Below are 70,292 nucleotides of genomic sequence, written 5' to 3' on the forward strand. Positions count from 1 at the left end.
TTCTCCATCCCTCCTTTCGGCGTGCACCGGGAGAAGGAACAGCAGGCCTCCGGAACCCCGCCTCTCATGATCCTGTACGGGAGAGGGTGATCAGGTTTTTGGGGAGCGCACTCGCGCGACTGTTGGCATCGACGACTTCGCGAACGACGAATTCTTTCCCGACCTCGGCAACCTCATCCTCGACGACATGGGCGACAACGTCAACGCCGACGGTGCTGCTCCCGCTGCATCGTATGTGATTCTATCCTTCCTGTTCGAGATCGTGGTAGAATTCATGTTTCTAGTATGTGCCCTAGATGTGATCTGTTCATCTGCTATGCTAGTTCGCATGATTAGTTTAATCTCTGCTAGTGCTGTCATGATTTATCTTTTGTTCATTCGGATTAAATCTCGTAGTAATTTGCTCATATTTCCAACAATCCAAAAACCTGATTATAGGCAATTTACTTCGAGTGGTTTTGCTGCGCATCTGAAGCCGCCTGCCTTTAAGGGGGCGCAATATAAGAGGTGGCGCACGAGAGCAGTCTACTGGTTTCAGACCATGGGCTGCTATGACGCCACCAAGGGCAAGCCTGAGGGCGATCTCAATCCAACACAGCTGGAAGCTTTTGAGAAGATCGATACCCTCTTTAAAGGCGCTCTTCTGAGTGTTCTTGATGACTCCATTGTGGATTCGTATATGTCGTTTGACAACGGCAAGGACATGTGGGCTGCGCTCGAGGCCAAGTTTGGTGCCTCGGACGCCGACAGCGAGTTGTACGTCATGGAGCAATTCCATGACTACAAGATGACTGATGAGCGCCCTGTTGTACAGCAGGCTCATGAGATACAGTCGCTCGCAAAAGAACTTGAGTACTTCAAGTGTGTGTTGCCGGACAAATTTGTTGCCGGAGGCATCATTGCCAAGCTTCCACCTTCGTGGAACAATTTTGCTACTTCCCTGAAACACAAGAGACAGGAGTTTTCTGTTGCGGATCTTATTGGTACTCTTGATGTTGAAGAGAAGGCGAGAGCAAAGGACACACGTGCTCGAGTTGCTGAAGGAGGTTCTAGTGCCCACATGGTACAGAAGAAGAACTTTCAGCCCAACAAGTTCAAAAATAACAAGAACAAAACTCAGGGCAAAGGCAAGTTTGATACAAAGAACAAGCCATCACATTCCACCAACTTCAAGAAGAATTTTCATAAGAAGGGGAAGGGACTTTGCCATGTCTGCGGTGATCCTAATCACTGGGCTCCGAAGTGTCCTAACCGCTTTGAGGAGCGCGAACATGAGAAGAGCCGCAAGTCCGCTAATGTTGTCATCGGTGATACTGATATGAAGGAATCAGGGTACGGTATTTTTCCTACCATCCTTTCAGTATTCCAATCTCCTGATTGGTTAATTGATACCGGTGCCAATGTACATGTTTGTGCTGATGCCTCCATGTTTTCTTCTTACCAGGCAACAGGGACTTCACCCGTGCTGATGGGGAACGGGTCACATGCCATCGTTCGAGGTGTTGGTACGGTTGATCTGAAGTTTACTTCGGGGAAGACTGTGCGTCTGAAGAACGTTCATCATGTGCCGTCCATCAATAAAAATCTCGTTAGCGGTTCCCGTTTATGTCGAGATGGTTTTAAGTTGGTTTTCGAATCCAATAAAGTTGTAATTTCTAAGTGTTGACAATTTGTTGGAAAAGGCTATGAGTGCGGAGGCTTGTTCCGCCTGTCTTTGTCGGATATTTGCACTAAAGTTATTAATAATGTTTACCACAACAATGAGTCTGATATTTGGCATTCACGACTTTGTCACATTAACTTTGGTTGCATGACGCGGCTAGCCAATATGAATTAAATTCCGAAAATCTCTACTGTCAAAGGCTCTAAGTGCCAAGTATGTGTGCAAGCTAAGCAACCTCGCAAGTCCCATAAGACTACAGAGGCAAGAGACTTGGCGCCACTAGAGCTTATACATTCTGATCTTTGTGAGATGAATGGCGTGTTGACAAAAGGTGGAAAGAGATACTTCATGACGTTGATTGATGACTCCACTAGATACTGTTATGTGTATCTTCTGAAATCAAAAGATGAGGCTTTGACTTTCTTTAAAAACTATAAATCTGAGGCAGAGAACCAACTTGATCGAAAAATTAAACGGCTTAGGTCCGATCGTGGTGGAGAGTATTTTTCCAATGAATTTGATCTGTTTTGTGCGGAACATGGTATAATCCATGAGAGGACGCCTCCCTACTCACCCCAGTCAAATGGGGTAGCCGAAAGAAAGAACCGAACTCTAACTGATATGGTTAACACCATGTTAGACACTTCGGGTCTATCCAAGGAATGATGGGGGGAGGCGCTAATGACTGCGTGTCATGTCCTAAACCGAGTTCCCACAAAGCATAAGACCATGACTCCATTTGAGGAATGGGAAAGGAAAAGGTTGAAACTCTCTTACCTACGTACTTGGGGATGTTTGGCGAAAGTCAATATACCAATTCCCAAGAAGCGCAAGCTTGGACCAAAAATCGTGGATTGTGTTCTTCTGGGCTATGCTTTTCATAGCATCGGCTATAGATTTTTGATAATAAAATCTGAGGTATCCGACATGCATGTTGGTATGATTATGGAGTCGAATGATGCAACTTTCTTTGAGGACATATTTCCTATGAAGGATATGTCGAGTTCATCAAATCGGGAGATACCTACTCCATCTAGTGAGGAATTCGCGGTAATTCCTGAACCCACCATTGCGATGGAACACGTTGAGAATCCTGTTGAGGGTGACAATGGAACTCTTGTAAGGAGTAAGATACAGAGGACTGCAAAGTCCTTTGGTGATGATTTCATTGTGTACCTTGTGGATGACACACCCAGGACTATTTCAGAAGCCTATGCATCTCCTGATGCTGACTACTGGAAGGAAGCTGTACGTAGCGAGATGGATTCCATCTTAGCTAATGGTACTTGGGAGATCACTGACCGTCCTTATGGGTGCAAACCTGTAGGATGTAAGTGGGTGTTCAAGAAGAAGCTTAGACCTGATGGTACGATTGAAAAGTACAAGGCACGGCTTGTGGCTAAGGGTTATACCCAGAAAGAAGGTGAAGACTTACTCACCCGTGGCTAGAATGACCACAATTCGGGTGCTACTATCACTGGCTGCCTCACATGGTCTTCTCGTTCATCAAATGGACGTCAAGACGGCTTTCCTCAATGGAGAGTTGAAGGAGGAAATTTACATGGATCAGCCAGATGGTTTTGTAGTACCTGATCAGGAAGGAAAGGTGTGCAAGTTATTGAAGTCTTTGTATGGCCTTAAACAAGCTCCTAAGGAGTGGCATGAGAAGTTCGAAAGAACATTAACCGCTGCCGGCTTTGTAGTAAATGATGGTGACAAGTGTGTGTACTATCGCTATGGTGGGGGCGAAGGAGTTATTCTTTGTCTGTATGTCGATGACATATTGATCTTTGGAACCAAACTTCATTTAATCAAGGAGGTTAAGGATTTCTTATCTCGCTGTTTTGAGATGAAGGATCTAGGAGTAGCTGATGTTATCTTAAACATCAAGCTGTTGAGAGATGAGAATGGTGGGATCACACTGCTTCAGTCTCACTATGTGGAAAAGGTCTTGAGTCGTTTTGGGTATAGCGACTGCACACCTTCTCCAACTCCATATGATGCTAGTGTGTTGCTTCGAAAGAATCGACGGATTGCTAGAGATCAACTGAGGTATTCTTAGATTATTGGCTCACTTATGTATTTGGCGAGTGCCACGAGGCCTGACATCTCTTTTGCGGTGAGCAAGCTGAGTCGGTTTGTGTCAAAACCGGGAGATGATCATTGGCATGCGCTTGAGAGAGTTTTGCGCTATTTGAAAGGCACCGCGAGCTATGGGATTCACTACACCGGATATCCAAGTGTACTGGAGGGTTATAGTGACTCAAACTGGATATCTGATGTTGATGAGATTAAGGCCACAAGTGGTTATGTTTTTACACTTGGTGGTGGCGCTGTTTCCTGGAAGTCTTGCAAGCAGACCATCTTAACGAGGTCAACTATGGAAGCAGAACTCACAGCATTAGACACTGCCACTGTTGAAGCAGAGTGGCTTCGTGAACTCTTGATGGACTTACCTATGGTTGAAAAACCAATACCCCCTATCCTGATGAACTGTGATAATCAAACTGTGATCGTCAAAATAAACAGTTCTAAGGACAATATGAAGTCCTCAAGGCATGTGAAGAGGAGACTAAAATCTGTTAGAAAATTGAGGAACTCCGGAGTTATTACGTTGGATTATATCCAAACGTCGAAAAACTTGGCAGATCCCTTCACAAAGGGTCTATCACGTAATGTGATAGATAATGCATCGATGGAGATGGGTTTGAGACCCACCGCATGAGTTGTCCATAGTGGTAACCCACTCTATGTGATCGGAGATCCCGTGAAGTAGAAGTGAGAGACAAACTGTTGGTCAGCTGGGAGGAGAGTATCCCTATATTAACTATCCCACTCCGTGAAGATGCAATACTCTCCTGATCTGCATGGCAGGTTGATACTTATATTAATGTGTTCCAAGTGGCTTATTCGAGTAAGCAGAGATGTTGTCCTGCAGAACATCTTCTGAGGAACACACCTATATGAATTTGACTGTTAACGTCGCAGTCTGTGAGAATTGGGTGTTCTCTAATAAATTCATGAAAGGCCCTGGAGTATGACGTATACGCTCCACCCGCGGGGTAGCCTTGCGGCAGCCCAGTATCGGTCAAGAATTTGTGTGAAACTAGTCTCGTAGAAAACTTGTAGTTCAAGCTATAGTCCACTATTCAAGTTGTGATCTAGTGTAGTATAAATGTCTAAGTGGAAGTTCAACTTCACGGTCTCCACTAAGCACCGGTATATAAACAATGTTTTGGAACTAAATGATGAGATGTGCCAATGAGACTTTGTGGGGGATTGTTGGAATTTTGCTAGTAGGCCTTTGGCCCAAAGCTCAACTAAAATTCTGAAATTCTCTTGGCCCATTCATGCACACATGTGAGTGGAGTGAGTGAGGCTAAAGTTTAGTCCCACCTCATAAGTTGAGAGAGAGTTGCACCTCTTTATAAGGTGAGCTCTTCTACCACTTGTATGAGCATGAGAAGAGGAGACCTACACGCACGCTCCTCCTCCTCGCTCGCCTCGCCACGCCACGCCTCGTCACGACGCGCCGCGGGTTGCGGCTTGCGGGATTGAGCCGAGCCGAGGACAAAGCTATGCACGTTTTCTATATTTTTGCTGCTCGGGAAAAATTAATGAGTCATTAATTAATAATTAACGGACGCGTTAATTACTGAACTGTTTCCGATTCTTTTGGATCGTCACGACTCGGACGTGGGGTTTACTCCCACGACCTACCCGGTCCGCACTATATAGTCAGGCAGACGTCTACCCTAGCCGCCGCCGCTTCGTATGGTTTCTCACCACCGTTCCAGATCATTGCGCCGCCAAGCAAGTCTTCTCCATCCCTCCTTTCTGCGTGCACCGGGAGAAGGGACAGCAGGCCTCCGGAACCCCGCCTCTCGTGATCCTGTACGGGAGAGGGGCGATTAGGTTTTTGGGGAGCGCACTCGCGCGACTGCTGGCACCGACGACTTCGCGAACGACAAATTCTTCCCCGACCTCGGCAACCTCATCCTCGACGATATGGGCGACAACGTCAACGCCGGCGGTGCTGCTCCCGCTGCACCGTATGTGATTCTATCCTTCCTGTTCGAGATCGTGGTAGAATTCATGTTTCTAATATGTGCCCTAGATGTGATATGTTCATCTGCTATGCTAGTTCGCATGATTAGTTTAATCTCTGCTAGTGCTGTCATGATTTATTTTTTGTTCATTCGGATTAAATCTCGTAGTAATTTGCTCATATTTCTAACAGTTCTGTCAAAAAAAAATGCTCCTATGATTGTATTACCCGATTGGATATGATTGTACACGGCAGCAGTGCTGCCGGGTGCGGCAAGCCGCACTTCCTACCTAGTAAATGACATAGCTGATATATATTTGTCTTTTTGCAACTTCGTGGACGACCCGGATGCATGCTCTAGAACGTTGGGTCGTACGTCTGGGAGTCATTGGCCAACGTTTAATTGGGTGAGGTGATTGGACTGGACAGGTTCCATGTACGTCTGGGAGTATAATCAATTAACATGTGTCTATGTAGTGTTGGATCAGTGACCTGCAGGTTAATGCATGAGCGAGTCAGACCTGCACGGCCGGTCTCTGTCAAAAGGTTTGGGTTAGTGACCGTGTTGTTCAGGTGACTTTGGCAGTTTCCTTCCCTTTTTGGCATGCTGAATTTTCTAGCTAGGCCTGCTTAAGGCTGGGACGAAAAGTAGAAGTCGGTAATGACTTCCGCGCAGCAGCAAGCTTCCCAGTCTCTTTCATAGACGGTTGTATGTATATTGGCTAGGGGTCTACGAGCTATGATCTTTTTCTTGTGCTTTGGCAGGAATAATTGCCATGTTTGAATCGTCTCTTCTGAAGTTCTGACTCTGTTTTACTTTCTTTTTTTTGAGCTAAGACTCTGTTTTACTTCGCCTGGCTAGCCAGCGTGAGTGAGTTGAGGCGGCTCGATGGAGCGTACGTTGCACTCCATGCAGTGCATGCTTCGATCTGAATTCTCGCTGCGTGGCTAGGCTACGTGTTATATCAACCTTACATAAAGGTCTGAATCAGGTCACGTATGAGCCACTAGATCTCGATCTTACGCACGGCAGGCTAAAAGTACGTTCATGACCCAAGGCGAAAACAAAAACATCGACAAAATTCAAGGGTTGCTGCAAAGTCAAGCCGTGTTGCTTCTGAAGTTACTGTCTTACTGATGTGTAGAATACGGGTACAATTGATACGTAGCCACAAAGAAAATGAACGCCACACGTGCGTGCTCTTAGTAGTAAAACCAAACCGCCTAGAGGCCATGCGTCGTGACGCGCGAGTCAGCGTCGACATCACGACCGGTCCAATAGTCGACATTTTTACGTTTGCGCACGCAGAGCTAGCAGAATCGCTCATCATCCCGGATCGTTTCTCAGCTCGTGGACGCCTTCAAAGGTCCAAATTAAGCACAACGCGATCGACCGGGTGCTACGGCCGGGACAAGCGCTTCGTTCCTGCAAATTAACGACCCGAACTCCATGTTGTGCGTGCGACATGATCAGTACTCCGTGGCTACAGTCGCGGTCACGCTGCCAAACAGCCCGGGTGCACCTGGTCCGGCGGTGGCGGTATGCGACCGATACCTGGTGGTCGTGGCATGGAGACGGGTCCGGATGGAGACTTTGGCAAAGGCAACAAGATGGTGATCAACCCTGATGCAACGCCAAAGCCACTATCACGTGTTGAGGAAAAACGCCGACAACCCAGCCAAACTGCTACCCCGCCATTGGGATGGGCGAAACTTGTTGATGGTGCTTAATTTCCCAGAGAAGGATGGCACTGGGTGTACATGTATGGTTCTAAGAGCATCTACAGCCATTCGGCACCCCAGGACGTCGAAAAGAGCCGTCTGGGACCGAATTGGCGGTTGCTTGGCGCGTGGGGGCGACTGCGTTCTCAGTCGACGCTCCCAAGTCGCCGCCAAAATCACATGAATTCGGCGATATTTCATACAAATTTGTACAAACTTGGTGATCTGGCACAAACTCGGCAATATTTTGTTGAAATTTGTACAAAAACAGATAAACATGCAAACTACACCTACAACTACGCATATCCCTGCTACACCGCCCGCCATCTACATGCCGAGAAGCCTGTAGAAACGGGTGTAGTCGCCGCCGCCGCCGTCGTCGTGGTCATCGTCGCGCGCCGCGCCGGAGCCGCCGCCGTCCCTACTGCACCCCTAGCCATGGTCGCCGACGCGGTGGGGGGTTGGACGGGCCGGCCTCGTCCTCCTCGTCGCTGTCGAGGACGATGACGCCAACCTCCTCGCGTCCGCAGCACCGGGCCTGGAGCTCCGCGTATGCCCGGAGCTAGCAGAGCACCTGCTCGCGGACGTAGTCCCCCCTCACCCACTTGAGGGCGGCCTCGTCGTCGGGGGCCACCATGTCCGTGTGCTCCGCCTTCACGGGGAGCAGCCCCGGCTCGGGCTTCGGCCGGACCAGGCGGAGGGAGCGCGGGGAGCGGCGGGCACCCTCGTTGATGACGAGGGCGCCGCTGCGGGTGCGGCGTCTCTTTCGGCTCCGGCTTGACGGGGCGGAGCACCGGCGAGCCGGAGGGGAGCGAGCCGGAGCCCGACGATGAGGACGTCCCCGGCTCCATTCGCCGCGGCGTCCAGGAGCTGCCACGGCGGCGAGAGAAGGACGGCCGTGGTAGGTACTCGAGGCGCGGCGTGTTGCCGGCCTCGATGTGGTCGAGGACGGCCTCGAGGGTGCGACCGGGCACGCCCCACCACTCGCGCCACCCGTCAGCGTTGAGGTGTCTGCGGGGGATGATGCCGTTGGCGGAGGCGATCTGGTCTTCACGGCGGCGCTCGAAGTACATCATCCACAGCGTCTGGCTGTCGGCGGCGTACCTCGGCTCGTTCCGCTGCGCCTCCGTCAGCGACGAGCAGATGTGGGCGATCTCGGCCCGCCGTGCAGCCCCTTCGGGCACCGGTGGCACTGGGACGCCACCGGTGCTCAACTTCCACGACCCCGACACACGCATGTCCGGGGGCGCCGGATAGTCGGCCTCGTAGAGGAGGCGCGCCTTCGGCTCTTGGAGATGGCGGCGGCCGAAGCCGTTCGCCGTCGCGCCGTCGCCTGGGTACCTCTCAGCCATTGCTCGTCGACGGGAAGGGGGAGTGTGTTGCTTTGTGTGGCGATACGACGCGATGTGTGGCAGCTGTGGCGTTCACCGGCGGGAAGATCGGCTTTTATAGCCGCAGCGGGGCGGCGAGAGCCTGCATGCCAGGAGCGGGCGGGACGCGCGTCGGTGGCGCCTTCACTGCGCCGCCTGTGAGGCCTCAATCGAGGCTGACCGGCGCGGCAGCGTGACAGCCTTGGCATTGATTCCCATGAGAACCGAGGCGATGGGGGCGACGAAGCGGCGTCTCACTGACTCGGCGAGCCCATCCCCGTTCGCGCCAAAAACGCGTTTCCCGGGTTCGGCCTGGATCCGTCGGCGGCAGTTTCGGCCCAAACCGGCGAAAAAGGGCTCCTGGGGGCGCGACTGGGCTGATTTTCGGCTGCCGGCACCAAAAAACGCCTGGAGGGGGGCTGTTGAGGGCGCGGCTGGAGATGCTCTAAGGGACGAATAGGGTCCAGCTGTCGTTTTCTGATTACATGCTCCAGCGCCCTAGAAGCAGAAGTTGCAGCTTGCGTGGAGGGTGTCTCTCTCACGCTGGATTGTAGTTTTTCGAAAAGGGGCGCTTTATTACTTAAAAGGTTTGAGCATTACACCTGGCCTCTACATAACTATGATGCACATAGCCAAACAAGTTCTCTCACACAAACGAAAATTAAGAAGGCGAAATATAAAGAAACATGTAGAGTCTGTATAACGCCTAAACCGGAGGTGCCCAATCCTAAGATCATGCTGCCACCCATGTTGGGTAAAAGTATCCCTTGCCGTGTCCTCCAATCGTGTACATACCTCCGTAAACAGGTCTCGATTCTCCACACGTTGTAGAGAGGACCATAAACGAAGAGTCCCGGTACATCTGTAGATGACCTGCATCAGAAAAGTATTTTATCATTAAACACCTTATCATTTCTATATAGCCAAAGCGATCAAATAACGGCAAGCGCTCCCACTCTAAGAATAGTTCTAAACATGTAATCTATCTCATGTAATCAGTTGCCAAATTCATTAGCAACACTACAAGGAGAATACAAGCCAGAAGCTATCTGGATGACTGAACATATAGAATGAGCCAATTTGCATTGGAAGAATAAATGTTGTATTGTCTCATCATGGTGACAAAAGACACATTGCGAATTTCCATGCCAATTTCTCTAAATAAGGCTATCTTTGATAAGAATGACTCCGCGAAGAAGATACCATGCAAAGATTTCATTCTTTAGACATATCTTCATCTTACAGATCTTCTTGTTATTATCAACTGGCACATCAGACTGGATTAACGCTCTATACATTGAATCCACTAAGAATTGTCTATTCCCATGTAGGTTTCATCGAAATACATCAGACCCATGTGACAAATGCACCGTGGACAACCGCTGGAGCAGGATGTACCATGATTGAAGTCTGGATCCAATTAAATCTATTCTGAACATCACATTTGGCGAAAAATTCCATTACCGTGGCGATAGTATCACCCTTGTGACGCACAATGTTGTATAGAGCCGGATATTGTTCTTGGAGTGTGGCATTTCCTAGCCACTTGTCCTCCCAGAATCTAATTTTCGAGCCGTCCTTAATTGAGAAAGATCCATAGGAGAAGAAATATTTCTTCCTAGCCATTAGACCTGACCAAAAATAAGAATCCCCAGGCTTCCAGTATACTTGAAATACCGCCTTGAAACCCACATATTTCCTTCTCAGAAGGGTTTGCCATACATCATCTTTCGTCAATAATTTAAACAACCATTTACCAAGGAGGGCCCTATTCTTAACCTCAAGGTCATGAATGCCCAACCCGCCTTGGTCTTTGGGACGGCAAACCACACTCCATTTAGCCAGTCGATGTTTCTTTTTCTCGCTATCTCCTTGCCAAAAGAATCTTGATCGGAAATAATCCAATCTATGTAAAACTCTTTTTGGCAATTGGAAGAAGGAAATCACATATAGTACCATGTTACTTAGTACTGAATTTATGAGGACTAATCTTCCACCCAGAGACAGCAGTTTACCTTTCCAACTGCTAAGTCTTTTTTGCAGTCTCTCCTTGACGTGTTTCCATTCAGCATTTGTGAGTCTCTGATAATCTATCGGTATCCCCAAATATGTGATCGGAAACTGGCCCAACTGCATCTGAATAGTTCGGCGTATAGGTGGGAGTCGTCTTGAGCCTCGCCAAAACAAAACAATTCACTTTTGTGAAAATTGATCTTAAGACCTGAGAGTTGCTCGAATGCGGATAAAATTGATTTCAGATTTCTCGCTTTCTCGAGGTCAATGATCTATGAAAAGAATCGTATCGTCGGCATATTGAAGTATAGATTGTAGTTAGCTTCCCTTTGTCTTGGAGACCCAACTACATGTTGTGCGTGCGGCATGATCAGTACTCCGTCGCTACAGTCGTGCTCACGCCACCAAACAGCCCGGGTGCACCTGGTCCGGCGGTGGCGGTATGCGACCGACTCCTCGTGGTCGTGGCACGGAGAAGGGTCAGGAAGGAGACTTTGGCAAAGGCAACAAGATGGTGATCAACACTGATGCAACGCTCCATTTAAAAAAAACACTGATGCAACGCCAAAGCCACTATCACATGTTGAGGAAAAAGACCACCCAGCCATTGGCTAGCCCCGCCATCGGGGTGGACGAAACTTGATGATGGTGTTTTCTCGGAGAAGGATGGCAATGGGGGTACAGGTATGGTTCTCGGAGAGGAACAGGGTCATGTAATTTTGTGAGGCTGCCGCCATTTCCTGATTATATGCTCCAGCGCCCTAGAAGCAGAAGTTACAGCTTGCCCAGAGCGTGTCTCTCTCCCGGTAGAGTGTAACCAGCTTCCCCTTATCCTGGAGACGGATAGCCCTGTCGCTGCTACCATGACCAGCGACTCTTCTACGAGTCGGTCGCCTGTCTCGGCCCTTGTCAGCGAGGTTCGACGCTTACTTGCCTCTGGTAGAGACCATACGTTTGCTGTCATTAAAAGAGAGTTGAGCTGATCCTCAAAAAAAAAAAGAGAGCTAAACTAGGTCGCTTCGCTCTTCCCCTTGCACTGCTGTTTCATTGCGTTCGGGGCCATGTGAGATTGTAGTGAGACTTTGTACGGGTGAATCCACCTAATCAATAAAATCTCCCCACTTAAAAAAAAAGGTTTCAGCTCCGGTCCATCCGGTACCAATCCGATGGCTGCAATTTGCTAACCTCATATGGCCCTGTTTGGGACCGCTTGTTCACGGGGTGAATCAAGCGCGAGACTGTTGTGCCGGCCTAGGTTCCTGCATAGGCTTGTTAGTTTTTCTCCTTTGTTTTTCCAGTCGTTTGTTCTTTTAGTTTATTATCTATTGCTCAAATTTTTGAAAAGAATCTAAAAATGCATGTATTCCAAAACGAAAATTTGACAAAAAATAAATAAATCATGAATTTTTAAAATATTGACATGATATAACAAAATGTTAGCATAGTTTTAAAAAATGTTGATAACTTTCAATAAATATGTTCATGACAATTAAAACATGTTCCAAAATTCAAAAGTTTATATGCGATTCCATTTCAAAATAGTTTATACAATGTAGAAAAAAATGCTTGCATAATGTAAAACTATTTTTTGTACGATTAAAAAATGTGTTACATTTAAGAAAACGTTTATACATTAAAAAAAATCTCTGTGTAGTTTAGAAAATGTTTATTTCCATTAAAACAATGTACTTTACATTTTAAGAAATATCCACATGTTTCAAAAATATGTCCGTAAATTTTAGTAAATGTTCATACAATGTGAAAAAATCCACGTAGCTTAAAAACTATTTATTATCATTAAAAATATACAGCACATATTTAAAAAATGTTACCGTGTATTCGAAAAAGTATCCACAACATGTATTTAAAAAATATACATCATATATTTAGAAAATTTCCAACACATGTCAAAGAAAAGTTTCACGTATGTGCTAAAAATGTACATATTTTGAAAAAAATAGACATGCTTTAAAAAACAAAACCGATAGAAAACGACAAATAAATAAAAAGAAAAGCAAAGACACAAAGAAATCAAAGAATTACGAAGAGAGAAAAAACAAAAAAGTCAGTGAAAAAGCAAAGAAGACTGAAATATAATGAAGAAAACCCGAAGAAAAGTGATGAAAAAACAAAATAAGATGAAGAAATAAAAACCAAAGAAAGCCGGTAGAAATGAAAGAAAACAAAACATTGCAGAGCGAACCTATAGGGACACAAGCAGCAGCGAGCGACCTACACTAATTGGCCGGTCTGATAGTCGCTTCGTCTGTAAGCTAGGAATCAGTATGGACAAGACATAGCTCTGGCTTTGTTCAACAACAAAAGAAGCAACTTTCTCCTCTCAAACAGGAAACTCATTTTACAGCTTTTATCCTCGTGTTTTTTTTAAATCCATTTGGCACTTTATTGCTGGTTTAAAATAGTTACATCCTTCAACCATGCGGGAGAAGAAAGTTAGGAGGGTCATCATCCCACCAATACATCAAATTCAAATCATAAGCATGTCTAAGCAAGAAATGGTGCCAAATTATTGGCTTCCTGGGGGAGATTCTTGAAGCGATTGAAGGGACATCGTGTGCCAATTGGAAGCAGTCTGCAAGTATTTTAGGGTGGCCAACGTTTTCTTTTTAGGCATGGAAATTTATATTGGTGTGATGATGGAAAATTTAATTTGCAAGCTCGACAATTTAAAAAAAAATACTAGTAAACTAATACGAATTTATCATGCTCGCCAACTAAACTGGCCATCCTCAAACAATATAATTTATCATGAAAAACATTTAATTTGTAATGGTAAAAAATCTGAGGCCGCTGATCCCCTTATTTGGGCCTCCCACGGACTGGAGAAACCAGAGTAGCCCTCAACTCTGGAGTTATTTACCTGCCTCCTCCCCCGCAATTTTTTTTTTACCTGCCTCCTGTCATCAAACAAAATTGCCTAAAAAAAATAAAACAAAAGGGTTTCGCCGCCGCTGGAGCTCGAGCCACATCGCCGCCATTGAAAATCGGCCCCTCCTCGTCGCCTGTGGAGGCTCGTCCTTCCTTCCACGAGCCGGCCCAGCTTCACGGCGCCTGACCCGCCTCGTACGTCCGCCGGCTGTACAAGATCCCGCCGTTGAACCGAAGCCCGCGAGACGAGCAGCCAAGGCACCCAAGCTGACGCTGGCCAGCCTCTTGTGCTGCCCAAAAGGAAGGTAAGTTGCCTTCTTGTACTATCTTTAGATCTGCACGATTTTGGTGGAGGAAATAGAATAATTTGAAATGGACTGGAGTTGTGCAATGGATTAACTACTTTGATTCAAGTTTTCGTCTTCCTGCGGCTGGATTGGATTACGATTTTTTTTTTACGCGTATCGGGTTACGAAATTCAAAGAAAATATTGGAAAGGTTGCATAAAATCTATTAGATAAATATAATGTTCTATGCTGTCTGTATAGATGGTGACTATTAGACGGCCAATTGAAGTCATACTAGATCCTTTAAACGGGTTTTAAACAAAGGTTGTATACTTGAACACCAAAATTGTACACACCTAATCAAGAAGTTGACCCGCTGAAGTAAAGTTTCCAATTAGATGGTCGCATGTAATCTGCTCCATTGCCCCCCACCAGCCTTTTTCTGTTACAAACCCTCCCTACATGTTTGCATTGTCTCTTCTAGACAGACAAGAGGAAATCTTTAAAATGAGGAAGCGTATCATTTGTGTGGCTGCATATACGGCTTCTATGGTGCTTTGGCTGGTCTAGGTTAAGTAGTACAAGAGAACATGTTACATCTTGTCCAATGTAATTTAAGGCCTAGGTCTGACTACCTTAATCCCAGTGCACTACAACCTGCGCCAAAAAAGATGGGGTATAAGTGAGCTCCGTTCTTCAGTTGTGATTGTGGTAAACCCTACATGTATGTTTTGGGGGAGCAAAATACAGTTGGACATCAGGTGTAACAATGCAAACGCCTTTTCATGTCAGCACTCCATGCTATAGTTGGTAGCTGGTAATTGAGCTAAGAAATGATGCTATTCGGCCAGCTTCTTTCGGGCCCCCAACCAAAAAATTATCATTGTTGGTGTCTCAAGCAACCCTAACATAAGGCCATTATTAGCGTTCCTGATTAGTTTCTCGGCTATAGTTTTATATTGTTGCTTCACTACTTATGACCCCACATTTTGCCCTATTGTTTTACTTTCTAAAAGAAAGTTCTGCTCCAGTCTTGAAAAAGATGCGGAAAGCTAAGAGAGGTGGTGATCATCTCACTAGAAGCTTTCCTAAGAGTAGAAAAGCTTCCAAGAATGAATCATTGGTCTCAGGTATGCTAGATCTTCCTCTTTTGTGCTACGTCTCCCCCCCCCCCACCCCACCCACACACACGCACACATTTTCAGAGCTTTATTTGATTATTCACAGTTGCCTTAATGTTTTATTTCCTTCAACTAGGTCGCTTCCTTGGGGACTGTGATCAAGGTGTTCGGTCCAGGCTCAGTGATGGGCTAATATCATATTTGTCTAGAAGTGTCGCCTCTATTACTTTGTGCAATGGTGATTATGTGTGCTTAGTATTCTTAGTTTTCCAACAAAATATATTGAAACACAACCAGATATAAATGATTTAAATTGCGATCTTCTGTAGGAGACACAGTCTTATTTTCATGCTCGGGCATAGCTATGGAACGCCAGGGGCGCCACCTTACAAGGTTTCTGACTTCTGCAAGTTTGGTTAGAGCTCTCAATGGTACGAATAAAGACCATGATGACTTGAAGGTTGGCGCTAACAATCATCCTTTACTGATTTGCTTACTTCTGATAATTGTGTGCTTATTTCTTGCCTTACCTTTTTCTAGATTGAAGTGCGCCATGAAGGCAATGAAGTTTATATGGGGTGGATGGCTGAATTTGATTTAGATCGCAACTTTGCTGTTGTCAATGTCCATGCGTTCCTTGAAAATGTTCAGGTTGGATCTTTCCAACCTGCACTAGAAATTCTGCCCCATGGTGAGCTATTAATAGTTATAGGGCGTGGTGTCTCTGGTGAAATAATGACCAAGAATGTGGAATTTAATGGTGATTCAAGGGTATCCGAGGATGATGAAGATCTTGATTGTAAAATCTCAGAGGTACACTTGCATGACGATATGCGCATTTTATTTATGCATGGAGGCAATAAGAAGGGATTTATGAGAGAAGTATATTTTTCGTCCCTTAACTCTTTCAAGAGTATAGAAATGGTCCCTCAACTAGAAAACCAGCAAAATTTGGTCCCTTCACTATTCAAACCGGATAAATTTAGTCCCTCATACCGCTTTGACTGTTTTTTTTTTCTGACGTGGAGTGGTTTTGACTAAAACTAGATACATCCTATAGGCTGGGCCGTCACATCAGCGTGTACAAATGTGCAGGGTCCCACATGTCAGCCTCAGGAAGAAAGAATAATAGCTTAAAATAAAATGTATGCCACATGTTTCGAACTTAATACCGGAAGCAGGCCAGATCAGTAGGTAACCACCATACCACGGATACTATGTAGTATTACACAGACAAGTATAAAATCTTTTGTAGTTTTGCATATATTAAGAATGTTCGCTGTACAATGATATTAACTCATTTAAAAGTGATTTATTTTTTTCAGTTTCAGTCCTCTGCACATATATTTTTTTCTGTACTCATGTGCACAATGAAGTAGCTATATTTTCTGCGTGTCTTTTATTTTTTTACACCACATACTGTTCAAATTTTGACCACTAACAGGCTGGTCCCACAGTTCCAAACAACAACCAGTCCACGTCAGCAAATAATCAACCAAAGTGGTATGAGGGACTAAACTTATCCGGTTTTAAAAATTGAGGGACTACAGTTTGCTGGTTTTGGAGTTGAGGAATCATTTCTATACTTTCGAAAAAATTGAGGGACAAAAAATATACTTATCCCCAATAAGAATGGTTTTTTATTTTTTATTTAACTGTTTTTCTATACAACTTCATTTTGTTCAAATTTAACCCTTCTTGCCTGTCACCTTTGTTGTGTTATTAGGCTTGGGACGGTGGGCCACTTCTTTCTGTTGATGGGAAGGTTGTTGGCATGAACCTTTTTCTGACTACTAGAAAAGCCGTTTTCTTACCATGGGGCACAATTCTCAAGCATCTGGAGCATTACTGGACATCTCAGCAAAAGAAGACTGATCTTGCACGGTCAAAAACTTCGAAGGTTTACAGGTATGTCTATCGATGTATGTCCTTGTGTTCACCGGCTGTATTCTACGTTAGCTCTTCTCATAAAAGAGATAATAAGGCAAGCCTTTTTGCGTGCTAGACAACATATGCATGCAATAATCTGGATCATTCGCTGTTGTTCCTTAGCCTATTTGTCATCTAAGCTTTGCAGTTTACAATGTTTACTTTTAATATTAACTTGTTTCTTGGCCAGCTCAACCAAAATATTTGCCAACCTTTGGCATATATGATGTATCACAGATTCACAATTGTCTTGTACTAAGATTAGTCATATTTCTTGTGCCAATGTTGAAAGCTTTATGTTTTATTGGAATGTGCATTATGATCATGTCATTTTTCATACGACTTGGGGTCCTATATCTATCTTATTCCTTGCCTATGATTCTACCCATGTAGGTTTTGGGACCATTTTGCGTATTAATGCACTGGTCTGGTCCATTTTACATTTTGGTTAGTAATCAACTAGTCATTTTTATGTCCGGCAGGTTTGCAGTAAGACCCACATGTGTGAAATCTAACAGCCATCCAGAAGGTGAGCACACAGGCACTCCTCGGGACTGCTCAACATTGTGGTATTCTGCAAATTGTTGCAGTTTGTAATGGCATTTATTTAGAAGCTGCAAATCTAGTGTTTACATTTGTATTATTGTATATCAACTAGTCTAGCCTTTTCACTTGTACCCTTATATTGTTAGATCTTATCCATTAGTATTATGTACACTACATTCTTGGGTATGTTCATCCATGCTTCTAATAACGTTAGCTGTTGCTCAGGTTGTTATCATGATTTAATTATTGTTACATGCTAATCATGTGGAGAACTTATGTGAATTTATTTTTCATATATACTATTAGTATATGTTAGTGCTGACAACTTGATCTTGTTGCAGCAGTACATGGAGATTTACTCAACCAGGAGCAGTTAGATCTAGACTCCATGGGTTACCCTAAGTTACCATCCTCCATGTTAGGAGGTGTGTCAGTGCTTCTAAATTTGCTGACCTTTTACAGCAACCATGTACCACTAACAACTATTCTACAATGTATATTTCTCCAGCTGGCATGATTTTAGTTGATACTTTTGAAGAGACTTTTGGCGACATACATGGTGAAGGTGTCTGGAGAAAATTTAGTAAAAGTGCTTCTAACATAAATCGCAATGTTGTCGCACTGGCTTCATTTAATGGTGATTTTACAGAATTGTGCCATTTACTATTTCATCTCTGTTTTGATTACAACTAGCTAATAGCCAGAATCATGGTATGCAGGAGAAAAGAGGTATTTTGCATGCACGGGTTTTTTTATTGAATGGAATGGATCTACGGTAATTTTGACATCAGCAAGCTTGGTTAGAAATTCTGGTGATGAGAACAAGATTGTTGAAAACTTGAGGGTTGGCGCTCCTTGTTCTGTGGCCGCTGTTCTTTTAAGGTGATGCTTAAGTCTCATCACTGTATTATTTGCAGATTGAAGTGTTGCTTAACAACCAATATAGAGAAGGGACATTACTACATTATAGTCTACATTACAACGTTGCTCTAGTCAGTGTGAAGGATTACCCTGCTCTTCGTCCATCAAATACTCTGCTTCGTTGGAAAAAGGATTTTAAAGTAGTAGCTGTAGGGCGTTGCTTCAAATCAGGCATGTTAATGGCTACTAGCGGGGATATGGTTTCCTGGACATGCACACTCGATCGCGATTTCCTCGTAACTTCCACGTGTAAAATCACTAAGGCAATCCTGTATTTTTTTATTCCTATTTTTTCGTGGTGATAATAAATACTCCTCTGTTTTTTTACAAGGCATATTTTGATTGTCCAAAAGCGAGGTTTGACTGTAAATTGCCCTTATTTTGTTGGCAGTTAACATGGTCATGAGAAAGTACTTTGGAATATGAATCAATTTTTTTGTCAAAACCTAGATATTACTGGATTAATCCGTGGTCAAAGCTTGAATTTGGACAGACAAAATATGCCTTGTATTTCTGGAAAAGGGAAGTATAGTTGCGTAGGAACGAGTGGGCTAGCAATATATATTTGGAAAACAAAAATCACAGCTTGTTCATGTCAACTTGCTAGGCTGGGATTGGAGGCCCTCTTGTTAGTCTTGATGGGGATGTTATTGGCATGAACTTCTATGATAAGAGAATAGGGACCCCTTTCCTGTTATTGGTGGACATTTACAAAATTCTAGCATCGTTTGAGACAAAAAGGTATTCAAGTACATATCACATAAGTTCTTTTCTAAATATTTTAAGAAGCTTGCTGAAGCATAATCTTATTATTGCTATGTTTGACAGTGAACTTGGTGAAGTTGGCAATGATAGTGATCCCTCTGGAGCGCTTTTCTGGAAAATGGATGAAGATAACAAAACTAAGTTAAACAGGTTGGTATTCTGATGCATATTAAGCTGGGGTTAAGTTTTGGACAAATTATTTCATTGAATTAAACTGCAGGTGGCCTGTGCCCATGCCTCGCTGGCGCAATCCTAACTATGTGGATGAGGATAAATCTGATGATGATGATGAGGTCTTTGATCACAAATCTGGCCGCGCGCCGCCTATGGACGGTTACTTCAAGGGAAAGAAACTCATGCTCTTTAGATGCAGTCACGCCCTTGATTGGTCACACAATCTCCATATTATTGCTTGTTTTGGATGGCAGAAGTAACATGTGGCTTGTTGAAGTCTTATTTGTTAGGAAGAGGTAGATGCCGATGTGTTCTCCCCCGGGATATATCAGGGAGGAACCAAGGCCATAGGGGATGTTTTTTTCAGATCATGTAAGAGAGAACACTCACGCACAACCACATTAGGAATATCATGCAGGACTTACAGTGTTACACCTTCTCGGTGGTTCGAACCTCGATAAACAAAGTCTTAATCCTTGTTGCGATTTCATAGTGTTATAACCCTTAGTCGAATATCTCAAATTTGTCTGAGAGATCTTCACTCGTCAACAATTGGCGCAAGTAGGGGTCATGGCTTCGTATCTCCTTCAACCCGTCTTCATCACCATGCCCACGAGCGCAACGCGGCAACGGGTTTCTCTTGGCATGACTGTTAAACACTTTAGATATTGTACAGGGAGTTGGTTAATATCTCTTATCCCTTCGTAGTCATTATCTCGTGTAACAACTTGTATCTATTTGATGTATCCCGGTGCGCCCGTTGTGCCCTAGTGGCCGAGTATATATATACATCCTGAGGCCACCCTTTGGGTTGTGCCGATCCAATTCTTCTTCTCTCTAGTTTCACATGGTATCAGGCCATCTCGCGTAATTGCTCGATGGGTTCCCCTTCCGCCGGCGCCATGACTTCCTCTGCTATGACCTCGCTGTCTCTGCCGGCCTCTCTCTCGGCGCCATCCACCTCCTCTGGCCCTCCTTCCGCTAGCCTCATTACAGCGCCATCGCCAACGTCACAGGCTATGTTGATGGCACCTCTCCTACACCTCCTCGGCTGCTTCCACCTGATGACAAGGGGGAACGAGCGGTCAATCCTGAATATGCGACTTGGTACCGGCAGGACCAGATCGTTCTTAGCTACCTACTTGCATCTCTCACCGACGACGTGCTCATGCAGGTCATCAGCTTTGACACTTCTCGTGCTATCTGGGCACATCTTGAGGAGATGTATTCTGCTCATTGCCGCGCTAGTGTTGTCCAGATCAAACTTGATATGGCAAATTTCCGCAAGGGCAATCTCTCTATGGTGGATTACTTCGCTAAGATTCGCTCCTTCGCTGATCAACTCGCGGCGGTCGGTCGCCCCATGCGGGACGACGACATCATCACCGCCGTCATCACCAGGCTCGAGAGCGACTATGAGCCTCTCATCACCGCTGTCACAACTCGGATTGATGAGATGACTCTTGGGGAGCTCTACTCGCACGCACTCTCCTTTGAGCATCGTCGCGAGTACCATGCTGCGCGCCTTCATCTCCAAGCTGGCGGCTCCTCTGTCAACTACATCACCTGCGACAAGCCCGACAACACCAACAACACTCGCGGCGGCAAGGGCAACTACCGTGGCAAGGGCCGCGGTAATCAAGGCGATCGCGGTGACTACAACAACAACAACCGCATGGGCAACCGCGGTGACTGCGGCGGCAATCGCCAGCAGGGGACTACGGCGGCAACCGCGGCGGTGGTGACCACGGTGACTACGGGGGTGGTAATGAGACCCGCGTCCAATGCTAACTCTGCCGTGGCCCTGGGCACTATGCCTGGGAGTGTGGCCAATGCTTCAACCGCGCGTTTTAACCTCAACACTCCAAGATGGCGGGGCTTGCTGCTGCGTCACCTCCTTCCATCCTTGGTGATCCTGCGTGGTTCACGGACATGGGGGCCACCGACCATATCACTTCTGATCTGGATCGGCTCACCGTAAGGGAGAAATACCCTGGGAGAGACCGCATCCACACGGCTGTTGGCTCAGGTTTGCACATAGCTCATCGTGGTCATGCGATCCTTCCCACCCCTTCTGCCAATCTTCGACTTCGCAATATCCTTCATGTCCCTAATGCTGATAAAAACCTTCTTTCTGTTAATCGTCTTAATGTTGATAATCATGCTTATCTAAAATACTATCCTACTCATTTTCTCATGAAGGATCTGACCAGCAAGAGGGTTCTTCTTCAAGGCAGATGTGAAAACGGGCTCTATCCTATCCGGCCGATGAAGTCCCATGCCTTGTCCTCCGTTCGGCTCTCTGCTGAAGACTGGCATGCCCGGTTTGGCCATCCGGTGTCTCAAGTCATCCAGCATATCTTGGCGTCCAATAAACTAGCGTCCTCGAGTCGGTCTCTGACCAATGTTTGTCATGCATGTCAGCAAGGCAAAGCACATCAGCTTCCCTTTCCTAGATCGTCGAGTGTTTCCTCTTTTCCTTTGGAACTAGTATTCTCATATGTGTGGGGACCTGCTAAGACTTCATCTAGCGGGTTCCAGTATTATGTTTCGTTCATTGATGATTATAGCAAATTTGTTTGGATTTATCTTCTCAAACGAAAATGTGATGTGTTTGACGTTTTTCGTGATTTTCTCGCTCATGTTGAACGACTCCTCTCTTGTAAAATTTTGTGTGTCCAGTCGGACTGGGCGGAGAGTACGAAAAGCTTAGCAACACTTTTTTCTGTCAACTTGGTATTACTCATCATGTTTCCTGTCCACACACACATAAGAAGAACGGTTCCGCTGAAAGAAAACACCGCCACATTGTTGACATGGGGCTTTCTCTCTTATCTCATGCGTCTATGCCTCTACGTTTCTGGGATGAGGCATATCTCTCTGCGTGCTATCTCATCAATAGGTTACCTAGTCGTGTCAGTGATAACCTTAGTCCCATGAAAAAATTGTTCCAACAAAAACCTGACTATGTCTCTCTTCGGACGTTTGGATGTGCATGTTGGCCTAACTTGCGTCCCTACAATATTCACAAACTCGCTTTCCGATCTCAACAATGTGTATTTTTAGGGTATAGCATTCGGCACAAAGGATACAAATGCCTTCATGTGCCCACCTCTCGCATCTACATATCACGTGATGTTGTGTTTCACGAAAAAGTTTTTCCCTTTGCCGATACCCAAACCTCGCCTGCACCTCCCAGTGTCTCAGAACACGCCATACTTCTATTACCGCATGATCACATGAATTATGGCACATCTGGTTTGGATGCTAATCTGGATGCAGGTACTCCTCTGGCGTAGAAAATCCCTCCCGCAGCAGCTCCGGGATCCCATGCAGATTCTGGCGTGGATCCTGGTGTGGATCCTCCCTCGGATCACGCGCCGGCCCATGATTGCGCGTCGCCCAAAACAGTGGGAATCGACAACCACGGGTCTGCATCTCCACGCGGCCACCTGTCGGGCACGGATGGGCCTGTTCCCTCCACTCCCGCCTATGCCATGCATGGGGCGCGCCTCCCCTCGCCTGTGGTGGGACCCGTCCCTCCGCTGTCTCCCACCGTACCCGACACGCCTGGGGCCCCGGTCCATGTGGCGCTTGTTGGGTCGACGGGCCCGGACTCTAACACGGCGCGGCCCGCTGGTGCCGCGGCCCCAGATCCTAGCATGACACGGCCGGTTGGCGCTGACGGCCCGCGCACCGATGCTGCCTTGTCTCTGCATGCGCGGCAGCCCGTGGCCGGCTCCAACAGTGGATCCGAGGCGACAGCGGCTGCTGCCGCATCTGCCTCTGCCGCCATTGGATCTTCTGCGGCCCCCGAATCTTCTGCACCACCTGTTCACGCTATGGTCACCCGGACTCGTGATCACACTCGTCATGCTAAGCATCGCACCGATGGAACGATCACATATGATCCGTCCAAGCGTGTGTTTCTTGCTCTCCGTGAACCTGCAAATCATCATGAAGCTTTTCAGTCCCCTGCATGGTGTGCGGCAATGCAGGCAGAACTTGATGCTCTTCACCAAAATGGTACATGGACGCTTGTTCCTCCACCACGGCGTGTCAACATTATTTACTGTAAGTGGGTCTACAAGATCAAGCACAAGGCTGATGGTTCTGTTGAACGTCTCAAGGCTCATCTTGTTGCCAAGGGGTTCAAGCAAAGGTATGGGTTGGACTATGATGATACTTTCAACCCAGTGGTCAAACCCGTCACTATACGTCTCGTTCTTTCCATTGTTGGTTCACGTGGTTGGTGTTTGCGACAGTTGGATGTCCAAAATGATTTTCTTCATGGCATTCTTCAGGAGGATGTCTACATGCGTCAGCCTCCTTGGTGTGAGGATCCTTCTGCCCCCCGATACTAGTGTAAGCTCAACAAGGCTCTCTATGGTCTCAAACAGGCCCCTCGTGCGTGGTACTCTCGGTTAAGCTCTAGACTTCAGCAACTTTGTTTTTGGCATCTAAGGCTTATACATCACTCTTTGTTTTCAACTATGGCGGTGTCACTATTTTCATGCTTGTCTATGTTGATGATATCATCGTGGCCAGCTCATCTTCATCTGCCACAACCAAGTTACTCGCTAATCTTCAAGCCTTGTTTTCTCTCAAGGATCTTGGCCCCTTGCATTATTTCCTTGGAGTTCAGGTGACGTCCTCGCCAGGGGGCATTGTTCTGTCTCAACAGAAATATATTGGCGACATACTTCACCGTGCAAACATGGAAAACTGTAAGGTATCAATCACGCCCATGTCTTCAAGTGAAAAGATCAGCAAGGACAGTGGATCGCCTCTTGGACAGGATGACATCACTAAATACTGGAGTCTGGTTGGGGCGCTTCAGTACTTGACACTCACGAGACCGGATATCTCTTTTGTAGTCAATCGAGTTTGTCAGTTCTTACACACACCAACCATCGTGCATTTTTTAGCTGCCAAACTCATTCTGCGGTATTCGAAGCACACACGTGATATGGGCCTCTTCATACGGAGATCACCCTCGTTGTTGCTGAGCTGCTTCTCGGATGCGGATTGGGCTGGCTGCAGTGATGATCGAAGATCCACAGGTGGTTTTACGGTATTTGTTGGACCCAATCTTGTGTCTTGGAGCTCAAGAAAGCAAGCCATAGTCTCACGTTCGAGTACTGAGTCTGAATACAAGGCACTAGCAAATGGAACAGCTGAAGTAATCTGGATACAATCTGTTCTTGGTGAGCTTGGAGTCTTTATGTCTCGACCTCCAGTTCTGTGGTGTGACAATCTAGGTGCTACCTATTTGTCTGCCAACCCAGTATTTCATTCCAGAACGAAACAAATAGAGGTGGATTTTCACTTTGTACGTGAAAGGGTCGCGACTAAAGCACTTGATGTAAGGTTCATCTCTTCCAAGGAACAGACTGCTGATATCTTCACTAAACCATTGGCAGAATCGGCGTTTGTCTCAAACAGACACAATCTCAATCTTCTAGTAAGAAGTTTAGATTGAAGGGGATGTTAAACACGTTAGATATTGTACATGGAGTTAGTTAATATCTCTTATCCCTTTGTAGTCATTATCTCATGTAACAACTTGTATCTATCTGATGTATCCCAGTGCGCCGGTTGTGCCCTAGTGGCCGAGTATATATATACGTCCTGAGGCCACCTTTTGGGTTGTGCCGATCCAATTCTTCTTCTCTCTTGTTTCACAATGACACGTTGTCATGATGCTACGGACGTTTTCCCTTCAAAGGGCACCACGCCGCCAAGCGTCGCGCCCATACTGACATGCATGTCGCCAGTTAGTTAGATGATGACAAGGCAGCTCAAACGGCCGCGCTGCAACCATGCGCGTTCACCCTCCCTTCGAGAGATTGACGGGCTAGTAGACATCGTCTGTCACCGGCCGGCAACCAAGAGTGTCGACCTTCGCCACTTGAGGTGTCGAAGTTCCCTCGTTGCCACCATGGTCGGCGAGTCCTTCACGCGACGAGGCAGGATAGCGTCGCTGCATGCCCCGCCTCCCCGTCGGGGCCTCCACACTCGCTCGTACCGCTAGCCTTCGTGATGCTCTCAATCTAAGAGGAGGACTAGAGCCTCCAAGCAGGACACATGCATTCTGGTGGTGCCCGGTTGCACCTATTCGACAAGCACGACCTCATGTACTGTCGGGAGGTCGAAGTCCTCCTAGACAGCCGGCGCCAGCCACGCTGTGAGAGGCGGCGCGAAATACGCCACAATCGGGACGAGCATCACTCTCTCTGCAACCAGGAAAGCGGCTCCGACCCCAGGGGTATGAGCCTATGAGGTCGTGGCGTGTATCCACGAGGGAGCCTCCGCTCACACCTCTCGATGACAGCTTAAGTTGTTGCCGCAGGAGATGAACGTCGTGCTCCCAGGCATTGAAGCGAGAGGAACGATGATGGGTTGTGCGCAAGGAGAAAGAGCATTTGCGATCTTGTCAGGTGGTGGCTAGCTAGGATTACCACTACCTCCAATATATATGTGGTCGCGTAAGAAGATGTTTGACCCGGCCCCCTTGATCTGATGGTTCAGATATGGCTATTATGTGATGCATCCATTAATAACTCATAGTTAATTGTCAATCAACTATCCGTGCTTGACAGGCAAAAAAGTAAAATGCACACTTTCGACTAGGTTTGTTCATGAAACATGACAAACGCGCGAGGCTTGGCGTGACGAGACGGACGGCAAAGACGAAACATTACTCCTCTTTTCAGGGAAGAGGTCCACCGACAACCCGACGTCAGAGTTGGAGGTCTGCCGACGACTCGATGTCAGAGTTGGAGGGGGGTATAGGGATGGTCGTGGGCGGAGAAAGCACGACGGTCGGCGGTGTTTGAGGGGAGGATGAGGTAGCCGGGCTGGTGTGGGAGCGCTGGCGGCCGCGGGGGGCAGAGGACGGCGGTTAGGCCGGTGATATGTGCGGAGGTTTCAGGGAAGAAGGTGAATACTCCTAGTAGATGAGGCAGGAAGTTGGAGAAACAAATATGGCCTCTCATTTCACATTCAACGGCTAGCAAATAATCGGCTGATTCAAATTTAATTTCCAATCAAGTTACCCCTAGCCAGTCGGTTTGTCTATAGAGGGAATACATAGCTAGCTACCTGACAGAATGGAATGGAGCGAGCATGACATTGGGCATTAACAAAACAGAATATGCGTGTGTTTATAAAGATGAATGTATGTGCGTGTATGTGAGCCCTTGTGTCTGTATAGATGTTTAAAAAAGAAGAACACGGTGGCCCGTGCAGGCGGCATGCAGCAATGACGGGTTGGAATTGAAACAGAACACCACCACGATCACGGCTCGCAGCGCAGCCACCTCGGCTCGTGCATGGGAACTCGGAGCCCGCAACGCAGACCGCGCCCACGAGACCGAACCCGACGGTCCAGCACGCGGCGCTCGGCACGTCGCGTGCATGGCCGCCGGAGACGCGCGCGCGCGACGCGTCTAGGCGGCGGCCTGCTCCTCCGCTCCCGGAGCAGCCCGGGCCGTTCCCACGTGTTGCCGCGCCGGCGTCGCCTTCTAGACCCGTCCGAGCTTCCGTAGCACCTTTCGCGTGCCGGGCGTCACCACCTGTCTCCACGTAACCCGCCCAATCCAATCCAATCCCAAACGAGTTCCCCGCCCGACCACCATCGATCACGTGCGGAACGCGCGAACCATCCAAACCGGTTGCACTCGCTCCCTACGAAGTGAGAAAAATCGTCTGCTACTTTTCTTCAGACTAATTGAAAAAATCTCCTGTCGCTGACGCGTGCAGCCTGCGTTGCGCGCCAAGGAGGACACCATCATGACCGAGACAATCATCAAGATATCTGGATGAGGAAATTTGCACTAGTTCAGTTCAGCTACACTGGATGGCCCCCTCCGACGCGGAGCCCAGTCACGCGGCAGAGACGGAGGCGGACAGGGTACCACGGAGGCCTAACTAATTGCAACCACCGATAAAACCAATCAATCAATAAAGCTAGTAACAAGAAGGGCGGGTGGTGGCCCGCGTGACGGGGTGATTAGGCAGCGATCACGGCACTGCTGATGCCACTTGATTGATGCGTCCCGCGTTGCGGGTCCTCGTCACGCCCACCCGTCCTCCACCACCGGCCAGACAGCACTCTCAGCACCCACATGACATGCGCCCGGGACTCTCGTCTGGGTTCTGCATCTGCGTGTCGTTTCTCCTGCGCACTGTCGTCGAGTTAGTTTAGTATACACAGTGTTTTTGTTCGCTTGCGTAGTGGTAACTGCGAAGGAACTACTCCTAATGATAGCAATCGGGTTAGGGGTGCCTTGTGCGGCCGGGCGGTAACTCTGAGCCGGCGCGCGGGATCTTGGCCCGCTCCGGCGCGCGAATATCCCCATGCCATCGGCGTGGCCCCTTATCCCCGTGACACCGACGTGGGCGTGGCCCGAGATTTTTATAAGCTCCTCGGCCGCTCTGTGGAGCTCAGCCATTCGCCCCCGGACATCGCGAGGCGCGCACGCCGTATCAGTTCATACCTCAACGGTAGCATCGCTCGTGATAGCACTGCAACTTGGGTAGCACTTTGTCTAGAGGTAAGGGATTAGTCCAGACACCACTTGTGAGCGATGGAGAGCTGCAGCTTGGTCGACACGGCCGGCGCCGCCGCTCTCTGCTCCACGCCGGGCGGGCGCCGCCGCGGCCGCGCCGGCAGCGCCGCGAGGTTCTTCAACTGCCCCGGCTCCTCCAGAGGTACGGGCTCCTGTCTGTCACTCCGTCGGTCACTGGCGCCTATCTGAATCGCGTGAGCTCACTCGCTGTGTTTCGTTGCTGTTGTGCAGAGCACGGGGTGAGCGCGTCCTACTCCATCGGCCGGATGCTGAGCGGGGTGAGGTCGGCGGCGCGGAGGAAGCTGTTCAGGAGCGAGCCCGAGTGGATGGGCGTCAACTGGCCCGACTCCACCGGCCACCATTGGTGGACGACTCTCGAGAACAACTTCGTGCTGGAGGCCTCCGAGGACGAGTACAGCGGGGTCGTCGTCGACGCCGACAGGCTGCCGGCCGACGGGGCCGCCTTCGCCCGGTCGCTCGCGGCGTCCCTCTCCTACTGGCAGTCCGTGGTACGTGCACAGATCGAGAGGGAGAAAATGGGGGTTTGAAATACTCCAGTTCAGTAATTTATGAAATGTATCAGCAACTGACTGTCACTTGGTTCAGTTATTTACATGTGCTGTGATTCCTTTTGCAGGGAAAGAAAGGGGTGTGGCTGAAACTGCCTGTGGATCGATCTGAGTTTGTTCCCATAGCAGTCAAGGTACGAATACTATTACTAACTACCGTCGTCACTGAAATCAGTCTGTCTGAACTTAGATACAAAATCAGTAGTTCACTGAACTGAAACTGATGCTATGTCCCTAAATCTGTGTGCAGGAAGGATTCAAGTACCACCACGCGGAGGAGGCCTACTTGATGCTGACGTACTGGATCCCCGACGAGCCGTCTCTGCTCCCAGCGAACGCTTCTCATCAGGTCGGCGTCGGGGGCTTCGTGATCAATGATCAAATGGAGGTAGCTCTCGCGCGCACAGTGCTAGTAATAGTTTTGATCTGAAAGGATAATGACTGAATAAATTCGTGGGACTAATGGCATTTCCATGAACAATCGGACAGGTCCTAGTGGTGCAAGAGAAGTACCGCGGCTGGGCGTTGGATGGTGTCTGGAAACTCCCCACGGGGTTCATTCAGGAGGTAAGAACGCACTGAAGATCATCGGCGATGCAACCATGGTACGCGATGTGTGTCGCTGTTACTGAAGCAATTGTTCTTCCTCTTGCAGTCAGAAGAAATATACACGGGAGCCATCAGAGAGGTCCAGGAAGAAACAGGGGTAAGAAAGAAACCGAGCACTTGGATAGACTTTCTCGTGAGGATTGGTTCTGAACGGTATTGTTCTTGTGGTGCTCTGTGCAGGTTGACACTGAATTCGTGGATGTGGTTGCCTTCAGGTAAACACTCGTCCACCTCAGCGCAGTAACTCTGAAACTGTTGAGATACCCTGAATGTTGTCTCACTCACCACTGAAACCGTAAAACAATGACAGGCACGCGCACAACGTGGCGTTTCAGAAGTCGGACCTGTTCTTCATCTGCATGCTGAGGCCTCTGTCGAGCGCGATCAAGATCGACGAAACGGAGATTCAGGCAGCAAAGGTACGTCATCACCATCTTCAAAACTACACCTGAAAATCGACTCCCATGGTAGTAGAAACTTCGGTTCAGAGTATTCTGCTTTGCTGAAGCTTCTGTAATCTGGCTCTGTGTGGTGCAGTGGATGCCGCTGGAGGAGTTCGTGAAGCAGCCCTTCATCCAGGAGGACCACATGTTCCAGAAGATCATGGACATCTGCATCCAGCGGCTGAGGAAGTGCTACTGCGGCCTCACGGCGCACAACGTCGTCTCCAAGTTCGACGGCCGGCAGTCCACCCTCTACTACAACGTGGGCGAGCCCGAGGATGTCAACTGCGACGCTGCCTGACGGCTCGCCGGATTCTTTTTCTTTGCTCTGCGACCGCCGAGGCGTTGTGTGGTGCAAAGTTGTAGCATTAAGGAGGCAACTGGATTGGCCTCTGTACATACGTGTAGAAGACTGTAATTAGACATGGGCGGGACGAGTAATTTGTACTACTATTCGCGTCAGTGTACCGGTGGTGGCAGTTATCTAGAAGAAATGGCAGGGATCTGGAAGATATATTTTTCTTTCAGTTTCAGTGTACTGTGCAGTATTGTTAGAGAAAGTTCAGCTTCAAAGTATCCTTCACGAAGATGCAGAGGGTAGGGGTACGAAGTTTTTTTTTCGAGAAAAACTTACAATCCAGATTTTAAATAATAAAAATTGCATACAATTTTTCTGAGCCCAGGCTCAGCTTCACCGGCCCTGACGAGAAAAATCAAAATAAATATTAAAATAATCAAAAAAATTGGGGTAGATAATTTGATGCGTGAGGTTCGATCTATTTTTTAAATTATTTAGACATCTAGGGTCTGTAAAAATATTTACTACTCACACGAATCGATTTGTCTTTTTTGCCGAGAGCTGCTCAGATGTCTAAATAATTTAAAAAATAAAGCAAACCTCATGCATCAAATATTCATTTTAATTTATTTTTTCTTGACCGGATGCAGATGAGCGATCGAAACACCGCACCCGGCAAAGAGCATATTCCCATCTTGCCATCTAACCTCGACCCACTAGGAGGAAACAACCATGTTTATAAGATTGCAGTGTCTGCTAATCTCGGAAGATCATGTTTCTCCCAACTCCTCTACTCCTTCTGTTCACTTTCTTAAGTCGTTCAAGACAGCCGAAACTGAACTATTTTGGGTGTTGTTTTAAATTTAAAAATGTTTTACAAAAGTGAACGGAAAGAGTAATTGCGTTGATTTTCTTCCAGCTCCTGGGGCCGTGGCAACGCACAACCCAATCTACCGAACCGATACAAAGCGAATTGCCCAAATCACAAAACCCATACAAAATGGCAGTGAAAATTCGATCCAAACAAGTCAAGCAATAAAAATTCGATCCAAACAAGTCAAGCAATAAAAAACGACAATAAAGAGGGCAGAAATTTGTGCATGTATAGAGGGATTATATCACCTTCCCTAGTGAGAATTAAGCTACCTATTGAATTGGAGGTTGATTCCCTGGAATTGGTCAAGCTAGTGTAGACCACCAACATCGACAGATCAATTTATGCTTATCTTGTTAGAGAGATTAAGCTAATAATGAGTCTCCCGAAGACTCGTAATGGCCAAACCCTAACTGTCTAGTCTATAAAAATTACAATAGCCTCTACGGACTAAACCCTCCAATTTATATATACACCGGAGGGACTTAGGGTTGTACAGAGGGTTTGTAAGGAAAGAAAATAACATATCCGGACACCAATCTTGCCGTTCACGCATAGGGGAGTCCTACCCTGACACAGGAGGGAAGCCTTCTGCTTGTATCTTGACGCCCCATCAGTCCGGCCCATATCAAATAGCCCGGACACCAGAGGACCCCCTAATTCAGGACTTCCTCAACGCGCCCCAAGTGGTAAGTGACATCCGCAGGCATCACCACCACTGCCACCAAAAGCATAGAGCTTTCACTTGGATCCTCGCCATAGCCACCCGAGGTACAACCAGACCCGGCCCAATATGGAAGAAAGGTCGCATTGCCAACACGGGACCTCCAGATCGAAACGAGAACGAGTGAGCCACCATCGCCAAAGTCATGTCAATGCCAGAATCACTCGCCACCCCTTTCCGTGCTACCCGCATAGTCAAGAGAAGACGGCATCACCCCTTCCCTCGCTACGCCGAGAGCCAAGTGCTGATTTAGAGTTATTGACCGATTTTTCTTAAAATCGGTTATTTGTTTCCAAATTAATGTGATTGATTGATTTAAGGTAAGATTAATTAATTTAAATTTCATAGAGATTGATCGTGATTGATTATTTCACATAAATACATTACTAAATAACTTGCATCGGCATGAAAAGTCTTGATCCGTTTAGATTTCTTTTTGTTGTGTGAGAGGTGACGCGAAAATAAACTGGTGGGGTGGTGGAAAGGAAGACAAAAAAAACAGACGAAAATGGGAAACAAAAAAAATACAATCCTATCAAATGAGACATTAGGAGTAGAGATAATTAACTTACACCTGGTCAAATTCTCCTTAAGCTTTGGATCAGTTGCGTGAATGACATTGAGGGGTCAAGCAAGTTTCTCTAAAAGTATCGAACTTTCAAAACACAAATGGCTTCCAAACCTAAAGATGCAACAAATGACTATGTTATGTACCAAAGAACATTGCCATCAAATTCTCAAGATACTTATAAATGCAATATGTAGTAGTACAACGGCAAAGTTGGGCTCATTTACCTGCTACCTCGGCATCAACGAGCTGGCCCTCCGCATTGCGCTGGAGAAGTCCAAGGTGGACAAGGGGGCAACTTTGGATCTGCCCCGTCGTTGCTCCCACGTCGACGCAACGTAGACGTTGGAACTGGCTCCTCCCGGCCCGCGCGCAGCTCCGTCAGGGTGGCACTGACCCATGTTGTCCCCTTCCCCCGCCAATCGCTGCTCCGCAAGGGAGGCGGAGGGTGCTAGTGCCTGCTCTGCCGGCTCGGGCGCGCACGTGAGGTGCGCGTTGCGAGACGCAGCGGGCAAGGGAGAGGAACACAATGGAGCAATCTGTGCGCTGCCGCCGCGGGTTGCCGACGACGAGGTCGAGCGGCTCCTCACTTTGGTCTATAGCCGGTGGCTGACGATGGCGAAGACGGACGGTCGCCGACTACGGAGGAAGAGCACTAAGACGCTCTGGCTTGCCATTGAGCAGTCAGAGCACGAGGCGGCGGAGGGAACGACGAAGGCGGCTTGGGTGGTGAAGCGTGGCGTCCGTCCGATGAAGGGGCTCATTGTCATCGTCGACTACTCGTCCAACGACGACGACGACTCCTTTGATCACGACTCGAACGATTCACCACTAGCCGCGGGCGCCTATCGCTGCGTCGTCGACCAGAAGGGCAAAGGGCCCGCGAGGAAGTGGTGATCCCGCTCCTCATCCGTTTATATTATTGTTTTTTAGTTGTTTAAGTTTAGAACTTGTCCAGTGATGAACCGTGGTGATCTTTTCGATGATGTAAAGGGGGTTTATATGCATTTTGTTGTCCGTTTGATGCCGATTTCTTTGTCCGTTGTTTAATTACGTTTGCATGCGTAGTATGGATGTGGGGTGTCAGATATGAGCTACGCCTCAGCTGTGCGGGCGAAAATTTGAGATCTGACTGATAACCATCCGTGGACGTGTCCAAACGTGCCGGGGACATATAGGGCGCCTGATTTGGTAATCGTGATGGTAGATGTTCTTTTTTGAACACCAGACAAGCGCTCATAGGCATACACTCACCCTATCCTTATGAGCCGGCATATCGTAGGCGTCTCGTCGTCGACGAAAACGTCTCATCCCACTGAATGCACATCGCCGAAAATCCTAAAATAAATCCAGAAATAAATGCGAGCATCAGGAATTGAACCCTGGTAGGCTAGGGATACCACAGTCTCTCTAACCATGAAACCACAGCTTGGTTCGCGTGACAGTAGATGTTCACAAATAGACAAACGTAGTCGACATCGATTTGCATATATACAGCGCGTATGGATTTTGTTGACTGGCCGAATACAACATGCATGTCCTAGCGTCTATCATGCAGCATACACAACTGGCTCCCCTAAAAAATCCTCTCTGGTGGTACGCGTACATGTGCTTTTCGCGTGAGAGTTTCCGCCGGCGGATCGATAAAAGCTAGCTACTCGGTGACTGTTACCGGTACGGACACACAGTCGTGGTTTATTCCAACAAATTTCATTTGTCAGCATGTGAAGAGGTTTGGACTGGCTGATTTCATCTCTTTTGTACTTTCTCATTTGATCTGGATATATAAACCTTCGATGCCATTCAAAATTTCAAACCATCCTGTTTGTCTTGCCCATTACAAAAGTTGCTCCTCTGAGGTCTGAGCAGCAAAAAGTAGCAGGTGGAAATGGGGGAGGTTGGCGCGGACACGATCTACACCCAAGATGGCACCGTGGACATCAAGGGCAACCAGGCCGTCAAGAGCAGCACCGGCACCTGGCGCGCCTGCCCCTACATCCTCGGTACGTACGTACATACACACGACGACTCCGTTGTTGCCCTGCTCTTTGAGCCAGCCATGGCGTTGATCCATGAATTGCAGCTAACGAATGCTGCGAGCGGCTGGCGTACTACGGCATGAGCGCCAACCTGAGCAACTTCATGCTGGACAACATGGGCATGAACAAGAGCGACGCCGCCAACACCGTCAGCAACTGGACGGGGACCTGCTACGCCGCCCCCCTCATCGGCGCCTTCCTCGCCGACGCCTACCTCGGCCGCTTCTGGACCATCGCCTCCTTCGTGATCATCTACGTCATCGGCCTGGGGCTCCTGACGGTTGCGGCGTCGGTGAAAGGGCTGGTGCCGACGTGCATGGCGCAGGGGGTGTGCGACCCGACGGCGGGGCAGACGGCGGCGGTGTTCGTCGGTCTGTACCTCGTTGCTCTGGGCACCGGCGGGATCAAGCCCTGCGTGTCCTCGTTCGGAGCAGACCAGTTCGACGAGCACGACGAGAGCGAGCGGCGGAGCAAGAGCTCCTTCTTCAACTGGTTCTACTTGTCCATCAACATCGGCGCGCTGGTGGCGTCGTCCGTGCTGGTGAACGTGCAGGTGCGCTACGGCTGGGGCTGGGGCTTCGGCATCCCCGCCGTCGTCATGGCCATCGCCGTCGGCAGCTTCTTCGTCGGCACGCCGCTCTACCGCCACCAGCGCCCCGGCGGCAGCCCGCTCACCCGCATCGCGCAGGTGCTCGTCGCGGCCACGCGCAAGCTGAGCGTCCCCGTCGACGGGTCGGCGCTGCACGAGACGACGGACAGGGACTCCGGCATCGAGGGGAGCCGCAAGCTGGAGCACACCGAGCAGTTCAGGTTCCTCGACAAGGCGGCCGTGGAGACGCCGGCGGACAGGACGGCGACGGCGCCGTCGGCGTGGAGGCTGTGCACGGTGACGCAGGTGGAGGAGCTCAAGAGCGTGGTGCGGCTGCTGCCCATCTGGGCGAGCGGCATCGTCTTCGCGGCGGTGTACGGGCAGATGAACACCGTGTTCGTGTTCCAGGGAAACACCCTCGACAAGCGCATGGGCGCCCACTTCTCCATCCCCTCCGCCTCGCTCTCCACCTTCGACACCCTCAGCGTCATCTTCTGGGTGCCCGTGTACGACCGCCTCCTCGTCCCGGCCGTCCGCTCCGTCACCGGCCACCCGCGCGGCTTCACGCAGCTCCAGCGCATGGGTGTCGGCCTCGTCGTCTCGATCTTCTCCATGGTCGCCGCCGGCGTGCTCGAGGTTTTCCGCCTCCGCGCGGTCGCGCGGCTGGGGCTGTACGGGGAGGACGACATCGTGCCCATCTCCATCTTCTGGCAGGTGCCGCAGTACTTCATCGTCGGCGCCGCCGAGGTGTTCGTCTTCGTGGGGCAGCTGGACTTCTTCTACGACCAGGCGCCGGACGCCATGAGGAGCATGTGCATGGCGCTGTCGCTGACGGCGGTAGCGCTGGGAAGCTACGTGAGCACGCTGCTGGTGACGGTGGTGAAGAAGGTGACGACGAGGGGTGGAGGACAAGGGTGGATCCCGGACAAGAACCTCAACGTCGGCCACCTCGACTACTTCTTCTGGCTGATGACCGTGCTCAGCGTTGTCAACTTTGTTGTCTACCTGCCCATCGCCAACTGGTACGCCTACAAGAGGACCGCCGAAGCCGGAGACAACCCGGAGGCCAATGAAGGAGGTGATGATGACCAGTGAGTGAACCTCAACGGCTAAACCTGAATGTGTGTGCTTGAACCAGGAGACAGAACAAAATAGGGGAACGTTGGGCCGGTCGCACGATAGCCACCCGATCTATTCATGTTTAGCCGTTCGATTTGGCCCCTTCTGTGTCGTCTTCTACCTCGCGAGAAAAGAAATTAGGGGAATCCACACGCTCCCCCGCATGCACACCTCCACTCCCCCTCCTCGTCGTTGTTGTGGCCGTACCTGACGAGCTCCGGTGAGGTCCTGCCAACGTGGCTGCCAGGATTGCGTCACGTCCGCCATTGATTCCAGCGCGATTCACCATGGATGCAACTCTGAAAACAAATCAAATCGATCAATTTCAGCTCCCGGGCGCCATGCTTGCAGCATCCTAGCGCAACCCCGCCTTCGGCTTGCCGCAGTCTTCGGTTTGCACTGCCGTGTCCAGCCAAAAAAGAGATCTAGAAAAGGCAACAACTTCTCAGGTTGAAGCAAAATCGTTATAAGGTTCCAACAAAAAGAGACATCGGTTCCAGCAAAAAATCACCCTCAGCAGGAGAGAACTCCAGTGATTGGTTGTAGCAAAAAAAAGTTGCTAGTTCCGGCAAAAATATACACTGTTTCCAGCAAAATAACTCAGCAAGGAGACTCTCATTTGTTCGATTGTATAGCAAACAAAAGAATGATTGTAGCGAAAAGAAAAGCTAGTCCCAGCGAAAACATACACTAGTACGAGCAAAAACTCTGTCATCGGCTGTCCAGCGAATCACATGGCGACGGTAGGAAAAACTGATGCCAGTTCCAGCAAATAAATGGCGGGTTGCAGCAAAAGAGGTCGCCTCGCAGCCCGCCCGTCCGTCTCCACGACGCGAAGAGTTTCGCCGGTTGAAGCAGCGGGGGGCACCGGTTTCAGCTCTGGGATGCCCGGTTGTATCAAAACGAGGCGCCTGTTCCAGCTCGCCAGCATACTGGTTCCAGCAACGGTGGGCCCTGTGGGTTGCAACTCCGCCACCAGTGGTTGAAGCTCCGATGGCAGCAATACAACAGCTTGAAGGAAGGAGGCCATGGAGCCGAGAGATGCGGCAAAGGTGGAAGAGGGAGCGCAGAGCGTGGGCGCAGTGGAGTTGTGTGGCAAAAAACGAGCGATGAAGAGATAAGGACGGGAAAAGAGAAAAGAAAAGAAGAAGTTCGTGGGTCTTGTAAGTTCACATGCCACAGCGATGACCGGCCGAAGATTCGGCCGGCCTATAGACTTCCACGAAATAGACAGTTCAAAGCAAGCATTAAAAGCATCGCCGCAGGTTACAAATTTGGGCCCTCAAAACTGAGCGGGCCTCAAAATTTATCATTTGCAACCACATACCTTATTTTCAAAACATCTATTACATGCGGCGATTTCTTAACAAAAATCTATTACATGCAGCGCCATGCATGATGATCCTCTCGTCCATCTTAGGCTGGCTGGGCTGTCAAAACACACCGAAAATTGCTCATAATTAGATTTTTTGCACCGTATTAGTTCCACCTCGCCGCATGACGAGTTAGTATGAATCTTCTATGTTTATCACACGGAAGATCCATTATCAGGGTCTATCTCCCTCACAAGGGAAATATTCATGTCCGCATTGCTTTTTATGAATCACAATTTGTCGGAAAAAAATGATTTACGAAATAGAGGTATCAACGTACATGAACGAGATGAACTTGGCATTAGTTAATGAAATGCAGTCGAGTGTCAAGTTATCTCGTCCACGCAGCGAGAATTGATAGACCAACACAACAACAGAGAAGCTTGCCGTTATGCGCCGGCGCGGCTATTTAAGCTGGTCGGTGTCTGCCTCGCCCAACGATGTGGGACTAGTATTTGGGTGCACCGATGAGAGATGACGGAGCTTCTGTCGCTGCAGGTGGAACCGCTACGACCTGCATCGGGGTCGGTGGGCGCGCCCAGGCAGAGTAAGTATAAAAATATAAAATTTATACACGAATACATACATGAATCATATAAGATTTATAAATAAAGATTATATTATAGAAATCTGAGCAGAGTAAGTATAGAAAATATAAAAATGGCAGTCAGCTTCTCCCCACTTGTAATTGGGCTAGGGGCCGACACGAATTGCCCCCTCATCATCTGGGTTACAAGTTCGCGCCACCGAACTCGTCGAGCACTCTGCTAAGCTTGAATATATATATAAACTGGTCGTAGTGCTAGTAATGCTCCGAGGTGGGACTATCCCAGCGTCGAAGGCTTGAGAGAGCACATTTCCAGTGCTACCGGGCCTGAACATGGGCCACCGTCGAAAGATTCTTCCCTGACCTTCCTCCGAGCACCGGACGAAACCCCTTCTCCCGCCCCCTTCCGGCGAGATGTGCATCTCGACGGCGACCCCTCCCCTTTCCCTGCGGCGGTGACTCCCCTCCTTCCTCTCCCTGGATCCTCCACGTGCTAGGGTTTACAGGACCTGTGGCCTCTAACCCTCCTTCCACTCCGCTTCTCTGTCACGGTGGATCTTAATTACTAGAACCAACAGCCAAGAACCAGCGGCGGCGGCAAGAAGAGGTCTCTGCTCCTAGATTTCGCACTTCCGCAAGCTGCAGGTGAGAGCAAACGGCCCATGTCTCCTCTGCTCCCTAAACCACAACTGGACTTTTAACTGAAATTCACCTTCAAGCGCCATGTTTTTTGGCATATTTTTCAGTGTTTCTTCACCTATTAGTACTGCAGTAATATGTTATTAAAGTAACCACGAGAGTTATCATGTAGTAGTTCATCATGGTCATGATAGAAAGCTCATGGTCATAGAATGATTCAGCAATGTGTAAAAGGAGAATTTGATTATCCATATTGTAGAACATTTCAATCTGAAGAAAAGGAAGAGAGATATCACCTTCTTTGTTTGGGTGAGCATTGTGCTGTGTGCTCCTGTAGCTCCGACCAGAAGGAGAAGTTGGTTTGTGTTTGAGTTGATGGTCTTAATTTGGTGCTGGCTTGCTTGCCTTGCCTTGACCAGGAAGAGATCATCCCTTCTTATCCCTAATCAACTGTATATTATAATGACGTATTCTTTTCTATCTGCTGTATTTAGAGTAAATTTTGGGGTGACGATCGGGTCTGCACCATGGGGAGGATTTTGTGCATGACGATTCAGAGTCGACGATCGTCATGGCGCGGCACGATGGCGCAAACACCAATGAGGCCATCCGGCAGCACCTTGGAGCCGACATAGTTGTGTGCAACAGAGGTGAATTCGCAGTGGCGAAAGCGAGCACCACCTCAGCAACGCCGGTTGTGCGGGCCTCCTCGGGGCAAGGCCGCTCGAGATGTCATTGTGGAGCAGTCAGGCTGGATCTAGGTCCGAGTGCCCGTTTGCGGCTAGCATATGGCGCGCGGGGAGGATCCCGACACCGTGGTTCCGGCTTGCTTCAAGCATGGACGGGTCCATCTCTCTTCACAACCAACTAGATCTTGCACACACTTCCCGTGGAGGATGTCAATTGCACAGGTTCTGCGATGTTATTCTTCGGCAAGCAAGTTCACATAGAGGACGCTGGATCAGCGGCCCCGGAGTCGTGGTGGATGTTGTAGTTTAGTTCGCACCATTGTGGAGTAGCAGCATCCAGATCCGTGCTGCTTCATGGGCGGCCCCCCGACGGCTGTGGCGGTGGTCTAAGGTGAAAAGATGTCCCAACCTTCCACTAGCGTCACTGCGGCTTGGTCTGGAGTATTGGTTGGCGCAACCATGTAAGATCCGTTTTCAAGGTGGTGACTGAAGCACCACCTCATTCCGCGGTGAAAACTCTTGTTCTGACCTTTATTAGTCGGACTCGATAGCGACAACCTTGTGTCCTTACCTTGTTGAAGGCATTCTTTATTTGACGATGTGCTTATCTTCATTGATTGTCCTTGATTACCATGCAGAAAGATCCTTATCCATGTTGTCTCTGGCTCGACGGTGCAATGGCAACGTGAGGGCAGGTATCTCTTCTTAAAGGCGTTGCTGTGAAATAAGTAAACGTAGTCATATGTGTTTAATTCACATCTTTTAATCATTCTGTCATAGTTTACTATGCTATGTGGTATGCTTGTTGATGACCTTGGCCTTACTGTCTTGCATCAACCTCAATAACAATGGATGTATGCATCACAATGATAAAGAGACCAAGGGGATAAACCTCATTTTCAAACAAAAAGGCAAACGGCATCATCTAATATACAAACAGAAAGATCTGTTACCTCAAATTGGAGTACTCCCTGCATATGAGTTTGCAAGTCATGCATAGAATTTTAGTTCTTTAATGGGTTACTAGTATAAATGGAAAAACTTATAAAAAAAATTCAGAGTACACATTATAGTTATAGTTATTATTTGTCATGCATGTCTTGCTTCTTTTTCCTATTTCCCACTTAAAAAATTCTGAAATATTCAACAATTTTCCTATAGGTTTGGGGTTTTGAACACTTTAATTTTTAAATAATTTTCCCTTGTCTGTTACTTTCTTGTAATTCTTGTGTTGATTGAGTTTGCTGTCGTGCCAAAACACCATAATGTCATTCATTAAACCCCCTTGGAGTCGAGCAAGGGACAAAATCTGGCAAGTTTTGCTGCCGTTTTCAAGTTTAGCAACCAAGACTAAATTTAACTAATATTTGAACGATTATAATAATAGATTTTTTTTCATCTGTTTATTCCGTTGACTAATAGTTGAGTACTCATAGAACATCGCAAGATCCAGCATCCAAATCATCTGATGTTCACATGGCAAGAACAACATGGCCACATTAGACTGCACTAAGACTATAGTAATACTCCACCAAAACAGCAACGATAGAGCGAGATGATGGTGGGAAGCTACCACCGTTGGCAAGGGCATGCATGCAGGTGGGCGGCTACTCGTCGGGCGACCGAGCAGCAAGCAGGCGCTTATCAGAAGGTCTCTTTCTTGATACCACGCTCGGCGGAGGGAACCACAACGTCTTCCGTGACGATCCCCATCACCATGGTGATATCGCACCTCACGCTGAAAGCGTCATCCTTCAGGTAAAGTGAATTCTCCAGTTCTGCCTTAGTGACGAAGAGCTTGGAAACGGATGGCTCTCGTTTTCCGGAGAATGTCCAGCACGGACGTATTTCCCGGACGTAGCGGGGCACTGGGTGGCCTTCTTCGTCAAGCAAGCTGATCTTGTACTCTGCCCTGACTTCGCCGGCCTCGCTGGGATCAAGACAGAGTACGATGGATATACAGTTATCATAGGCTGTTGTGTTGTAATGACTGTCGGGGTAGTATCGCAGGCACCAGCGATGGCCTCCGACTAGGAACGACCTCGACGTGATGAATTTGCCGGCTCCGAGTCCCTTGGTGCGGGAGTAGCCGTCGATCTTGAGGACGTGCGACCCGGACGCGGCCTTGGCGACGATGGCCGACGCGGACATGGACGGCGCTACCGCCACGCCGCCGCTGGCACCGTGGGAGGACGCGCGCGAGTTGGACATGGAGTGTATAGCAGGTTACAGCAATGAGAGAGAGAGAGAGAGAGAGAGAGAGAGAGAGAGAGAGAGGAGAAGACTAGCCTGCGCTCGTGAGCAACGGCGGAGCTATGTAGAGACCTGAGGGGGCCGTGGCCCCCCCAGCCCAGATGAAAATAATTTTTTACTAGGTAGTATTAGTAATTCAAGCACAGTAGCACGCTGGCGGTCCTGAGCGGTGGCTTGCGTCGAGCGCGGGCAGAGCGCTATGCCTGCTACAGTGCGCTGCACTTTACACATCTGCAGGCATGCATGTGCTGGAGCTATTCTCTTTGCATGAAACTGGATGCTGTTCTTTTTTCTTGGCAACAGCCACACGGTTCTAACCTATAATCTAGGATTATATAGGTTTAAATCTGGTAGCTAGGTATTTTTAATATGACAAAGTGTGCATTTTTAGAACATAATTAACCAGGTAAGCAAGTGCAACAAGAAAATCAGCTGAAGAGCTGATTTGTAGTACCACTCTTCTTGTAGTTCTTCGTTAGCTCAGAGAATGTCTTTGGAGTTTGAGGGTATATCCATGTAGACAAGTCGTATATTTTGTGTAGTTAGTTCTCTTATAAGTATATATTGCTAACCATACATGTATTTTACGACCAATATGGATAATAGAAGTATAAATTTGCATGGAGGCTACAAGTTTTGTTTGTGGCTGTTGGTTAATTTTTTTTGTCTTTGACCCCCCCCCCCCCAATAGATTCTTGTCAAGCTCCGCCACTGCTCGTGTTTTTTTTGCCCCCCCCCCCCCCAATAGATTCTTGTCAAGCTCCGCCACTGCTCGTGAGGTTCTTATACACGACCATGGCCGCTGCTGCATTTACTCGATCGCACGAGCGTCCAGCGATCGAGATGACGCATACGTGTACTACTCCATCAATTTTGTGTGGCCGGCGCATTCATGCTTTAGCATACGAATCGCCAGCGACGAGGAGGGGAGGAAGCCAAAAGGTTCTTCTAATGAGCGCGGCGTCTCTTCAGTTTTCTTCTGCAATTGGCGCTTTGTTTGGCTCTCGCCGGTGACACTTTTTTCTTTTTTGCGGGACTCTCGCCGACTCTGACCGAGAGAAAAATGACATGAGAATTTCTAAAAAAAAATTGCCGGAACTACTAATTCTCGGTCATCTGAGAATTTCTCAATTTCCCAAACGGCTCGAAACAAATGCAAGCTCGAAACGTTTTCACGAGAGAGGCTCCACGCGGGCTACTAAACCCTACCCACCACTCCATGACCTCCCCCTCTCGCCGCTGCCAGGGTGTGCTGCCGGGTCAAGTCTGTGCGACACCGGCGGCAGCAAGGAGGCTGCTGATCGCGGAGGCCTGCTATGGAGGGTTCGATGGACTGTCGTGGGTCAGCAACGGAGATGTGTGGCCAAGTTGCGGTCTTCGGCAAGCAATGCTCGGTGGCGACATTGGTGTTGCAGCGCGGCGATCTTCAACAAAGACCTGGCCTAGCTAGGTCATCAAAGAAGAGAGCGTCGGCGCATGGTCCTAGACGGCGGTAATCTCGCCATCAATCTCGGACCTCGCATGCAGCAACATGGGTGGTTTTTGTATTTGCTTCTTTAGGGAGTCATCGTGTTTGGTTTGGGCCAGCGAGGCGACGACTTTGCCCCAATGTAGAAATAATGTTCTCCTTGCCCTTTCCCAATTACATTGTTGTGTTTACGCCGATGAAGGGCGTGTGGAGTCATGTCTCCGGCGGGTCCTCTAGGATCTGGTCGGTTTAGGTTTCAAGTGGATCCATATGAATCCGACCGGCTTTCGTGGTCTTTGATATCAGCATTTTCTTCTCCAAGGCGGAGATTTGCTTCCGTGGACCATAGAAGGCGGAATCCCCTAATCTACATCGACAACTTCCCGATCATTGCTTCTACAAGTTTTTGGATTTTAAAAGTTTTGACCCACCATGGAGAAGGCCAGGCAATTGCATTGCATATGATATTTAAGTGAATATGATATACTCTAAGATGTAATGCATTGGGAGTGCCCTAATCTTGTAGGTCCTCGAACAATTGCAAAGCAAACTTGGAGAACAACAAAAGCTTTCTCAACATCATTTCTCACTGGTTTTTGTAATTAAAAAAAATGGTCAATGTTCTATTGTGTATTGGTAATTGTCTTCAGAAAAAGTGGGACAATAAGGATGTATGCCATCGAAGGATGTATGCCATCGAGAAGGTAGTATCACATGTTGTACATGTGATCATCGGTATGTTTTGTACATGATTCATTTTGAATATTAATTGGATATTTTGATGTTATTTAATGAATTATTTTCATTTTTGATGGCTAGCCTACTATTAGTGCTAGAAAAGCATTTTTGTGAATTACACTTTAGGAACTTTCTAAAATAATCTAGAAAAAATCAAGGCTGGTTTTTCAAGCAAATCACGAGGGCCTGCAAAAAGAGTAACCCTAAGAGGGGCGCCAGGTTCGGCGCACCCTACCACCTAGGGTGTGCGTGGCCGTGGCGAGGATACAACACCAGGATGTTGCGAGCCAAGATAGAGACGGGCACGTCAGCTCCGAGTGCATCGAGTCACCCACTCGCGCCTAGGCGCCACCTAGAAAATGTGTCCGCTTAGGAACCAAGGCAACACACTTCCAACACATGACATGGTCCAGCTCAGCTCAACGGAATGAACCAACCTCTAGTCCGGCCTGAGCCATGTAACACTAGCTCGACCAAGTTTGTAAGGTGATCTAGGGCCCTTCCAGGAGGATCTAACACATTCTAGAGTCATCTAGTGATAGGGTTTCCACCTACCCCCTTCTTCCTCAGCCGCGACGGTGGCCAGGAGCTTGTAATCCAAGAAAACCTCTCTCTAGTGATCTTCCCGATCGTCGTCGAGCACTCGAGCAATACAACCACCATAACATGAGTAGGGTGTTTCCTCTTCAGGGAGGGCCTAGACCTTAGTAATTACATGTCTCGTGTGCTACTATCTTGATTTGCCACTCTCCCTCCGAACAAATCTGTCGTCACTCAACGGTGCTGACGGCTAAGAACAACGATAGTTGGCGCACCAGGTAGCGGTTTTATTGTGTGGATCTGGTTGATCTGACCGAGATGGCTTCATCAACTTTCAAGTATGGCGTCTTTGCATCAGGTGGCATCCTCTTCTAAGGTTCTTTATATTTCGTCGTCAATATGAAAGGGGAATCTGGTCCTCGATGTCTCCTTCCCCAAGGGATAGGCTGGCCGCTTGGGGTGCAAGTATTTCATTGCTGACGACTACGGCTAGCTGCACCTATGTGATGAACCACTCAGCAATGTGCCAGGCTCGGCACCCATCCCGCCATCAACGGCAAATCTCGAGAGATGAGGCCACTCAGTGACAGGCCACTCAACACCTCGGCCAAGAGCCAAGGATCACCAGCCACGTCGACGGTGCCACAAACCTGTGAAGTGGCGCCCCTCAAAGAGAAGTCTCAATTGAGTTATGCTTCCTTCACGACCCGTAGCACTGACACGGCACAAGCGAAGTCACTTCCTTCATAGGTACTCCACTAGAGGCCCCCCATGGAGATTCAAGTCGGGGACAACGATGACTCGGATGTCCCTCCAAGGGAAGCATGCATGAGGCCATCTAGTGGCTACCTGATCCATGGCGGCTTGAGCAACCATGAAGACCGACACCACACCAAGCTCACAACATGTGAGGCTTGTGCAAGGGAAACCAGACGCGCGTCACTTCCTAAAGTAGTCAGAGTCCCAATCACTTTCGGTCAACCTATCACCAAAGGCATGTTCCCCAGTCGAGCAAGTTGTCGTTGTCCCTCGACCCCCTCGTCACTGGAGTTCGGTTCACCAAGGCGTTGATGGATAGGGGAAGCAATCTCAACATCCTCTATGTCGACACCTTAGCAGGATGGAGATCCCTCGCCCTCATTTAGGCCCACCGGAACCCTATGGGATCATACTTGGAAAAACATGCCATGTCACTCGGACAGTTCGACCTACTGTTACTTCCAGCATCCCAATCCTATAAGACTGAGACCCTGTATTTCATGGTCATCAGTTTGTCGGGTTCCTTCCATGCCTTCCTAGGATGCCCTTGCTATATGCCAAGTTCATGGCGATGGCCCACTATGATCTACCACCAGTTCAAGATGACAGACTCTAGCAAAGTCATCCACGGTGAATGGCAACATTCAGTACGCCTGTCAGTGGGATCAAGAAAGCATCCAACATGCCGATGTGTTGGTTGTGGTGGCGGAATTTCAAGACGTCGTCACCCCTTTCGGCGCCCCTCTATGCCCTTCGGCTTGAAAAACACGGACGCCACTTACCAGAGATCAAAAGAAACATACAGGTCTATGTCGACAACGTGGTAATCAAAATCCGAAAGGAGGAGTAATTAAGATCCGAAAGAAAGGAGGATATGTGGCAAATCCAGTAGAGACGTTCGCTAACCTCAAAAATTTCCGCATGAAGCTTAACCCTAAGAGGTACGTATTGAGAGTTCCTGTTGAAGAAGTATTCAGCATAGTCTTCTGTAAAGATTGAGACATTTACTAGCCTCAGAAAGTGCATCATGCTGGGCTAACTTTGATGCCTTAAGGCACCTACCTTTGGGTCTATGACAGATGAGCCAGCCACCTGTTAGGCCCACCTGTCATAGACTCAAAGGCACCGAAGCAGCGTCCATTGGATGCACCATCGGAGGAGTAAAGTCTATTTTAAACCTTGAACTCCTAGAGATAGTCTGAATCAAACCCTCAACTTTGAATCCCTGAAATCGGCACCCTATATTCACCAATCCCGGTCAATTTCAACCCTAAACCGACCCTACACTGTTTGTTGCATCGGGAAAAAGACAATCCCAGCTGGAAACAATTGTTTCTGTCGCTGACTCTGTGGGCCTACATGTCATATTCATCTTCCCCACTCCATACATCCGAGCGGTGTGCCGGTTGCCCTCAACGGCCCGATGTCGTCTTCTGTTCCTGGTGTGCACCCTGTCCCGAGAGGATGACCAGCGCAAGGATGACCATTGAACGTCAGCGAGGGCCATCCAAAGTGTCGCCGCGTCCCTCCTTAGCCCACGCATGGTGTCTACCTAGCTGCTCGACAAGCGTCCAGGCATACCCAATACGCCCCCGTACTGAGCTTATCTAATCTCCTCTGTGCTTCTACGACCTGTTGAGCTCAAGGCTCGTCGACCTCGTCATCCCCTCTGTGCCCACCTCCATGGCCCGACCTGGCTTTTGGTCGAGCACCTGGTGTGCATACGGCTTGGCGAGCTGGAGCAGTGTGTGCCCATTGACGCCGATGCGGAGGATGGCGGAAACAACATGACTAGCAACGCAAAGACTCGCTCAGGGCAATAACCTGACGTCGACGGCGGCGGCGCGCAACAGCACGCCCGGCAACCCTCGAGCACCGCCTCGCCCCGCGCACAGGAGGCGTGGACGATGGCGTCGTGCATGTCGGCCGGTCGACGTCGCACGCGCCGCGGAAAAACACCACGCCGGCCTCGCAGTATGTCCGCCCACGCGCCAGTGAAGATCAGTCACAGAAGTGGACACGTTTCTGGCCAGCTGCGTGATCCACAAGCTCCGACAAGTAAATACCGCTGCTTCAAGCCTCAATCCGGAGGATGCACTGGTGGAGGGGGAGGAGTTCGTCTTGGTTCCTGCTGCGCTCTAGGAAGATGACAGCGAGAAGTACCGCCGCCGCTCCCTGCCGAAGATGAGAAGAGAAGGGCGCCAGCAGCATGAGCTTCTCCACCGTCGCACGATGACCGTGCGTCCGTGCCTTGCGGCCAGGTGCAGCGCCGTGTCCCCGGCTCTAGGTTGATTTAATCCGATGAGACGCAAGTACAAAGCTACGCAACTACCGGCCTAATTGATCGTTTCGGCTACATGCGTATGCAAGCACGTGGAATCTTCTCAAGAGAATATGAGGAGGGGATCAATCCATTTGGCTACCTTGAAGAGAACAAGGAAGCAGACGAATCTTACTTGTGGATCCGCATCGTCCGTGAAAGTAGCAGTGAACCCGGTCGGGATCGTGCTTTTTCAGGTGCGCCAAACAGACCTAAGGTCAGGGTTGACCGGGATTAGAAAGTATAGGGTGTCGATTTCAGAGATTTAGTGTTCGAGATTTGATTTCGACGAGCTATACGAATTCAAGATTTAAAATAGACTTCCAGTCCCAGGTGGAACCAGCTTCGCTGGATTGCTGGTAAACGGTGTCGGACGAGGAGCGGCCAAGCCTTCTCTTCCCAGAAGAGTCAAAGCCATCCTTCCTCTTCCCGCTGGGACCCACGAGCCCGACATAGCCCGCCCGTCCCGTGGGCGCGCCTTTGCGGGCAGCGAGTCGTGACTCCCCACTACAATCAGACAGCTCTCTCCATCACCATCCACCAAGCAAGACCGAAGCTTCCTCCACCCGCAGAACATCCCAACTGTATCCATGACAAGGTGGACCCACCCTCCAATTGCCCCACATCACGGCCGCACATCAGCGTTTGCAGCGCGTAACGGAATCATTTAGGCGTGCTACTCTCCTAATAATCCTCGACGTTAACTACGCTTTCCCCTCCCCTCTCCGAGTCCAAAACCAAGCAAAATCGAATCGGAACGGACCAAAATTTTCCCCAGGCACTGATCCGGCGGGTGGACGCTAATGCGGCGCCGTTAGAGGGGTCTGCTGCGCCCGTGGGCTTCGCCGTCACCGGCGGCGGGCATGGAGGTCCAGAACGGCGGCGGCGGCGGCGGCGCGGCGGTGGTCCTCAACGTGTACGACCTGACGCCCATAAACGACTACCTCTACTGGTTCGGCCTCGGCATCTTCCACTCCGGGATCGAAGGTTTTGACTCCCTGCCCACTCTCTCTTCCTGCTTGCTGGAGCTTGATTTGGTTCGTACCTTCGTACTGTACATATATTGTTACTTGCTTTGATGAGCCTGGGGTTATACTGGATACTTGCTACCGTAAGTCGTGGAGGTTACTGCTTTGAAAGAGGCAGGATAACAGGGTACAAGGGAAGAAGTTACGGGTGGTTGCAGATTTGAGGGGTGATGGACTGATCGTGGTCTGAATTTCTGATGACCAGTAATTAGTAAACAAGCAGCTTAAACCAGCTGTCAGGGCAAAGTAGTTTTCAGTTGTATGAGGAAGTTATAGGATGTAGGAGAAACTAAAAATTGAAGAACGGTGATGAATTATAACGATGTATGGGTGTTCTATTGATTGACAGGGTTGGTGGCAAATCCCTCGGCAGAGTTTGTTTGGTGTTGCAGTCATGTTCTTGTTCAAAGAACAGGTGGATACTGATCATAGTTAAAAAAAACGCACCTAGGCTCTAGGCAATAGCAAAACACCTAGCGCTTAATGTGCGCGGCATAATTGCGCTCAAGTGTGTGCTTCAGAAAAGCGCAAGGCAGTGGCAAAACACACAATTAACGCCTAGCGCTTCTTTTAGCTTTGACATTGAGCTAGCATCATAGCTGAATGTTTGCAGCTAATGAAAATGGTAGAGTCCTAGTCATACATGATATGTTCATTGGTAGTGGTCTACATTTTATGGACTGAGGTTGCTAGTTATGTCAAAATATTTACTGTGCATTGGGTTATTGGCTGATGCTTTTATGTGTAGCAGCTTTTTTTTTTTTTCAGACATGCATTTTGTGGATTCTCTGCTAGAGGTGTGAGCTTTAACTCATTGTTTTGTTGTAACTGAAATCTACAGTTCATGGTTTGGAATATGCTTTTGGAGCCCATGATCTCTCAACCAGTGGGGTTTTTGAGGTTGAACCAAAATGTTGCCCTGGCTATGTCTATAGAAGATCGGTATGGATGGGTACAACTGAGATGTCTAGGGCAGAGTTCCGCTCGTTCATTCAAACTCTTGCAGAAAAGTACAATGGGAATACATATCATTTGATTTCAAAGAACTGCAACCATTTTACAGATGATGTCTGTAAGAACATAACCAAAAAACCAGCCCCTGGATGGGTAAATCGGCTAGCAAGAGTGGGTCAGTATTACAAGTTTATGTCTTCTCTTTCTGACTTGCTCGGAGCGATAGGTGACTGATTATATTTTGTGAAATTCTTAGGTTACTTTTTCAATCGCCTCCTACCAAAAAGCATTCAAGTCTCTACTGTTACTCATGGAGCAACCCATCCTGCATTCTCTGGTGAGTCTGCTTCTAGTGCCTGCATTTTGCTTATAATTTGGGAAGACAGCTGTCTTTCATAATTTTGAGTAAATTGCATGCAGTTGTGAGCTACAGCTTGTTGTGTGTTTGTAGTTCTCATTCTAAATGGCCTGTATGCTTCAAAATGTTAACAGCCATAAGAGTGTTATTGTTTGTTGTATGTTTTGAATGATGCGTGCCTCAGAAATCTTCTACTAAGAAATAATAAGAGGGTATTCCGGTCATGTGCAATGCCATCTCCGCAATAAATTTGTTTGGCTCTGTGTTGTATGTTGTCTTCCGCCGCCATCTCCGCAATAAATCTGTTTGGCTTTGTGTTGTACGTTGTCTTCCGCCCTCCCATTTTCCTTCAAAAAACACTCCCCTGTTTGTTTGGTGAGCTTTATTATTCATAGTATGCTTGATCGTATTTACATATTCATCATGAAAAGAGAATGCGTCGTACTGTTTCTCTTGTTAGGGAAAACTTAGATGAAGTAGAGGGAACAACATGAGAAATTCTTGATTTCTACTGATTTGGTACTACACTCTTTTAAGCCACTTCACATTTTCACTGAATGCTGATACTTGTCCAGAATGGAAGAGAGTTTATAGACGGTGTGTCACTTGTTCTAATAGCTAGATTTTCCTTTCAAACTTCTGTATTGACTAATTACTCTCATTTTTCCTCTCTTTCTTACCAAAAAATCTACGTACTAACATTTAGCTGTTTTTGATTATCTGCTAGATGATGATGTGGATTCATCAGGTTCATCCCTTAATGGGGACAGTGATATGGATGACCTGGACCAGCACCTGCTACCAGCCGCAGGCACTGACCTTCAATCTATAGTCATGTCACCAAAGCTATCGAAAGATCTTGTTTGAATTATCCTTCCATTTGGGTTCCCTGCTGCAGTTTAACGGGTCGTACTTCGCCAGCTTGTGTGATATCCAAGTATAGTTGAATGTTGATTGTATTGATTCTTTTCCAACGAGTTTTGCTGTGTACGCATATAGGAATTGTCTGTCTGGTAAAGAAGTGATTTTGCAACTCTTTGTATTTTGCTCAGTTGTTGCATAGTTCTTCAGGCATCAGTATCTTGTGTTCTCGTATGCTGCCAGGCGCAGGCAAATGCTGTCATCCTTCGCTGCAACGGTCTGATGTTTGTGATGAATATCTGAATTGGCAGCATGCCGTGGTCATATTAGCACAAGCTTGAAACCCTGGTCTAGCGCACTGCTTGTACGGCCACAGAATATGCTGTCACAAATGAGTACCATGTAAACTTAAATCAGTATATTGTAATATATTTTTGTTTTTTGGGGGGTTGTCTGCCGTGCCTATTGCTGGCGTTGTAACTGCGCCTGCAGAACTCTCTTTTATACATAATACACTTAGCTTCACTGTATTAGAGAAAATCTAGTGTATGTAGCAGATTGGTTTTTCGTGTGCTCCTCCAGAGGGATTGATGGCCATATATACTTTTTCACTGGAATCATTAGGTGCAATCAGCAATTGAGTGGAGAAATGTTCATATCACCTGATGCAGTGGATGTAAAGCCTGTGAGGAACTTCATGATCGACAATTTCGTGAAGTCTTTCTTACTACTAGAAGTGGGCTTAATAACTGTTCCCTTCTACGTCTCCGTATGACATAATACCAGAATCTTGTGTAATAGCTTGAATTCAGTTCGCTCCGTCTTCTGTTATAATGTTATGTGTAAAGAGGTATCTCAGAATGTCATCATGTTAATCTTATTTCATTTATCTGTTAATCCATTGTGCTCCTTGCAGCAATCTGCTGACAAATTCATATATTCATGAAAAGCTTGTGTAAAACACTTGTTCCATTCTATATGAAAGCCATCACCATTCGAGAACATATGGTAAACCAACTGATGAGCATTTAAAATTTACAGTAACTACAGAAAGTATGCTATAAAGCACTGAGATCCGTGATCCAGTGAACATGTCTTTTTCCTGTGAAATGCAGCGACTAATTTCTCCTGTACTAATATGTGCAGCCCCAGCAGAATTATCACCCTAGATCACTGCCAATGTGGCCACAAATGCTATAAAATCCACAAGATAAAATAAGAAGGAGGGTTTTAAGTCCACAGTTCAAGATCAAACTTCATTCACTAATTGGATTTGTATATCAGTGCATGCTTTACAGTATCTGGGCATGCTTCACTTTTTTTGCTTGGAAACCGGCTATTTATTGAAGCATCAAGCTGATACAAATACATGAACCCGGCCTCTACAACAACACCATGGCGAAGCATTGAGGACACACACACACACGTGCCTCCTTGTTTCATGGCAATGCACATTCCGTAACCAACAGGTTCTTTACCAATGACAAAGAGATGAGGGTCCGAAACTCTGAAACAACACCTCTGGCCGTTGCCTGAACCGTCAAAGCTGGCTGGAGAAGGAACAAAGTGGAAGCAGTGCCAAAACCTCAAAATGACGCCTCCAAGAAGGTGATTGATGCCCATCCATCTTTTTAGTGCCCAGCAAATCCAGCAGACTTCACACAATGCTGCATCCATTTTTCAATGCCCTACATTTGAACAGTGAATAGGTTGGTGTAAATTGTTTTCTGCAACAATTGTCCATTATACCAGTGGATGTTCTTAACAGTTGTAGTGCGCTGAGAATCTTCATAATTCCCCTGTAATGTTTCTCCATCTTGAATCTTTTGTATCATCTCACTTGGCATTTCAAAAAGCTCAAGGTTGTCAAGCTGTGTGAGGTTCTCGATGCCTTGGGGTATTTCAGTTAGGTCACAACGGCCTAAGATTAGCTCATTTAGATGTACAAGACTCCCTTTTTGAAACTCTACATGAGAAAGGTTAGGCAAGTCATGTAAACTCAGCTTCTTAAGAACTGGAAAACAGCCTTCTGGAAAGGTCAAGCTCTTGTCGCTGTATGCATTGTTCAGGGTAAGATGTAACAGCCTGGGAAGTGATGAGAGCAATCCAATTGAATCTCCCTTGAGCTCAGATGAACATAAACGCAACTGCACGAGGCTATCAAGGCGGCCAACCCATGAAGGCAACTTACCTCTTGCTAACATCCCTGTCAATGAAAGTCTCTGTAGCTTTATTGGTGGTTGAGAAAATGGCTCCAAGTCCAATGATACATTAGCATCTCGACTGACAATTCCCAAGCGCAGAAGGCCACTCATTTTGGAGATGGATGAGGGCAAATGAACAAGAATGCTCTCATGCACACCAAATAGCTCTAAGCTCTTCATATGTTTCAAGCTTCCTAAGGATTTGACCATGTTCTCATCAGCTTCAACGTATTTAAGGGTCTGCAGGCAGGTTAGATTTTGTAGTCCCTGTGGAAATACAATTGCTGAACCAGGCCCTGGATACCTAAAATCTGCAGATCGGCGTCTATACAATATCAGGTGGCGCAGGCTCTTGAGCTTCGCGATGCTAGGCGGTAACCTCTGGACCATGGACCACTTGGTGTCTAAAGTTTGCAAGTGATGTAATTTCCCCAATTCCTGTGGAAGCTCTTCAATGAGAGTGGACCGGATGCCAAGATACCGCAGATTAAGAAGATTGGTCAGTGAGCTAGGTAGTTTGTCTATCTGAACGAACCATAAGTTTAAAACGGTTAATAACCTAAAACCCGACAAGACTGAAGAATCCATATCTGCCATAAATGCATTGAAGGAGCGAATCGATGTCAACTTTGGAACTGTTATATGATCAGTTTCGCATCGGTCAAGTATAAGATGACGGATTTTCTTGCTTGACTCCAATGCTGGCGAACACTTTGAGAATACAATGAACCCTTCCTTCATGGACCTTTGCAGAATCAAATCTCTGATCAAGTCATGAATGCAGAGCCGCTTCACTCTTCCAAACTCATTTTTTAGCGTGACCTGCAACAGGCTACGTTGCACTAGCTGGTTCAGGTAATCATCCGCGATCTCCTCCAATGTGCCCTGGCCCTTTTCCTCAATATAGCCTTCTGCAATCCACAACCTGATCAGAATTTTCCTTTTGATCAAGAAATCTTCAGGGTATATACTGCAATACAGCAAACATCTCTTCAGGTGATAAGGCAGATCGTCAATGCTCAGATTCAGTATGCTTGACACTTGCCCAATTCCACGAACACTGCTTTCATTCCAGTCAAGGCAGTCATGGACATTCTTCCAAGCAAATTCCGTTCTATCCTTCAATGCAAGGAGGTTACCAACTGATACAATTGCTAATGGTAGACCACAACATCTGCCCAGTATCTTCACAGCCCAATGCTCCAGATGATGCGGGCACTCCCGGTTGTCATCTTTCCTGAATGTGGTGTTACAAAACAAGGACCATGCTTCTTGCTCACGTAGCGGTTCCAACATGATGATCCTGGTGGATGCTGCGAGAGAGGCAACATCTTGACTGCGTGTCGTGATGATTATCCGGCTCCCGGTTCCATCATCAACCAACGCATTGCGGATTTCATACCACGCATTGGCATCCCAGACATCATCCAGCAATAACAGGTACCTCTTGTTGGCGAGATGCCCATGCAAAGCTTCCACCAGCGACCGGTAGTCCATCTCGTCAATGTCTGGCATGCCGGCACGGGCGTCCCGGTGCAATTCTTTGGCAATTTTCCTTAGGAGGTCATCCGTCGTGAAGTTCTTGGAGACGGACACCCATGCAGCGCAGTCGAAGTAGCGGCTTGCGGCGACTTCCTTGTACACGCTGGTGACCAGAGTGGTCTTGCCAACGCCGCCCATCCCACACACGGCGACCAGCGACCTCCGAGAGTCAAGGTCCTCCGTAAGCCATTTCATCAGTAACCTTCTGTGCGCCGCAACGCCGACGATTTCCCCATGCTCCACGAAATGCGCTGCTTCCGCTAGCTTCTGGCCTACAACGGGCCCGGTGCCGCCGTCGGGAGCGGAGCTTGACGCGGAGGCCTCAGCCTGTCGGATGCCGTACCGCTCCTTGGCATCCGACAGGTCGCGGAGCCTCGCCCGCGCCTTGCCTAGCCGTCTGGCCAGAGCGACCCACGCGCCGAAGTTAGCGCAGGCGCGGACGAAGCCGCCGCCGGAGAGGAAGGCGTACTCGTCCGCGGCGTCCTCCAGCTCGAAGCCGACGTCCCGGATCTGGTCCACCCAGGCGGAGACGAGCGCGTCCGCGCCGCGGCAGGAGTCGGCGAACCGGAGGAACGCGCGGAGGAGCTCCAGGTCCCGCGCCGCGGCGGCGATGCCCGAGCGGACGGTCACGAGAGAGGAGATGTCGGCGGCCGCACCGCGCGACAGTGTTGCGGCGACCTTCGCCGAGAGCGATATCGCGATCATCTCCGCCATGACCTCGCCGTAGACGAGCTGCGTGGTGTGGCAAGTCAGCGATTCTCTTTGACTGGCGGCAGCGATTCGATTCTCTCTCTATCCCGTCTGGGAATAGTTTCTTTTAGTTGATTTTTTTTTGTTTGAATTGATCGTCTGGGAACAGCTAACCATGAAAAACAAGAATAAAAATGTTTTCCACTCGTCCCGGCTGAAACCCTAGCCGTTGTAAGAAGAGGCCAATATTCCAGCGCCGTCCTCCGGCGGCTTCCCTCCGCTGGCGACCTCAGTCGTCAGTGGTGAGGGGGTCGCCGGATCTACGCGCGTGGATCGTTTTTACTTCCTTGTAGTCTAGATTTTCAGGTTTGTTCATCGTCTTGACTTCGGCGGCGACGATGACGGTGTTGAATAAAGATTCTTCGGATCCTTCTGTGACGAGGCCATCGGTCCTATGGTTGGGGATGGATTTGAAAACCGGTCTGTTCAATCAAGGATGGCTTGGCGGCGGCATCCTCGTTGTGGACATGTGTCCTCGGGTTCCACAGTTGCAACGGCGTTTGCTCCAGTGTCGGCGCGGAGTTTGGGAGGTAGGTCAGGAGCTGATGCAGATTGTGGTCTGCATCGACGACATCTGAAAGACAAAACATGTGCTGGGTTCGTGGTTCGTGGATGGCAGGTATGGTCTCCTCCTTCGGTGTCTTAGTCGTGGTGGGGTGCCAGATCAGGAGTTTGATGATGTGTCTGGGGTGTTGTCCCGATCTGATTCGTTCAACGGCAAATGCTTCACTTTTGGTGAGCCATCTTGGAGGTCCGCAAAACTATATATCAGCGATGGAGCCGTGTCGAGCTCGGGTGATGAGGTGATATGTCGTTCTTTTCTTCGATGGCTGCTATGGTGGTGCCGAAGGCAGGTAACGTGCGTTGGTGTCAACCTCAAATATATTCTTCTATCTTTTCAGTTTTGTCATGTTAGTCCTTACGTGATTTGTACTTTGATCTTTATGATATGAATGAGACATGTATTACCATGCAAAAAATCAGAATAAAAATGATAAGAAAAAAACTGAAACAGATCAAAAAAGAAAAAGAAAAAATCGAGAAAAGGAAAAGAAAGAAAAAATAAAACAAAAACAAAAAACCCGGTTCAGGGAAGGTTCAGGTGAAACCCCGAATGGGTCGGCCCACAGAAACAGCAGCAGGCGAAGGGGTACGCGCTATGTCGCTTGACAGCGACCTAAGCGCACTAGTAGAAAAATGGGCTTTCGTTCGGGCCTGGCCAGCCCATGAGTCATGGTTCTTCCACAAACCGGGACCAATGGATGCATTCGTCCCGGTTCGTGAGCCCAGGGGGCCGGCCGGGGCCTCATGGGCATTGGTACCGGTTTGTATGGATACATTTGTCCCGGTTCCAGGCACGAACCGGGACCAATGGGCCTCGCTCCTGGCCCACAAACATTGGTCCCGGTTCTTGGCTCGAACCGGGACAGAAGGCTGGGCTTTAGTCCCGGTTCCAGCCATGAACCGGGACAAATGAGTTGCCTATATATACCCCGTCGTTGTAGCAGAGCACTCCACAGTGCTCAGTTTTTTCTGGCCGGCGAGGAGAGGGCATTTGGGTGCTCTAGCTCACCTGCTATGCACACGAGGTGTTTGATGAAATGCCCAAGCCACGCTAGTTAAGCTTTCTTCTCTCGAAGCTCGACCTTCAAGCTCCATTTTCCCCGAGATTTGTCTAGGTTTAGCGGTCCGTCACGTCCCGTCCCCGTCTTCACCGCCGTCGATCGCCCGCGCCGATCTCGTCGCCTGCACCACTGTGGTGAGCCTGTTATCTTCTTCTGAAAGAAAAATAATTCTTACTTTAGATAGATACTTGTCTAATTTTCTTACTTTTATTATTGCTTGTGCTTAAATAGTGCGATGGTTTTGGTATCCGCCCCCGTCGGCCCTCGTCCTGGCTATGATTCGGATGTGGTATATATTATCTTTTATAACTATCTGGTTCATTTATTGTTTATGACAATTATGCCTATCAAGTTGACATAGATTTTATTTATGTAGGAGGTAGTTGAACCGGAAATTCCAACCGACCCTATTGTCGAGAGGTTAAATTTAGTTGAAGAAGAAAACAATTACTTGAAGGAAAAAACAAAAAAAATTGAGGAGGAGAAGATGATATTGGAGTTGCATGTTGCGGATGTCGTCGATGATCACAAGATCAAGATGGATGCAATGCGGTTGAAGATGAGAAAGATTAGAAAATATGCCATTCATATCGAGGCTTGGTATCATTATGCCGTTGGATCAATTTTTACCTTGGTTGTGATTATGATCGCATTTATTGTTGCATTGAAATGTTTCACATAGTTTCAATGTATGGTTTAACTGTTGGGGAACGTAGTAATTTCAAAATTTTCCTACGCACACGCAAGATCATGGTGATGCATAGCAACGAGAGGGGAGTGTGATCTACGTACCCTTGTAGAGCGACAGCGGAAGCGTTATGACAACGTGGTTGATGTAGTCGTACGTCTTCACGGCCCGACCGATCAAGCACCAAAACTACGACACCTCCAAGTTTTAGCACACGTTCAGCTCGATGACGATCCCCGGACTCCGATCCAGCAAAGTGTCGGGGAAGAGTTCCGTCAGCACGACGGCGTGGTGACGATCTTGATGTACTACTGTCGCAGGGCTTCGCCTAAGCACCGCTACAATATTATCGAGGACTATGGTGGCAGGGGGCGCCGCACACGGCTAAGAATATGATCACGTGGATCAACTTATGTGTTTCTGGGGTGCCCCTGCCTCCGTATATAAAGGTTCAAGAGAGGAGGAGGCCGGCCGGCCCCTATGGCGCGCCAAGGAGTCCTCTACTCTACTAGGAGGGGGAAAGAAGTGGGGAGGGAGAAGGAAAGGGGGCGCCGCCCCCCTCTCCTAGTCCAATTCGGACCAGGGGGAGGAGGCGCGCGGCCCACCTTTGGCTGCACCTCTCTCTCTCGACTAAGGCCCATATGGCCCATTACTTCTCCCGGGGGGTTTCCGGTAACCCTCCGGCTTTCCGGTTTTCTTCGAAATCACCCGGAACACTTCCGGTGTCCGAATATAGCCATCCAATATATCAATTCTTATGTCTCAGCCATTTCGAGACTCCTTGTTATGTCTGTGATCACATCCGGGACTCCGAACAACCTTCGGTACATCAATACGTATAAACTCATAATATAACTGTCATCGAAACCTTAAGCGTGCGGACCCTACGGGTTCGAGAACAATGTAGACATGACCGAGACATGTCTCCGGTCAATAACCAATAGCGGGACCTGGATGCCCATATTGGCTCCTACATATTCTAAGAAGATCTTTATCGGTCAGACCGCATAACAACATACGTTGTTCCCTTTGTCATCGGTATGTTACTTGCCCGAGATTCGATCGTCGGTATCCAATACCTAGTTCAATCTTGTTACCGGCAAGTCTCTTTACTCGTTCCGTAATACATCATCCTGCAACTAACTCATTAGTTGCAATGCTTGCAAGGCTTAAGTGATGTGCATTACCGAGAGGGCCCAGAGATACCTCTCCGACATTCGGAGTGACAAATCCTAAACTCGAAATACGCCAACCCAACATGTACCTTTGGAGACACCTGTAGAGCTCCTTTATAATCACCCAGTTACGTTGTGACGTTTTGTAGCACACAAAGTGTTCCTCCGGCAAACGGGAGTTGCATAATCTCATAGTCATAGGAACATGTATAAGTCATGAAGAAAGCAATAGCAACATACTAAACGATCGGGTGCTAAGCTAATGGAATGGGTCATGTCAATCAGATCATTCAACTAATGATGTGATCCCGTTAATCAAATAACAACTCTTTGTCTATGGTTAGGAAACATAACCATCTTTGATTAACGAGCTAGTCAAGTAGAGGCATACTAGTGACACTCTGTTTGTCTATGTATTCACACATGTATTATGTTTCCGGTTAATACAATTCTAGCATGAATAATAAACATTTATCATGATATAAGGAAATAAATAATAACTTTATTATTGCCTCCAGGGCATATTTCCTTCAGTCTCCCACTTGCACTAGAGTCAATAATCTAGATCACATCGCCATGTGATTTAACATCAATAGTTCACATCTTTATGTGATTGGTTCACATCTCCATGTGACTAACACCCAAAGGGTTTACTAGATTCAATAATCTAGTTCACATCGCTATGTGATTAAGACCCAAAAAGTGATCATGTTTTGCTTGTGAGAGAAGTTTAGTCAACGGGTCTGCCACGTTCAGATCCGCATGTATTTTGCAAATTTCTATGTCAACAATGCTCTGCATGGAGCTACTCTACCTAATTGCTCCCACTTTCAATATGTATCCAGATTGAGACTTAGAGTCATCTGGATCAGTGTCAAAACTTGCATCGATGTAACCCTTTATGACGAACCTTTTTTCACCTCCATAATCGAGAAACATATCCTTATTCCAGTAAGGATAATTTTGACCGCTGTCCATTGATCTACTCCTAGATCACTATTGTACTCCCTCTCTTAACACAGTGTATGGTATACAATAGATCTGGTACACATCATGGCATACTTTATAGAACCTATGACTGAGGCATAGGGAATGACTTTCATTCTCTTTCTATCTTCTGCCGTGGTCGGGCTTTGAGTCTTACTCAACTTCACACCTTGTAACACAGGCAAGAAACTTTTTCTTTGACTGTTCCATTTTGAACTACTTCAAAATCTTGTCAAGGTATGTACTCATTGAAAAAACTTATCAAGCGTCTTGATCTATCTCTATAGATCTTGATACTCAATATGTAAGCAGCTTCACCGAGGTTTTTCTTTGAAAAACTCCTTTCAAACACTCCTTTATGCTTTACAGAATAATTCTACATTATTTCCGATCAACAATATGTCATTCACATATACTTATCAGAAATGCTGTAGTGCTCCCACTCACTTTCTTGTAAATACAGGCTTCACCGCAAGTCTGTATAAAACTATATGCTTTGATCAACTCATCAAAGCGTATATTCCAACTCCGAGATGCTTGCACCAGTCCACAGATGGATCGTTGGAGCTTGCACATTTTGTTAGCACCTTTCAGATTGACAAAACCTTCTGGTTGCATCATATACAACTCTTCTTTAATAAATCCATTAAGGAATGCATTTTTGTTTATCCATTTGCCAGATTTCATAAAATGCGGCAATTACTAACATGATTCGGACAGACTCAAGCATAGATACGAGTGAGAAACTCTCATCGTAGTCAACACCTTGAACTTGTCGAAAACCTTTTGCGACAATTCTAGCTTTGTAGATAGTAACACTACTATCAGCGTCCGTCTTCCTCTTGAAGATCCATTTATTCTCAATTGCTTGCCGATCATCGGGCAATTCAACCGAAGTCCAAACTATGTTCTCATACATGGATCATATCTCAGATTTCATGGCCTCAAACCATTTCGCGGAATCTGGGCTCATCATCGCTTCCTCATAGTTCGCAAGTTCGTCATGGTCTAGTAATATGACTTCCAGAACAGGATTACCATACCACTCTGGTGCGGATCTCACTCTGGTTTACCTACGAGATTCGGTAGTAACTTGATCTGAAGTTACATGATCATCATCATTAGCTTCCTCACTAATTGGTGTAGTAGTCACAGGAACAGATTTCTGTGATGAACTACTTTCCAATAAGGGAGAAGGTATAATTACCTTATCAAGTTCTACTTTCCTCCCACTCACTTCTTTCGAGAGAAACTCCTTCTCTAGAAAGGATCCATTCTTAGCAACGAATGTCTTGCCTTCGGATCTGTGATAGAAGGTGTACCCAACTGTCTCCTTTGGGTATCCTATGAAGACATATTTCTCCGATTTGAGTTTGAGCTTATCAAGATGAAACTTTTTCACATAAGCATCGCAACTCCAAACTTTAAGAAACAACAGCTTAGGTTTCTTGCCAAACCATAGTTCACACGGTGTCGTCTCAACGGATTTAGATGGTGCCCTATTTAACGTGAATGCAGTTGTCTCTAATGCATAACCCCCAAACGATAGTGGTAGATCGGTAAGAGACATCATAGATCGCACCATATCTAATAAAGTTTGGTTATGACGTTCGGACACACCATTACATTGTGGTGTTCCAGGTGGCGTGAGTAGTGAAACTATTTCACATTGTTTTTAACTGAAGGCCAAACTCGTAACTCAAATACTCTTCTCTACGATCAGATCGTAGAAACTTTATTTTCTTGTTACGATGATTTTTCACTTCACTCTGAAATTCTTTGAACTTTTCAAATGTTTCAGACTTATGTTTCATCAAGTAGATATACTCATATCTGCTCAAATCATCTGTGAAGATCAGAAAATAATGATACCTGTCGCGAGCCTCAATATTCATCGGACCACATACATCAGTATGTATGATTTCCAACAAATCTGTTGCACACTCCACTGTTCCGAAGAACGGAGTCTTAGACATCTTGCCCATGAGGCATGGTTCGCAAGCATCAACTGATTCATAATCAAGTGATTCCAAAAGCCCATCAGCATGGAGTTTCTTCATGCGCTTTACACCAATATGACCTAAACGGCAGTGCCACAAATAAGTTGCACTATCATTATTAACTTTGCATCTTTTGGTTTCAATATTATGATTATGTGTATCACTACGATCGAGATCCAACGAACTATTTTCATTGGGTGTGTAACCATATAAGGTTTTATTCATGTAAACAGAACAACAATTTATTTTCTTACTTAAATGAATAACCGTATAAACATGATCAAATCATATTCATGCTCAACGCAAACACCAAATAACACTTATTTAGGTTCAACACTAATCCCGAAATTATAGGGAGTGTGCGATGATGATCATATCAATCTTGGAACCACTTCCAACACACATCGTCACTTCACCCTTAACTAGTCTCTGTTTATTCTGCAACTCCCGTTTCGAGTTACTAATCTTAGCAACTGAACTAGCATCAAATACTGAGGGGTTGCTATAAACACTAGTAAAGTACACATCAATAACATGTATATCAAATATACTTATGTTCACTTTGCCATCCTTCTTATCCGCCAATCACTTGGGGTAGTTCCGCTTCTAGTAACCAGTCCCTTTGTAGTAGAAGCACTTAGTCTCAGGCTTAGGATCAGACTTGGGCTTCTTCACTTGAGCAGCAAGTTGCTTGTCGTTCTTCTTGAAGTTCCCCTTCTTCCCTTTGCCCTTTTCTTGAAACTAGTGGTCTTGTCAACCATCAACACTTGATGTTTTTCTTGATTTCTACCTTCGTTGATTTCAGCATCACGAAGAGCTTGGGAGTTGTTTCCGTTATCCCTTGCATATTATAGTTCATCACGAAGTTCTACTAACTTGGTGATGGTGACTAGAGAATTCTGTCAATCACTATCTTATCTGGAAGATTAACTCCCACTTGATTCAAGCGATTGTAGTACCCAGACAATCTGAGCACATGCTCACTAGTTGAGCGATTCTCCTCCATCTTTTAGCTATAGAACTTGTTGGAGACTTCATATCTCTCAACTCGGGTATTTGCTTGAAATATTAACTTCAACTCCTGGAACATCTCATATGGTCCATGACGTTCAAAACGTCTTTGAAGTCCCGATTCTAAGCCATTAAGCATGGTGCACTAAACTATCAAGTAGTCATCATATTGAGCTAGCCAAACGTTCATAACGTCTGCATCTGCTCCTGCAATAGGTCTGTCACCTAGCGGTGCATCAAGGACATAATTCTTCTATGCAGCAATGAGGATAAACCTCAGATCACGGATCCAATCCGCATCATTGCTACTAACATCTTTCAACACAATTTTCTCTAGGAACATATCAAAATAAACACAGGGAAGCAACAACGCGAGCTATTGATCTACAACATAATTTGCAAAATACTACCAGGACTAAGTTCATGATAAATTTAAGTTCAATTTAATCATATTACTTAAGAACTCCCACTTAGATAGACATCCCTCTAATCCTCTAAGTGATCACGTGATCCAAATCAACTAAACCATGTCCGATCATCACGTGAGATGGAGTAGTTTCATTGGTGAACATCACTATGTTGATCATATCTACTATATGATTCACGCTCGACCTTTCGGTCTCCGTGTTCCGAGGCCATATCTGTATATGCTTGGCTCGTCAAGTATAACCTGAGTATTCCGCGTGTGCAACTGTTTTGCACCCGTTGTATTTGAACGTAGAGCCTATCACACCTGATCATCACGTGGTGTCTCAGCACGAAGAACTTTCGCAACGGTGCATACTCAGGGAGAACACTTCTTGATAATTAGTGAGAGATCATCTTAAAATGCTACCGTCAAACTAAGCAAAAATAAGATGTATAAAAGATAAACATCATATGCAATCAAAATATGTGACATGATATGGCCATCATCATCTTGCTTCTTTGATCTCCATCTCCAAAGTACTGTCATGATCTATATCATCACCGGCATGACACCATGATCTCCATCATCTTGATCTATATCAATGTGTCGTCACGTGGTCGTCTCGCCAACAATTGCTCTTGCAACTATTGCTATCGCATAGCGATAAAGTAAAGTAATTATTGGACGCTTGCATCTTATGCAATAGAGAGACAACCATAAGGATTTTGCCAGTTGCTGATAACTTCAAGAAAACATGATCATCTCATACAACAACTTATATCTCATCACGTCTTGACCATATCACATCACAACATGCCCTGCAAAAACAAGTTAGACGTCCTCTACTTTGTTGTTGCAAGTTTTACGTGGCTGCTACGGGCTTAAGCAAGAACCAATCTCACCTACGCATCAAAACCACAACGATAGTTTGTCAAGTTGGTGCTGTTTTAACCTTCGCAAGGACCGGGCGTAGCCACACTTGGTTCAACTAAAGTTGGAGAAACTGTCACCCGCAAGCCACCTATGTGCAAAGCACGTCGGGAGAACCGGTCTCGCGTAAGCGTAAGCGTAATGTCGGTGCGGGCCGCTTCATCCAACAATACCGCCGAACCAAAGTATGACATGCTGGTAAGCAGTATGACTTATATCGCCCACAACTCACTTGTGTTCTACTCGTGCATATAACATCAACACATAAAACCTAGGCTCAGATGCCACAGTTGGGGAACGTAGTAATTTCAAAAAAATTCCTACGCACACGCAAGATCATGGTGATGCATAGCAACGAAAGGGGAGAGTGTGATCTACGTACCCTTGTAGATCGACAGTGGAAGCGTTATGACAACGCGGTTGATGTAGTCGTACGTCTTCACGGCCCGACCGATCAAGCACCGAAACTACGGCACCTTCGAGTTTTAGCACACGTTCAGCTCGATGACGATCCCCGGACTCCGATCCAGCAAAGTGTCGGGGAAGAGTTCCGTCAGCACGACGGCGTGGTGATGATCTTGATGTACTACTGTCGCAGGGCTTCGCCTAAGCACCGCTACAATATTATCGAGGACTATGGTGCCAGGGGGCGCCACACACGACTAAGAATATGATCACGTGGATCAACTTATGTGTTTCTGGGGTGCCCCTGCCTCCGTATATAAAGGTTCAAGAGAGGAGGAGGCCGGCCGGCCCCTATGGCGCGCCAAGGAGTCCTCCTCCTAGTAGGAGTAGGACTCCTACTAGGAGGGGGAAAGAAGTGGGAAGGGAGAAGGAAAGGGGGGCACCGCCCCCCTCTCCTAGTCCAATTCGGACCAGGGGGGAGGATGCGCGCGGCCCACCTTTGGCTGCCCCTCTCTCTCTCCACTAAGGCCCATATGGCCCATTACTTCTCCCGGGGGGTTTCCGGTAACCCTCCGGCTTTCCGGTTTTCTCCGAAATCACCCAGAACACTTCCGGTGTCCGAATATAGCCGTCCAATATATCAATTTTTGTGTCTCGACCATTTCGAGACTCCTCGTTATGTCCGTGATCACATCCGGGACTCCGAACAACCTTCGGTACATCAAAACGTATAAACTCATAATATAACTGTCATCGAAACCTTAAGCGTGAGGACCCTACGGGTTCGAGAACAATGTAGACATGACCGAGACATGTCTCCGGTAAATAACCAATAGCGGGACCTAGATGCCCATATTGGCTCCTACATATTCTAAGAAGATCTTTATCGGTCAGACCGCATAACAACATACGTTGTTCCCTTTGTCATCGGTATGTTACTTGCCCGAGATTCAATCGTCGGTATCCAATACCTAGTTCAATCTTGTTACCGGCAAGTCTCTTTACTCGTTCTGTAATACATCATCCCGCAACTAACTCATTAGTTGCAATGCTTGCAAGGCTTAAGTGATGTGCATTACCGAGAGGGCCCAGAGATACCTCTCCGACATTCGGAGTGACAAATCCTAATCTCGCAATACGCCAACCCAACAAGTACCTTTGGAGACACCTGTAGAGCTCCTTTATAATCACACAGTTACGTTGTGACGTTTGGTAGCACACAAAGTGTTCCTCCGGCAAACGGGAGTTGCATAATCTCATAGTCATAGGAACATGTATAAGTCATGAAGAAAGCAATAGCAACATACTAAACGATCGGGTGCTAAGCTAATGGAATGGGTCATGTCAATCAGATCATTCAACTAATGATGTGATCCCGTTAATAAAATAACAACTCTTTGTCTATGGTTAGGAAACATAACCATCTTTGATTAATGAGCTAGTCAAGTAGAGGCATACTAGTGACACTCTGTTTGTCTATGTATTCACACATGTATTATGTTTCCGGTTAATACAATTCTAGCATGAATAATAAACATTTATCATGATATAAGGAAATAAATAATAACTTTATTATTGCCTCCAGGGCATATTTCCTTCAGTCTCCCACTTGCACTAGAGTCAATAATCTAGATCACATCGCCATGTGATTTAACATCAATAGTTCACATCTTTATGTGATTGGTTCACATCTCCATGTGACTAACACCCAAAGGGTTTACTAGATTCAATAATCTAGTTCACATCTCTATGTGATTAAGACCCAAAAAGTGATCATGTTTTGCTTGTGAGAGAAGTTTAGTCAACGGGTCTGCCACGTTCAGATCCGCATGTATTTTGCAAATTTCTATGTCAACAATGCTCTGCATGGAGCTACTCTACCTAATTGCTCCCACTTTCAATATGTATCCAGATTGAGACTTAGAGTCATCTGGATCAGTGTCAAAACTTGCATCGATGTAACCCTTTACGACGAACCTTTTTTCACCTCCGTAATCGAGAAACATATCCTTATTCCAGTAAGGATGATTTTGACCGCAGTCCATTGATCTACTCCTAGATCACTATTGTACTCCCTCTCTTAACATAGTGTATGGTATACAATAGATCTGGTACACATCATGGCATACTTTATAGAACCTATGACTGAGGCATAGGGAATGACTTTCATTCTCTTTCTATCTTCTGCCGTGGTCGGGCTTTGAGTCTTACTCAACTTCACACCTTGTAACACAGGCAAGAAACTTTTTCTTTGACTGTTCCATTTTGAACTACTTCAAAATCTTGTCAAGGTATGTACTCATTGAAAAAACTTATCAAGCGTCTTGATCTATCTCTATAGATCTTGATACTCAATATGTAAGCAGCTTCACCGAGGTTTTTCTTTGAAAAACTCCTTTCAAACACTCCTTTATGCTTTACAGAATAATTCTACATTATTTCCGATCAATAATATGTCATTCACATATACTTATCAAAAATGTTGTAGTGCTCCCACTCACTTTCTTGTAAATACAGGCTTCACCGCAAGTCTGTATAAAACTATATGCTTTGATCAACTCATCAAAGCGTATATTCCAACTCCGAGATGCTTGCACCAGTCCACAGATGGATCGTTGGAGCTTGCACATTTTGTTAGCACCTTTCGGATTGACAAAACCTTCTGGTTGCATCATATACAACTCTTCTTTAATAAATCCATTAAGGAATGCAGTTTTGTTTATCCATTTGCCAGATTTCATAAAATGCGGCAATTACTACATGATTCGGACAGACTCAAGCATAGATACGAGTGAGAAACTCTCATCGTAGTCAACACCTTGAACTTGTCGAAAACCTTTTGCGACAATTCTAGCTTTGTAGATAGTAACACTACTATCAGCGTCCGTCTTCCTCTTGAAGATCCATTTATTCTCAATTGCTTGCCGATCATCGGGCAAGTCAACCAAAGTCCAAACTTTGTTCTCATACATGGATCATATCTCAGATTTCATGGCCTCAAACCATTTCGCGGAATCTGGGCTCATCATCGCTTCCTCATAGTTCGCAAGTTCGTCATGGTCTAGTAATATGACTTCCAGAACAGGATTACCATACCACTCTGGTGCGGATCTCACTCTGGTTTACCTACGAGATTCGGTAGTAACTTGATCTGAAGTTACATGATCATCATCATTAGCTTCCTCACTAATTGGTGTAGTAGTCACAGGAACAGATTTCTGTGATGAACTACTTTCCAATAAGGGAGAAGGTATAATTACCTTATCAAGTTCTACTTTCCTCCCACTCACTTCTTTCGAGAGAAACTCCTTCTCTAGAAAGGATCCATTCTTAGCAACGAATGTCTTGCCTTCGGATCTGTGATAGAAGGTGTACCCAACGGTGACGATGGTGATCATGACGATGCTTCGGAGATGGAGATCACAAGCACAAGATGATGATGGCCATATCATATCACTTATATTGATTGCATGTGATGTTTATCCTTTATGCATCTTATCTTGCTTTGTTTGACGGTAGCATTATAAGATGATCTCTCACTAAATTCAAGATAAAAGTGTTCTCCCTGAGTATGCTCCGTTGCCAAAGTTCATCGTGCCCAGACACCACGTGATGATCGGGTGTGATAAGCTCTACGTCCATCTACAACGGGTGCAAGCCAGTTTTGCACACGCAGAATACTCAGGTTAAACTTGACGAGCCTAGCATATGCAGATATGGCCTCGGGACACTGAGACCGAAAGGTCGAGCGTGAATCATACAGTAGATATGATCAACATAGTGATGTTCACCATTGAAAGCTACTCCATTTCACGTGATGATCGGTTATGGTTTAGTTGATTTGGATCACGTGATCACTTAGAGGATTAGAGAGATGTCTTTCTAAGTGGGAGTTCTTAAGTAATATGATTAAATTGAACTTTAATTTATCATGAACTTAGTCCTAGTAGTATTAGCATATCTATGTTGTAGATCAATAGCTCGCGTTGTTGCTCCCTGTTTATATTTTGATATGTTCCTGGAAAAAACCTAAGTTGAAAAATGTTAGTAGCAATGATGCGGATTGGATTCGTGATCTGAGGTTTATCCTCATTGCTGCACAGAAGAATTATGTCCTTGATGCACCGCTAGGTGACAGACCTATTGCAGGAGCAGATGCAGACGCTATGAACGTTTGGCTAGCTCAATTTGATGACTACTTGATAGTTTAGTGCACCATGCTTAACGGCTTAGAATCAGGACTTCAAAGACATTTTGAACGTCATGGACCATATGAGATGTTCCAGGAGTTGAAGTTAATATTTCAAGCAAATACCCGAGTTGAGAGATATGAAGTCTCCAACAAGTTCTATAGCTAAAAGATGGAGGAGAATAGCTCAAGCAGTGAGCATGTGCTCAGATTGTCTGGGTACTACAATCGCTTGAATCAAGTGGGAGTTAATCTTCCAGATAAGATAGTGATTGACAGAATTCTCTAGTCACCATCACCAAGCTAGTAGAACTTCGTGATGAACTATAATATGCAAGGGATAACGGAAACAACTCCCAAGCTCTTCGTGATGCTGAATTCAACGAAGGTAGAAATCAAGAAAAACATCAAGTGTTGATGGTTGACAAGACCACTAGTTTCAAGAAAAGGGCAAAGGGAAGAAGGGGAACTTCAAGAAGAACGACAAGCAAGTTGCTGCTCAAGTGAAGAAGCCCAAGTCTGATCCTAAGCCCGAGACTAAGTGCTTCTACTGCAAAGGGACTGGTCACTGGAAGCGGAACTACCCCAAGTGATTGGCGGATAAGAAGGATGGCAAAGTGAACATAAGTATATTTGATATACATGTTATTGATGTGTACTTTACTAGTGTTTATAGCAACCCCTTAGTATTTGATGCTAGTTCAGTTGCTAAGATTAGTAACTCAAAACGGGAGTTGCAAAATAAACAGAGACTAGTTAAGGGTGAAGTGATGATGTGTGTTGGAAGTGGTTCCAAGATTGATATGATCATCATCGCACACTCCCTATAACTTCGGGATTAGTGTTGAACCTAAATAAGTGTTATTTGGTGTTTGCGTTGAGCATGAATATGATTTGATCATGTTTATACGGTTATTCATTTAAGTAAGAGAATAAATTGTTGTTCTGTTTACATGAATAAAACCTTATATGGTTACACACCCAATGAAAATAGTTCGTTGGATCTCGATCGTAGTGACACACATAATCATAATATTGAAACCAAAAGATGCAAAGTTAATAATGATAGTGCATTATTTGTGGCACTGCCTTTTAGGTCATATTGGTGTAAAGCGCATGAAGAAACTCCATGCTGATGGGCTTTTGGAATCACTTGATTATGAATCAGTTGATGCTTGCAAACCATGCCTCATGGGAAAGATGACTAAGACTCCGTTCTTCGAAACAATGGAGCGTGCAACAGATTTGTTGGAAATCATACATACTGATGTATGTGGTCCGATGAATATTGAGGCTCGCGACAGCTATCATTATTTTCTGATCTTCACAGATGATTTGAGCAGATATGAGTATATCTACTTGATGAAACATAAGTCTGAAACATTTGAAAAGTTCCAAGAATTTCAGAGTGAAGTGAAAAATCATCGTAACAAGAAAATAAAGTTTCTACGATCTGATCGTAGAGAAGAGTATTTGAGTTACGAGTTTGGCCTTCAGTTAAAAACAATGTGAAATAGTTTCACTACTCACGCCACCTGGAACACCACAATGTAATGGTGTGTCCGAATGTCATAACCGTACTTTATTAGATATGGTGCGATCTATGATGTCTCTTACCGATCTACCACTATCGTTTTGGGGTTATGCATTAGAGACAACTGCATTCACGTTAAATAGGGCACCATCTAAATCCGTTGAGACGACACCGTGTGAACTATGGTTTGGCAAGAAACCTAAGCTATTGTTTCTTAAAGTTTGGAGTTGCGATGCTTATGTGAAAAAGTTTCATCTTGATAAGCTCAAACTCAAATCGGAGAAATATGTCTTCATAGGATACCCAAAGGAGACAGTTGGGTACACCTTCTATCACAGATCCGAAGGCAAGACATTCGTTGCTAAGAATGGATCCTTTCTAGAGAAGGAGTTTCTCTCGAAAGAAGTGAGTGGGAGGAAAGTAGAACTTGATAAGGTAATTATACCTTCTCCCTTATTGGAAA

The 70,292-nt window shown here is 46.9% G+C and overlaps 5 protein-coding genes across 5 annotated transcripts; 4 read left to right on the top strand and 1 right to left on the bottom strand.

Moving 5' to 3' along the window:
• The first annotated feature begins 15,034 nt into the window (after window positions 1-15,034).
• On the top strand, window positions 15,035-27,039 carry LOC125537694. The gene is made up of 17 exons (XM_048701020.1): window positions 15,035-15,122; window positions 15,250-15,351; window positions 15,443-15,573; window positions 15,654-15,926; window positions 16,840-17,021; window positions 17,525-17,571; window positions 17,933-18,013; window positions 18,097-18,225; window positions 18,308-18,432; window positions 18,506-18,772; window positions 19,117-19,250; window positions 19,495-19,607; window positions 20,465-21,213; window positions 21,318-21,425; window positions 22,731-22,802; window positions 23,447-23,610; window positions 26,736-27,039. The coding sequence occupies exons 1-17, from the start codon at window positions 15,035-15,037 to the stop codon at window positions 27,037-27,039; spliced, it is 3,069 nt and encodes a 1,022-aa protein (XP_048556977.1).
• Window positions 27,040-27,887: 848 nt separating this feature from the next.
• Window positions 27,888-30,175, top strand: LOC125539473 (nudix hydrolase 8-like). The gene is made up of 9 exons (XM_048702931.1): window positions 27,888-28,163; window positions 28,253-28,530; window positions 28,659-28,724; window positions 28,841-28,978; window positions 29,080-29,157; window positions 29,246-29,296; window positions 29,380-29,414; window positions 29,510-29,618; window positions 29,737-30,175. The coding sequence occupies exons 1-9, from the start codon at window positions 28,040-28,042 to the stop codon at window positions 29,941-29,943; spliced, it is 1,086 nt and encodes a 361-aa protein (XP_048558888.1). The 5' UTR covers window positions 27,888-28,039; the 3' UTR covers window positions 29,944-30,175.
• A 3,592-nt stretch (window positions 30,176-33,767) lies between these two features.
• LOC125539474 (protein NRT1/ PTR FAMILY 8.2-like) lies at window positions 33,768-35,850 on the top strand. Its single transcript, XM_048702932.1, has 2 exons — window positions 33,768-34,109; window positions 34,190-35,850. Exons 1-2 carry the CDS (start codon window positions 33,995-33,997, stop codon window positions 35,827-35,829), a joined length of 1,755 nt encoding a protein of 584 aa, XP_048558889.1. The 5' UTR covers window positions 33,768-33,994; the 3' UTR covers window positions 35,830-35,850.
• A 12,012-nt stretch (window positions 35,851-47,862) lies between these two features.
• Window positions 47,863-50,822, top strand: LOC125539477 (deSI-like protein At4g17486). The gene is made up of 4 exons (XM_048702934.1): window positions 47,863-48,166; window positions 49,049-49,336; window positions 49,418-49,498; window positions 50,247-50,822. Exons 1-4 carry the CDS (start codon window positions 48,043-48,045, stop codon window positions 50,384-50,386), a joined length of 633 nt encoding a protein of 210 aa, XP_048558891.1. The 5' UTR covers window positions 47,863-48,042; the 3' UTR covers window positions 50,387-50,822.
• Window positions 50,823-51,608: 786 nt separating this feature from the next.
• On the bottom strand, window positions 51,609-54,924 carry LOC125539475 (disease resistance protein RPM1-like). The gene has a single exon (XM_048702933.1). The coding sequence runs from the start codon at window positions 54,838-54,840 to the stop codon at window positions 52,069-52,071; it is 2,772 nt and encodes a 923-aa protein (XP_048558890.1). The 5' UTR covers window positions 54,841-54,924; the 3' UTR covers window positions 51,609-52,068.
• Window positions 54,925-70,292: the final 15,368 nt, after the last annotated feature.

The sequence above is a fragment of the Triticum urartu genome, chromosome 2 (genome assembly GCF_003073215.2).
Source record: "Triticum urartu cultivar G1812 chromosome 2, Tu2.1, whole genome shotgun sequence".
In the NCBI taxonomy this organism is placed as follows: domain Eukaryota; kingdom Viridiplantae; phylum Streptophyta; class Magnoliopsida; order Poales; family Poaceae; genus Triticum; species Triticum urartu.

Bases quoted from the DNA above. Each gene is read 5' to 3' on its own strand.
- LOC125537694 (XM_048701020.1), top strand. From the start codon at position 15,035: ATGCGGAAAGCTAAGAGAGGTGGTGATCATCTCACTAGAAGCTTTCCT. The intron at 19,608-20,464 runs GTTACTTCAAGG...CCAACGTCACAG, and splicing joins CCGCGCGCCGCCTATGGACG to GCTATGTTGATGGCACCTCT. The intron at 22,803-23,446 runs GTGTGGATCCTC...GCGGCAATGCAG, and splicing joins AGATTCTGGCGTGGATCCTG to GCAGAACTTGATGCTCTTCA.
- LOC125539477 (XM_048702934.1), top strand. From the start codon at position 48,043: ATGGAGGTCCAGAACGGCGGCGGCGGCGGCGGCGCGGCGGTGGTCCTC. The intron at 48,167-49,048 runs GTTTTGACTCCC...TGAAATCTACAG, and splicing joins CTTCCACTCCGGGATCGAAG to TTCATGGTTTGGAATATGCT. The intron at 49,499-50,246 runs GTGAGTCTGCTT...ATTATCTGCTAG, and splicing joins AACCCATCCTGCATTCTCTG to ATGATGATGTGGATTCATCA.
- LOC125539474 (XM_048702932.1), top strand. From the start codon at position 33,995: ATGGGGGAGGTTGGCGCGGACACGATCTACACCCAAGATGGCACCGTG. The intron at 34,110-34,189 runs GTACGTACGTAC...CATGAATTGCAG, and splicing joins CGCCTGCCCCTACATCCTCG to CTAACGAATGCTGCGAGCGG.
- LOC125539475 (XM_048702933.1), bottom strand. From the start codon at position 54,840: ATGGCGGAGATGATCGCGATATCGCTCTCGGCGAAGGTCGCCGCAACA.
- LOC125539473 (XM_048702931.1), top strand. From the start codon at position 28,040: ATGGAGAGCTGCAGCTTGGTCGACACGGCCGGCGCCGCCGCTCTCTGC. The intron at 28,979-29,079 runs GTAGCTCTCGCG...ACAATCGGACAG, and splicing joins TGATCAATGATCAAATGGAG to GTCCTAGTGGTGCAAGAGAA. The intron at 29,297-29,379 runs GTAAGAAAGAAA...TGCTCTGTGCAG, and splicing joins AGGTCCAGGAAGAAACAGGG to GTTGACACTGAATTCGTGGA.